At 42.8% G+C, this 72,089-nt stretch overlaps 6 gene segments (V, D, J or C); all 6 read left to right on the forward strand.

The window, feature by feature from the left end:
- Positions 1-2,417: 2,417 nt before the first annotated feature.
- LOC122740997 lies at positions 2,418-3,112 on the forward strand. The segment is given in 2 exon segments: positions 2,418-2,486; positions 2,796-3,112. Coding segments are annotated over 2 exon segments (366 nt in total).
- Positions 3,113-12,481: 9,369 nt separating this feature from the next.
- On the forward strand, positions 12,482-13,343 carry LOC122740534. The segment is given in 2 exon segments: positions 12,482-12,564; positions 12,877-13,343. Coding segments are annotated over 2 exon segments (501 nt in total).
- Positions 13,344-22,717: 9,374 nt separating this feature from the next.
- LOC122739545 lies at positions 22,718-23,447 on the forward strand. The segment is given in 3 exon segments: positions 22,718-22,769; positions 23,010-23,294; positions 23,404-23,447. Coding segments are annotated over 3 exon segments (381 nt in total).
- A 7,822-nt stretch (positions 23,448-31,269) lies between these two features.
- On the forward strand, positions 31,270-33,692 carry LOC122739546. The segment is given in 3 exon segments: positions 31,270-31,356; positions 31,675-32,128; positions 33,689-33,692. Coding segments are annotated over 3 exon segments (507 nt in total).
- Positions 33,693-44,088: 10,396 nt separating this feature from the next.
- Positions 44,089-44,845, forward strand: LOC122739547. The segment is given in 2 exon segments: positions 44,089-44,168; positions 44,487-44,845. Coding segments are annotated over 2 exon segments (408 nt in total).
- Positions 44,846-65,936: 21,091 nt separating this feature from the next.
- Positions 65,937-66,668, forward strand: LOC122739548. The segment is given in 2 exon segments: positions 65,937-66,021; positions 66,340-66,668. Coding segments are annotated over 2 exon segments (378 nt in total).
- Positions 66,669-72,089: the final 5,421 nt, after the last annotated feature.

A 72,089-nucleotide genomic window follows, 5' to 3' on the forward strand; every position in this document is an offset into this window, starting at 1 on the left:
GCATCTTTGTGGTGTGTAGAAGCGGGAAAATTACAATAGTTTCTGATGATCTGGTACTTTACGGTAATAAAGCTTATTTCTGTATTTTATTAGTTCTTATCCACATTGAAATCCTGTTGGCTCAGTCATGCATTAGGGACAGGGTTAGATTAGAAAGCTTCAACAAGTTCTTCCAACTCAGTTTTCATCATTTTTTAACTCAGAGAGGTTTAGTGTCTGATCAAAGTCATACAGCCAATAAGGGGCAGAATTGATACTTAGCCAGGCCAAACTCCAAGACTGACAGTCTTTCCTCAAATATCCTTGGCCGGTTCAGGCCCATCTTCCACAAAACAGGCTCAGGGATCCTCAGCCCTCCCTCTTCTCACTCTGTCCTCATTTCCTATCCCAGTATAGGTAAGTAGGATGGATGATATACATATATGTTATAAATATAGTTGTCAATGATATAAATATTTGTGATTTAGATGAGTCAACATGGAATGGTGGACAGAGAGATGACCTGGGAATCAAGAAACCCAGGACCAAGTCCTGATTCTGTCCTGCTGGCTAAGTTCCTAGGCAACTACTTAACCTCTGAGTGCTGCAGACAACTCCTGCGACTACAAACAGTAGGGAAGATGCCGAGTTGCATGAGGAAATGGTTTTCCTTGAGAACTTATCCCACCAGACCACATCTGGATAGAGCAATACTTCTACTACTTTATCCCAGACAACTGGGTCATATGTTAAACAGAGGCCTGGGTCCTGAGTAAGGAAGACCTGAGTTCACATACTGCCTCATATATGGCTGTGAAATGCTTACCATGTAAATTCACCACTGGTTATCTCAGTTTCCTCATCTGTAAAGTGGGTATAGTAGCCCCTGTCAGTGCTATTAGCTAATAACACCTATATCTTAGTGCAATTAGAAAGGTAAAAATGAGATAAAATTTTAATGTCCTTTGTAAACTTGAAGGCACTCAATATATGCTAGCTATATGTTTATAATAATAGCTTATATTAGTATTGTCATTATGATGTTATTTTTATATCATCCACAGGAACACAAACACCTTTATAGCCTGGACAATTTCTGCTTTTCCATTTTTCTTTCCAGCACTTAGCTTTCTGTTTATTCCATAATTTACTAAGTGAATTTTCAAATGATGATGTCTTTATGCAAATCAATGTCTATTTTTTTCTGCCTTCATTCCTTCATTCATTAGAACTATGTCTTCTCTTGACACTTACTAGCTGTGTGATCCTGGGAAAGTTGCTTAACCCTCATTGCCCCACCAAAAAAAATCAGATCTATGTCTTCTTTTACAACATGACAAAAATGGAAATATGCTTTACCTGATCGTACATGGATAACATATATCAAATTATGTGCCTTTTCAAAGAGGGGGAAGGAGAGAGAAAGAGAAAATTTGTAAGTCAAAATGTAAAAAGAGAAGATTAAAATGTTTTAAAATGTAATTATAAACAATAAAATGTTTTCAAAATGCACGAGTGGATTTTCACATATTCATTCACAGTTGATTGATGAGAGAGAAGAGACTGAAGCAGGTGGATCAAACAGGGGGCTCTTGCAATCCCCCAGTACAGAAGGGATTAGCCAGAAGTGAATGACTCTAGTCTCCTTGTGTCAGTCTTTAAGCCAGTCACTTTCACCTTTGTAGCCTCATATTGGGCACAGATTTGCTGACATCCACATTTCTGGAAACAGTCATAGCCAAGATGTGGGATGGATCGTAGTATGGGTCCTCTCCTTCAGTGCATGTCTGCAATGGGAAAATGGAGTGAAGGGTAGACAAGCTTTTCCTCCACTATGCTCAGAACAACGAGAGTAATCTCATCTAGTGACTGACCAAACTCATTCCCCTTGGAATGAGGCTTTACTAGGTTCTTCCTCAGGTCTCAGGCTAAGATCTGTCCAGTGTCAGCCAGCCCCTCCTCTCTGCTTCCTTGAATTCACAACTTTGCCAGCAGGGGTGGTAGAAGGCCAGGTACATGAGCAGAGGCAAATGCGGCACCTCCAGAGCCTACAAGCTGTGAGCTCCTGCCATCTCTGCCCCCTGCCCAGGGCTGGGAGCTCTCTCCTGGTTATGGGGGATCTAGTCCTGGGGCACAGAGAGAAGCCTCCCCTCATTCATCCACAACCAGCTCCAACCATTCCCACATCAGACACTGGACATGAGCTTGTCTTTGCTCTTGAGGTCACACACTGAGGACAGAGAGGAGGGAGGCCCCTCCCCCAGAGTCAGGCTCAGCCAGGGTGACTCAGGGTGCCTCACAGGGTCCTGAGAGGAGGCTCAGAGCAGACCTGGGGCTCTTTTGCATATGGAGCCCCAGGGGCCTGCAGGGAGCCCTGCTCAGGGTAGAAAAGCTTCCTCCCTCCTTGCTGCCCCCTCAGGGCTCTGAGTGCTCTCTCTGCAGGTGTCTGAAGGCCAGGATGGTCTCCCCATGGCAGCTCCTCTGGCTTCTGGTGCTCTGGGCTCAGGGTAAGACCCAGCAGGGCAGGGAAGGGGTGAGGAGGGCACAGGCTTTCAGGGATTAAATACCCGATGACCCCTGGATCCAGGGGGTGAGGAAGCTTAGGCACAGCACAGGCAGATAGGGCTGAGGAGCATGGCCAGGGATTAGATTATAAACGTTGTGGGGTCTGTGGGAATGATGGTTTATGTCCCATGTTGACAGTGAATACATCCACTTATCAGTCATTTGTGATTTCAGGGTCTCCACACAATTGTCTTGTCCCTACACTTTGCACATTCACACATTTTTGTCTACCTCTAATGTTGTTTTCCTAGATTCCCAAGGAGCCATTGTGCTGACCCAGTCTCCAGCCTCCTTGTCTGGATCTCCAGGAGAGAGAGTCACCATCAGCTGCAAGGCCAGTGAGAGTATATATAGCAGCCTTCATTGGTACCAGCAGAAACCAGGCCAAGCCCCCAGGCTCCTCATCTCCTATGCTAACAGGCTGGCATCTGGAGTGCCTGCCTGCTTCAGTGGCAGTGGGTCTGGGACAGATTTCACTCTCACCATCAGCAGCTTGGAGCCTGAGGATGCTGGAGATTATTACTGTCAGCAGGAACATAACTGGCCTCCCACAGTGCTTCAGGCCTGAACAAGAACCTTCCCAGGCTGCTCAGGGGATTCAGCTCAGAGCAGCAGCTGCTTCCTCTCTGGTCCCCAGGCAGAGCAGCCCCTGCTCTCTGGGCAGGCTCACACCTCCCAGGGCTGCCCCTTTCTGGGCCCACAGCTCCCCTCCTTTCTCACAAAGCTTTGTCAATCCCATACCCTGTCCCCAAGGCAGAGGGGAGGCAGCACAGCCCTCTGGGAAACAAAGGGGAAAATACAAATTGGGGAAATGCTGACATTTCAAGTCCACTTGAAATCCTTGCCTCCACATAAAGTGTTTCTCTTGTTTGGAGTATAAGTTCATTTTTTTTTGCAGGACAATGAGGGTTAAGTGACTTGCCAAGGGTCACACAGCTAGTAAGTGTCAAGTGTGTGAGGTCAAATTTGAACTCAGGTCCTCCTGAATCCAGGGCCAGTGCTTCATCCAATGTGCCACCTAGCTGCCCTGCCCCCTCCCAGCATAAGTTCATTTTGAGGAGGTTTTGCTGCAGTTCTCTGTAGCCAGTGATGTGAAATCATTGGTTGCCATTGTTCAGTTGGGTCTGACTCTTTGTGACCCTCTCTGTTTTTTCTTGGCAAAGATCCTGGAGTGGTTTGCTATTTCCTCAGCCAGCTCATTTTATTACAGTTGAGGAAACTGAGGCAAACAGGGGTAGATTAGTCGCCCAAGATCACATAGTTGGTACATGTGTATGGTCAGATTGGAACTCAAGAAATGAGTCTTTTTTATTCCAGGCCCAGTACTCTATCCACTGTGCAACCTAACTCCCATGATTGAAACTAAATTCATTATTCTGCAGCCCTGGACACACTGGTCTCACCAGGCTGGATTTCTTATGATCTGGGCCTAGCCAAGAGCCAAGGTGAATGCTCCCCTCACCCAACCCTGCCCCAAGCCAGGGACTCATCATTTCCTGCACCTGGGAGGAGCATGTCCTTACTGGCTGGCTGATTCAGGCTAATGTGTCCTCCTGTGTGGGTTGGGGTGTACCTCCCACCACATATAGGGGAAGTTCCTAGGATTTCAGGTGGCAGGGTTACACCCATTCACTGGCCATCTCTGATTCTATTCCCTGCCCTAAGAAATCTTTTGGTGGTATGAAAGCTTAAGGCTCTGTCCAATCCCTTTAGGACCAAGATGACAGAGGGCTCTCTGGTCAGCCTTTGTCACTTTGTCAGCTCCCAGGTTCAGCTCAATGGTGCCTTAGGTCCCTGTTCTCACCATGCTCCCAGTCTCTGTCCTTCACACTCATGCACACAATCCCAAGAGTAGCCTTACATGAAGGACAAACAGTAGATTATGCTGAATTTCTTCGCATTAAAGAAGGTACAGTAAAATCATTATAAAGGTAATTTGAGTTAGTTTGGAAAGTGAGTCAAGGGCATCCAGGGAAATCATATATCCTAGAAGAGGAGGTGCTTGAATTCAGATTTGAGGAATACTGGGGATTCTTAGAATCAGGTATGTGGAGAGGGCATTTCAGGGATGGGGCAAAGCCTGGGAAAAGGCCTGGAGAATGCAGATGAGACATCCTTTGTGATGGAGAACAAGAAAGCTATTTAGCTTGGATTGCTGAATAAATGAAAGCATGTAATGTGTAATTAATCTGGAAAGGGAGGCTGAGCTCTATGGGAAAGGCTTCAAAGGACAGTGGTTTGTGTTTTATCCTAAAGACAAAAAGAAGCCATTTGAGTTTATTTAGTCAGTCTGTCAGTAAGCATTTATTAAATACCTTTCATGTGCAGGACACTGGGCAGGGGAGTTCTATGATCCAGATCTATGCTCCAGTCAAAGGATCAGTAACCCTCAGGGCTTGACTCTATAATTTTAAATATAGATATTTTCTGAGACCAGGGGAGAAGGGGAGAAGAAGATGTCCTGTTATTTATTGGTCTGGAAAAATGAAGGTATTTTCTAAATTAAATTATAAGAAAGGAAGGAATTAGGAAGACGGAAGGAAGAACAAAGAACTAGGACATAGAAATCTTAAGTCTGATGGTACCATCCCAGCAAAAGGCTGAAATGGGGGTGGATGGTGAAGTTCTAGCAGCCAAACTGATTCTCATCAGGTGACCATCCACTCCCTGGTCCCAGCTCCTTCTCATGTAGATCTAGACACCCCAAAAGCTGGTACTACTTTACAGAACAAAGCAGCTTCCTTCCATAAGAATGTGTTTAAGATAGTGTGTGTGTGTGTGTGTGTGTGTGTGTGTGTGTGTGTGTGTGTGTATGAATGGTTCCTATGTCCATGGGGATTGACATCTCATATAGATGCACAACATCCACAATCAGGAAAGCAAATCCTTTCTTGTATTCTCTGTAACCTGTATGTGATTCTCCACGGAAATTAATTTCATTTACCTCCTTGTCATTTTTCCACATTAAAAATCCTGTGCAGGCAATGTGCTGACCCAGTCTCCAGCCTCCTTGTCTATGGAGAGAGGGTCATGAGCAGCTGCAGGGCCAGGGAGAACCTCTGACCCAGGGATGGCCTCAGTGACGCAGCCTGGTACCAGCAACCACCTGGACAGTCTTTCAAGCTCCTGATCTCTTGGGCTTCCGCCTGCACTCTGAGGTCCCTGCCCAGCAGACCTTTGTCCCTCAGCCTTCTTTTTAAGCTAGCTAATTCCCAACACGTGGGGTTCCTAGTTGTATTTGTTCTCCTACAGAGCCTATTAATTAGAAAGCCCTAACAGGGACCCAGAGCCCTGGAGAGGTCTGCCTTGAACAGATGGGGACACACTTCATCAGGATGCTTCAAACCTTTGTATCTGGTGTTTTCTCATTAGAAGGTAAATTATTTTAATCTGCTAGTTATACCTATGATCTTTCAAGTATTTGTCCCTATATCAAAAGAGGCTACACAGCTATTCCCTGACATCCTTGGATGTTCTGCTGCCTCAGACTTGCCTACTGTGTGTGTGTGTGTGTGTGTGTGTGTGTGTGTTGATTGGCAGTGGGTGTGGATTTCTGGCCCTTTATACAGAGGGGTTGCTTTCGTCTATATTGGACATGAGTTCTTGGCTAAAACAAGGAATGATGGGGGGAAGTAGTGTTGCCATGACCAAGGCACTTGTGTCTATCATTCAGTTGGTATTTTCTCCAAAAAGTCATTTTCAGCAGCATTTTGCAGCATGTTTATAGCTGTGATGCATCTTTCTATTGCCTTTGGATCATCTGCAATTTCATTGAACCAAACCTCAACTCTTAGAACCTGCTTGAAATTTTTGTAGCCAATTATCTCTTTTTTTCCATATAAATATTTTATTATTTTCCAGCTACTTTTAGAGATAGTTTTCAACATTTGTTTTTATAAGATTTCTAGTTTCAAACTTTTCTCCCTCCCTCCCCTTTTTTCCCCTTCCCCAAGACAGCAAGTAATCTGATATAGGTTATAAATGTACAATCACATTAAACATATTTCTGCATCAGTCATGTTACGAGAGAAGAATCAGAATGAAAAGGAAAAACCTCAAAAAAGAAAAACAGCAAAGACAATAGAAATATTATGGTTTGATCTGCATCCAGATTCAACAGTTCTTTTTTTCCCCAGGATTTGGAGAGCATTTTCCATCATGAGTCCTTTGGAACTATCTTGGACCATTGTATTGCTGAGAAGAGTCAAGTCTATCACAGTTGATCAATACAATGTTGTTGATAGTGTGTACAATGTTCTCCTGGTTCTGCTCCTCTCAATCAACATCAGTTCATGCAAGTCCTTCCAGGTTTCTCTGAAATCTGCCTGCTCATTGTTTCTTACAACACAATAGTATTCCATTACATTCAAATACCATAACTTGTTCAGCCATTCCCCAATTGATGGGCAACCCCTGTGAGGAAATAATTATTAATAATTGTTTTGGGGGAGATTCAGTGACCTTACTCCCACTCTGGAACTCTGGCTGGTTTCTCAGAGCCAGCCCCAAAGGTGCATTAGAGATCAGACTAACTCAGTAGAGACAATAGAAACCACACCTATTCAAAAGCCTTTGCCTTAAGAGGGTCTGTTACTGCTCATTTCTAATACAGACCACCCTCAGGTTTTGTCAACCAATGGAATTGATTGATGCTAGCCAATTAGCTTTGAACAGTGTGTAAGAGTTTAAAAAGTCCTAGACTGGAAGGATTCTAATGAACAGCCACTTGTGTGGAAAAAAAGAAAGAGTTGCCTCTCATCTGGTCCACAAAAGCCTCCAGCTCTCTTGCTCAGGGGACCCTGAGTGATCCAGGAAGGCATTCGCTTTCCAGCCGCCTTCCTAGGATTCTCTCTCTCTAGGTAATATAAGGCTTCTGAACTTTGCTTAGAGCAATGTGCGCTGCCCCGCCCCTCTCTTGCCCTGCTTGTTCCTGATACTTGCTTACCACTTCTCTTACCCCGGGTCTGGCTCTCCTCAGTCCCCCTCCCCACTTTTCTAGAACTCCATGCTGAGTGTACATGTGGACAAATTAATAAATTATTGCTGCCAAAATTGGTGCAATAGCCTCTAATTTATGAGTAGCAATATATTAGAAACCCCAGCTAAATTCCCCAATAATTTAGAACAGAGACAGGCTTCTTTACAGTATTTCAAATGACACAGTTATTTAATATTGCACTAGAAATATTAGCTTTAGCAATAAGAGAAGAAAAAGGAATTAGAATAGGGAAGGAAAAAATAAAACTATCACTCTTTGCAGATGATATAATGGTTTACTTAGAGAATCCCAGAAAATCAACTAAAGCCTACTTGAAGCAATTAACTTTAGCAAAGTTTCAGGTTATAAAATAAATCTACATAAATAATCAGTATTTCTATACATGACCAACAATGCTCAGCAATAAGAGATAGACAGAAAAATTACATTTAAAGTAACTGTAGACAATATAAAATATTTGGGAGTCTACCTGCCAAGACAAATCCAGGAACTCTATGAACACAATTACAAAACACTTTGTACACAAATAAAATCATATCTAAACAATTGGAAAACTATCAATTGCTCATGGATAGGCTGAGGTAATATAATAAAAATGATAATTCTACCTATTTCTTTTCTTTTTTTTTTTGTAAGGCAATTGGGGTTAAGTGACTTGCCCAGGGTCACACAACTAGTGTCAAGTGTCTGAGGCTGGATTTGAACTTCTTTTAGATTTGATCCCTGTTCATCTGTATCTAAGAGAATTTGCAGAAATATATCCTGCATATTTGATCCATAAGTAAAGAATGAGGTTAATAAAGAGAGAGAACATGTATCTCTGAAAGAGTAGAAAAACCTAGCTAAGATCTATGGGGGAGAAAAAGCCACCTCCATCTAGCAGGTCACACCACCCAGAGCAAGTTCCTAAGTCTCTTTGAGCAGAAGTTCTCTGAGGGACAGGAAGAGGGGCGGTCCCCACACATAGCTCCAAGATAATTGTCTGGTAGCATTCAAATCCATTGATTGACATGACTTAAAGGTGGTCCATGAATTGTGAGGTCACTGCTGGATGCTAATTTGACCTCAGAAAGGTCACCTCATGCTTTCTAGGGCCAGGTGCCCTGGTTCTCACACTGAGGGGATAAAGGGTAGAACTTACCTTGAGCTCATCTGAGCTTCCTTCTGGGCCAGGCTCCCACTACCCAGCTTCCCTTCCCCCTAGCTGCCCAAATGCCTTCAGGCCAGGGTCTACCCAGTCCTGCCCTCCCTCAGCCAGACTCTTCTGGATCTCAATTGCTTGTACCTCCTGCCCCACCCCAGACTTCCACAATACCACTACATAAGAATAGCTAATACCTTCAGGAAAGTGGGGGTGCGAAAGAAACCTGATTCTCCTAAACTATATTAAGGAATAAGAGAATGGCAGGCCTTACATTTTTTCTATTTTCGTTTTATTCCCCCTCAGTTACATGTAAAGATATTTTTTGAGTTCCAATTTTTTTCTCCCACCATTCCTTCCCTCCCTGCTCCCAAGGCCAGCAAGCAATTTGATATAGGTTATGTATTACAATCATGTTAAAAACATTTCCACATTAATCAGAACAAAAGAAAAAATGAAAAAGAAGAATAAACAAGAACAATAACAAAAAAGCAATGAGAAAAGTGAAAATACTATGCTTCAGTCTGCATTCAGACTCCATAGTTCTTTTTCTGAATGTGGTGGGCATTTTCAACTATAAGTCTTTGTACATTGTCTTGGATCATTGTATTGCTGAGAAAATTTAAGTCTATCACAGTTGATCATCACAAAATATTGATACTGTGTACAATGTTCTCTTGGTTCTGCTCATGTTACTCAGTATCAGTCCATGCAAGTCTTTGAAGGTTTTTTTGAAATCTGACTGATCATAATTTCTTATAGCACAATAGTATTCCATTACATTCATACACCACAACTTGTTTAGCCATTCCCCAATTGATGGGCATCTCCTGAATTTCCAATTCTTTGCTACCACAAAAAGAGGAGCTATAAATATATTTGTACACGTGGGTCCTTTTGAAGGCCTTACATTTTAGAAATCTCCATGGTAAGCCCCCAAAAGCTCGTTAATTACTGGGATATCAGATCAAGGCTTGGAGTAAAGTGTAGGATGGTGGTAGATATCAGATCTTTCCTTATTTCAAGTCCTAACTTCCATCCCCTAGGCCATTTTGCACAATGAGAAACCCTGGAAGGGCTGTGTGAGGCTCTGGTGTAAGGAGTAACAACATCAGGGAAATCCCTTGGGTTAAACGGAGAAAGGGGCTTTGTCTCCTTTTCTTCCAGCAGTGAGGGGCCTGGTCCTTCCACAAGAAAGAATGGAAAAGGGCATTTCATGTCCAGAAGGAGATTCAGTAACTCAAGGCCCTGAGGACACAGAGCAGGGCTGGTCCTGTCTAGTGCCCTCAAGGTCAACAAAAACAACCACATATTCCCTGGTGAACGGGGATTGTCTCTTCTCTGGAAGCCCCCCTTTAGCTCAGAATGGGAGTAGCTTACACCTCTTTGTTTCACCTCTGGTAGCTAAGCTGGACCCAATGAGAGCCTGCTATTATAAGCCTCCTCCTAATACATATATATCTCAAGTCCATGAGGTACGTGTTGCAAATTAGATTTATTACATGAGGAATGAACTTGCATGTGGAACTCCAGGTATAGAACAACTATTGACTGACTGACCGACTGATTGACAAACATACACAAAGCCAAAGCCTAGATGTTCCTTGGTCTCCAACTTCTGATCTAGATGAAATCCTGTCCCTTGCTCAAGAAAAGAGTCCAACATTTCTTTCCTTAGAGAAACAGGAATATGGTGATTACCAGGTAGATTACCTCATACCCTTTAATTCTAGTTTGTTCCTTCTGTTGGTTATCCCCAATTTATCCTCATCGACCTTGTTTGTCCATAGTTGTTCTTATTCAGGTTACCCACTAGAGTGGGAGCTTCATGAAAGAAGTGACTGCTTTTTAATTTTCTTTACATTCCCAGCACTTAGCACAGTGTCTGGTGACATGCTTAATGAATGCTTGTTGACTGCCTGAAGCCGACTGAAAAGGAAATGTTCAGAGCTGATTATAGGATCACTTACCTCCAGCATAAATTAGCATGAGCCCTTCATAGCCAGTCTGATGGAACAAAAATTGAGATTTTTAACATTGCTTTTATTTTTGTGGTTTGTCCTTTGTTCCTGCAGAGGAGCATGACATCAGGGTGAGGTCATGACCTGGACCGAATTGGAGTTAAGTGAGGGAGTGTCGTGCAAAGTCACCGACCTCACTATCCCCTCCTGAGCCAGAAGTTACACAAAGACCATACGTAGAGCATATCCAGTATACCCTTTTTATCCAAGCTGATAGTAAACAGAACAGAATGATGATACAGATAAGAATATACCAGACAATAAACAGAGTGAGTAAGCTTTCCTGCTCAGAATAAAATATCTCCATTGGTCTAAGAGAGCATGTGGCAAGCTCTGCCAAGGTGGGAATTTGGGTGATTGGAGCAGGGACGAGGGCAAGGGCTTTCTTCAGATGATCCAGTAGCGCGCGCTCGAGCACACATACACATACACATACACACACACACACACACACACACACACACACACACACACACACACACATGTTTGGCAGCTGTGGGGATAATCAGAAGGACCTGGTAGGGGCACTCAGAAACAATGATTGATAAGGTAGCATAAATTCTAATCCTACTCTTGCCACTTACTAGCCCTTTGCCTGGGTCTCAGATTCCCTTACTTGTCAAATAAATCAAAATTGAATTAAAATTCTTTCCAGATTTAAAAAGAAAAAAAAGAAAAAAATTGAAGGACAATTGTGAGAAAATTCCTTGTATCAACCTTTGGATTCCAGTTTCTGGTCAACATAACAAAGGACTTTGCTTAAGTCTCTAAACAGCACTTAGAGATGATCCAGGTCCCATCCATGCAGGCTCAGCAGCCAATTAAATACTCGTTTGTTGGACCAAGTAGTATGTAAACAGGAGGATATTTCCTCCTACTCTGATATGGGTGGAAGAGGATGGTTACCTGCATTACCTGTACCCAGACACTGACTCACTAAACCTCTACATTGTAAAAATGAAAGTTTTCCAGAAGCAAATGACTCTGTCTAAGCTCCTTGTGTCTGTTTCTGACCCAGTCCCACTCAGCTCCATAGCTCCACACTGGACACAGATTTGCCCAGATAAACATTTCTAGAAACAGTAACAGTCAAGATATGGGATGGATCATAGTATGGGTTGTCACGTTTAGTGCATATGTGGAATGGGAAAATGGGAAGAAGGTTAGATATAACCTTTTCCTCCATGATGCTCAGAACAATACAATATTCTCATAGAGCAACTGACAAAACCCATTCATCCAGGAACAAGTCTCTACTAGGTTTTTCCCAAGGGCCTAATCTAAGACCTGTCCAGTGTCAGGCAGCCCCTCCTCTCTGCATCCTTGAATTCACACCTTCTCCAGCAGGGGGCAGGAGAGGGACAGGTTCATGAGCAGATGCCTTTGAGGTACCTCCAGAGCCTAGTGGCTGTGAGCTCCTGCCACCTCTGCCCCCTCCCCAGGCTGGGAGCTCTCTCCTGGTTATGGGGGAGCTAGTCCTGGGGCACAGAGAGAAGCCTCCCCTCATTCATCCACAACCAGCTCCAACCTTTCCCATACCAGACACTAAACAGGAGCCTGTCTTTGCTCCTGAGGTCACACATTTGAGGACAGAGAGGAGGGAGGCCCCTCCCCCAGAGTCAGGCTCAGCCAGGGAGACTCAGGGTGACTCACAGGGTCCTGAGAGGAGGCTCAGAGCAGACCTGGGGCTCTTTTGCATATGGAGCCCCAGGGGCCTGCAGGGAGCCCTGCTCAGGGTAGAAAAGCTTCCTCCCTCCTTGCTGCCCCTCAGGGCTCTGACTGCTCTCTCTGCAGGTGTCTGAAGGCCAGGATGGTCTCCCCATGGCAGCTCCTGTGGCTGCTGGTGCTCTGGGCTCAGGGTAAGACCCAGCAGGGCAGGGAAGGGGTGAGGAGGGCACAGGTTTTCAGGGACTAAAGACCTGATGACCCCTGGATCCAGGGGGTGAGGGAGCTTAGGGACAACACAGGCAGATGGGGGCTGAGGAGCCTGACCAGGCCCCAGATTACAAACATTGTGGGGTCTGTGGGAAAGGTGGTTTCTCTCCCTTGTTGACAGTAAATACATCTATTTGTTAGTCATTTGAGATTTCATTGGTCTCCACAGAATTTTCTTGTTCTACACATTGCACATTTAAATATTTCTGTCTTACTCTAATTTGTTGTTTTCCTAGATTCCCGAGGAGCCATTGTGCTGACCCAGTCTCCAGCCTCCTTGTCTGGATCTCCAGGAGAGAGAGTCACCCTCAGCTGCAAGGCCAGTGAGAATGTATATAACAACCTTCATTGGTACCAGCAGAAACCAGGCCAAGCCCCCAGGCTCCTCATCTATGGGGCTACCAGCCTGGCATCTGGAGTGCCTGCCCGGTTCAGTGGCAGTGGGTCTGGGACAGATTTCACTCTCACCATCAGCAGCTTGGAGCCTGAGGATGCTGGAGATTATTACTGTCAGCAGAGTATTTACTTGCCTCCCACAGTGCTTCAGGCCTTAACAAAAACCTCCCCAGGCTGCTCAGGGGATTCAGCTCAGAGCAGCAGCTGCCTCCTCTCTGGTCCCCAGGCAGAGCAGCCCCTGCTCTCTGGGCAGGCTCACACCTCCCAGGGCTTCACCTTACTGCTCCCTTAGCACCCCTCCTTTCTCACAAAGCCTTGTCAGTCACAAACCCTGTCCCTGAGGCAGAGGGGAGGCAGCACAGCCCCCTGGGAAAAAAGGGGAAACTCAAAAGGAGAAAATGCAAATGCAAGTCCACTTGAAATCTTTGCCTCCACATAGTTTCTTTTTTTGGAACCATAGGTTCATGTTGAGGGGGCATTTCTCGAGCTCTTTGTAGCAATCATTTGTTTATTTCTGTGTTTATGGTTGTTGTTCAGTCACATCTGAGTCTCCATGACCCCATTTGAGTTTCCTTGGCAAAGATTCTGGAATGGTTTGCCATATCCTTATTCAACTGCTTTTACAGATGAGGAAACTGAGGCAAACAGTGGTAAGGGACTTCCCCAGGTTCCCATAGCTAACAAGTGTCTAAGGTCAGATTTGTACTCAGGAAAATGAGTCTTTTTGATTGCAGGCCCAGGGCTCCATCCACTTTACCACCTGGCTGCCATGTAAAGAATTGTGATTTGAGGTTTCTATGATCTCATCTTTGCCTAAAATTAGAAACCCTGTGTGCCCTGACCCTGTTGTGTGCCTGTGTGCCCTGACCTCACTCTGGCATGCACTCACTCGCCTGCATGGGTTTGGCCAAATTATAATGAGGGCAGCCCTGCCATGACTGGAAGCTGGGTGAGGGCAGTCAGGTGACTTCCAGCATCTGGAAGCTGAAGTGGGGCTGGCAGCTGTAGAGCGACTTCTTAATTCTGTCAGTCAGGACTGCTGGCCAATTAGCTTGGAGCTGTGTGTCTGTCTGCCCTGTCTCTTTGGAACCTGGAGTTGCTGGGACGGAGAAGGGAGGAGATGGGCCATTCTGGCGTGGAGCTGGAAAAAGACAGGACACAGCCTGGTGTTCTGCTGAGCCCTGGGTGGTGGTGAGATTCAGGTTGTACTGTTTCCTTCCCCATTCTTTTTTTTTCCCTTTCCCTTAATTCTACTAATCTTGCTTGTGTTTTAAAGTTGGTTCTTGTTAATAACCCCTGTTCTGTTTTTGAAAGCGGCTGTTAATCTCCTTCCTTGCCCCAATACTGCAACAAGCTACCTAACTAACACTCCCCAATTAAAATTTGGCCCCTACAGCCATGATATAGACTAGGATCCTTTTTCTCCAGCCCTGGACACACTAGTCTCAAAGGGCTGGGTTTCTTGTGACCTGGGTCTGGCCAAGATCCAAAGTGAATGTCCCAACTCACCCAGCCCCCTAACTCTCCCTCCCCTACCACCCAGGTCAGGGCCTCATTATTTCCTCCATCTGGGAGAATCATATTCTTACTGGCTGACAGGCTAATGTGTGCTCCTGTGTGGGATGGTGTATATCCCCCCAGGCCATGGGGGAATTCCCAGAAGAGTAGGTGGCAGGGTCCATCTCTGTCCATCTCTGCTGGATGTCTGACTCTATTTCCTGCCCCAGGGGGTCTCCTGGTGGTTTGAAGGCCCAAAGCCCTGTACATTCCCTTTAGGACCAAGGGCACACAGCTGGTTTCACAACTACTTAAGGGCTCTCTGGTCAGCCTTTGTCTCTAACAAGAAGAGGGAACTTTTGCAACTCCTAGTTTCATCTCCTTTTTCTTTTTTTTTTTAGTGAGGCAATTGGGGTTAAGTGACTTGCCCAGGGTCACACAGGATTTGAACTCAGGTACTCCTGACTCCAGGGCCTGTGCTCTATCCACTGTGTCATCTAGCTTCCCCTCCTAGTTTCATCTCAATGGTGTCTTTGGTTCCTCTTCTCACCATGATCCCAGTCTCTGTACTTCACACTTATGCACCCAGTTGGTTACACTGAATTTCTTTATATGAGTTTTCTTAAATGAAATGAAGGTGATAGAGGAGGCACAATAAAGTCTTTACAAAAGCAATTTCAGTTTATTTGGAAAGTGAGACATAGGCAGCCAGGGAAATCAGATATCCTAGAAGGGGAAGCACTTGAACTAAGCTTTGAAGAATGCTAGGGATTCTCAGAGTCAGGTGTGGGGAGAGGGCATTTCAGGAATGGGGCACAGCCTGGGAAAAAGGCCTGGAGAGTGGAGATGAAACATTGTTTGTGATGAAGAGTAAGACAGCTGTTTAGTTTGGATTGTAGAATAAACAAAGGAGTATCTTGTGTAATTAAGTTGGAAAGGGAGGCTGAGCTAGATGGTAAAGGCTTTAAAGGACAGGGTGGTTGTGTTTTATCCTAAAGATAAAAAGAAGTCATTCAAGGTTATTCAGTCAGTCTGTCAGTAACCATTTATTAAACATCCTACATGTGCTGGGCACTGGGTAGGGGAATTCCGTGGTCAGATCTATGCTCCACTTAAAGGACCAGAGACCTCCAGGGCTTGACTCTATCATTTTAAAGAGATACTTTCTCAGACAGGATGGGGGAGGAGGCTTCCATGTTATTTACTTGTTCAGAAAAGAGAAGGTATATTATAAATTAACAAATAAAGAGGAAGGAATGAGGAAGATGAAAGGAAGAACTAGGAAGCAGGAATCCTGATGCTGATGGTACCATCCCAGCAAGAGGCTGAAATGGGGGTAGAGGCTGAGGCTTGAGCAGCCAAACTGATTCTCATTAGATAACCATCCACTCTATGGTCCCAGCTCCCCCTCATAAAGATCAAGACACCCCAAAGGCTTTACAGAAGAATCTTTCTTCTCTAAAAATGTGTTTGAGAGAGTTTGTGTGTGTGTGTGTGTGTGTGTGTGTGTGTGTGTATGTATGGCGAATGGTTCCTGTATCCATTGGGATTGACATCTCAGAGGCAGGCCCAGCACCAACGTTCAGGGAAGAGGAAATGTATTTTTTTTTTTAGTGAGGCAATTGGGGTTAAGTGACTTGCCCAGGGTCACACAGCTAGTAAGTGTTAAGTGTCTGAGGCCGGATTTGAACTCAGGTACTCCTGACTCCAGGGCCGGTGCTCTATCCACTGCACCACCTAGGTGCCCCGGGAATGTATTCTTGCATTCTCTGTACCCATATGGTTTTTTTGTTTGTTTGTTTGTTTGTTTTTGGTGAGGCAACTGGGGTTAAGTGACTTGCCCAAGGTCACACAGCTAATTAAGTGTCAAGTGTCTGAGGCTGGATTTGAACTCAGGTCCTCCTGACTCCAGGGCTAGTGCTCCGTCCACTGTGCCACCTAGCTGCCCCTTCTGTACCCATATGTGATCCTCCATGGAAATTAATTTCATTTACTTGTTGTTATTTTTCCACATTAAAAACCCTGTGTAAGGAAGGTGGGCTAGCCATACCAATTCTGAAGCTATACTATAAAGCAGCATTCATCAAAACTATTTGCTACTGGCTAAGAAATAGAGTGATGGATCAATGGAATAGTTTAGGAACAGGAAACACAGTAGGAAGTGACTATAGTAATCTACTGTTTGATAAACCCAAAGACTCCAGCTTCTGAGATAGGAACTCAATATTTGACAATAACTGCTGGGAAAACTGGAAGATAGTATGGCAGAAACTAGGCATAGACTAACATCTTACACTTTATACAAAAATAAGATCAAAATGGGTACATAATTTAGAAATAAAGGATGATACCATAGTTAAATTAGGAAAGGAAGGAGTAGTTTACCTCTCATATCTATGGAGAGGAAAACAATTTATGTCCAAACAAGAGATAGAGAATATTATGAAATTCAAAATGGATCATTTTGATTATATTAAATTAAAATGCTTTTTCAAAAACAGAAGCAATGCAGCCAAAATTAGAAGGGAGGCAGAAATCTGGGAAAATTTTTTTACAAACAGTATTTCTGATAAAGGTCTCATTTCTAAAATATATAGGGAACTAAATCAAATTTGTAAGAATGCAAGTCATTTCCCATTTGAGAAATGGTCAAAAGATGTGAACAGCCAGTTTTTAGATGAAGAAATCAAATCTATCTATTGCCATATGAAAAAAATGCTCTAAATCACTATGGATTAGAGAAATGCAAATTAAAACAACTCTGAGGTACCAACTCATCCCTATCAGATTAACTAATATGACAAAAAAGGAAAATTATAAATGTTGGAGAAGCTGTGGAAAAATTGGAACACTAATGCATTGGTGGTGGAGCTGTAAACTAATCCAATCATTCTGGAGAGCAATTTGGAACTATGCCCAAAGGGCTATGAAACTGTATCCAATAATATCACTATTAGGTCTGTATCCCAAAGAGATCATAGAGGAGGGAAAGGGACCCACATGTACAAAAATATTTATAGATGCTCTTTTTGTGGTGGCAAGGAATTGGAAATTGAGGGAATGCCCATCAATTGGGGAATGGCTGAACAAGTTGTGGTATATGAATGTAATTGGATACTATTGTGCTGTAAGAAATGAAGAGTAGGAGGAATTCAGAGAAGCCTGGAAGGACTTACATGAACTGATGCTGAGTGAGATGAGCAGAACCAGGAGAACATTGTACACAGAAACAGCAACAATTTCAAAGAACTAATGATAGAAAAGGTTCTCCACATCCAGAAAAAAAGAACTGTGGATTCAGAATGCAGATTGAACCATACTGTTTCTAATTCTTGGCTGTCTTTTTTCCTCTTTTATCGTGTTTTTCCCTTGTGTTCTGCTTCTTCTTTCACAATATGAATAATGCAGAAATATGTTTAATGTGATTGCACAGATATAATATATATCAGATTGCTTTCCATCTTGGGGGGGGGTGGGAGGTAAGGGAGGCGGGTAGAAAAATCTTTAACCAAAAACCCTATGTAAACAAATGTAGTAAACTATCTTTACATGTAATTGGAAAATAATAAAATTATTTTATGATTAAAAACAAGAAAAAAATGAATCTTGTGCAGGACATGGGTTGGACGGAGGCTCCATCCTCCCTGCCTGTGGCTCTTGGGCAGAGGGTCAGCATCAGCTGCTGGGCCAGTGAGAGCCTCTTACACAGTGATGGCTTCAGTGACCCAGCCACCTGGACAGACTCTCAAACTCCAGGTCTCTTGGACTTCCACCTGCACTCTGGGGTCCCTGCCCACCTTAGTAGCCCCACAGGTGGAGTAGCCAATAGACCCTAGGCAGGACTGGCCCTAATTCAGTCTAGTGACTGGGACCATTTGTCCCAGTATGTCCTGGGGGTAATAAGTAATGGAGAGTGGGAGGAAGAAAGATGAATAAGAACCTTCCCCTGACAACTGCCCAATCTTGGCAGGTTCACAAGCCTCATTCCCCAAGCAGGATCATCAGGAAAGCTAGTTCCCTTCCTGAGCACCTGTTCCCCTCTTCCTCCCAGCCTACCTGGGTGGGGAATGCTCAGATGCAGCTCATCTGGGACCATTTAGGGAAAGGATCTGAAGGAATCTCAGGGAGAGGCTGGCCTGCCCTTGGAATGCTCTTCTTCAGTCCTACACTGAGGGGTTCAGGACAAGAGGCACCATTTCCTCTTTTGCTCCTCATTTGAGAATATTATTTTCTGGAAAATAGAGATCCATGCCCTCCCTTAGGTGTCACTTGTTCATCTCCTTAGAGCTCTAGACTTGTAGCAATGAGTCTGCCCATCCTTCCCTCTATCCAAAAGATCTTATTAACACAGAGTTGGGGAGGAGACAGAAATATAAGAACATCTTTGGTGTTGGGAGGGCAGGATTCTTGAAGCCTCGATGTCTGATGTCTTGCCATTAGAAAATAACCTTGGGTAATCTGCTAATTATTCCTATGTTGTTTCAAGCCCCTCTTTCTCTATCAACACATAGTCTGTGTAGGTATTCACTGACAGCCATGGACCCAAACATGCCCCTCAGTTCTTCTGCCATCCATTCTCCCACTATTCAACCACCAAGCTCTGGGGACATCCTGATTAGCTATCAATGGGAGACTTGTCCTCATTCCTTCCATTTTTAATTATAAATACATCCTGCTGGTTCTCTGAGCCCTTACCAGTGAACACTGAGTATTCTGCCCCGCAATGGAAAAAATGTTATTTGAGCTTTGATGCAGGAAGATAGGAAGCCTGTTCCACTTTTGAGGGCAAATATTTGTCCCTCAGCGTTCTCTTTTTCATGCTCCCTTACCCCTAGTCTTTCACCCAACATAGAGGGGTCCCAGTTGCATTTGGTCTCCCACAGAGCCTATAAATCAGAAAGCCCTTACAGAGACATGGAGCTCTGGAGATTCTGCCTTGAGCAGAACAGAGGGCAACATGTTGTCCTATGGATTCCTAATCACAGGACCTCCTTACAAGGGAAAGTATGTTAGTATGCCAGGCCAGGCTAGGCAAGGCCAAAATTATGAAGTGGAGTCAAATGAGCTGAGGGCACTGGACTGGAAGCAAGGCTATTCCCAGTTTCTTTGGATTCAGAGTCCTCAGCAATGTCCACTGGGGTATGAGGGGCACATGACGGCCAAGGTAATGTTGGTAGTTTGACTTTTCTGGCACAGGCTGCCTCATGTCTCTACTTCAAGGTGCCCTGATGCCTCAGGTAGGTGGACTGGCCTACCCCCTCTCTGAATGTTGCTTGGTGTAATTGGTGTAGATGACTGGCCCCTTCTCCACAGGAGGTGTTTCTACAAGGATGGATGGCCATGAGTTCTTGGCTGAAAAAAGTAATGAGAGGAGGGCAAGGGTGCTGCCACTACCTGGGCCACTGTGCCTGTCCTGCTATTGGTATTCCTTTCCATCCAGTCATTGTTGGCAACATATTGCAGCATGTTTACACTTGTGATGTATTTATCTTTGGGTCACCTACAATTGTATTGGACCAAATCTCAACTCTAATAACCTGGGTGAAATGTATGTAGTGAATGATCTCTTGTTAATTAACAACCTATTCAGCTTCCTTTCCTTGGCTTGATGTTGGATAACCACTTGTAGGTGATGATGAAGAGGGGGTTCTCATCCACTTGTGGATTGGAATCCTTCCACTTTCTGATCCCTTCCAACTCTGAAATTCTGTAAATACCATGGACTTACCTAGTTTGGGGAGTACAGTAACTACACATGAAAATGTGTAAACTGCCCAAATATAGCACTGGCTTGGAAGAAATGTGTTTTGTTTTGTTTTGTTTCTGAATCCCAGGAATGCTTCTTATTCAATGTATTAATTATTGATCTGGAATTTGGGAAGGCATGGACAAATATTGCACACAATCAGCAGGCATGGAAGGGTGGTGTGTCACACATCAGTGACATCACTTTGGTTAAATGAAGGGGGAAATTTTCTCCTCTTTTCTTCAAGCAGTGTCTGGTCTTTACACAGCCTTGAATAGAAAACAGTGTTTGCCATCCAGAAAGGGATTCTGAGCCTCAACAGCCAAACCCTAGAGGACACAGAACAGAGACATCCCAGTATGGTGCCCTCAAGCTCAATTCAAAACAAACAAACACCAAACCAGCATATTCCCCAATGACTCTCTTCTTTGGAACACTCACTTTACCTCAGAATGGGACACCTTATACCTCCCTGACTAATCTCTGGTAGCCAACCTGTACCTAATTACAGTTGGCTCTTTTTTACTTTCCTAACAACATCCTGTCAAGGCACCTCAGAGTCCAGGGTTCTCCATTTCCTTGGTTCCAAAATTATCTTCAGAAATCTCTTCATTTGTAAACTTAATGAGGCCAGAAAAGTGAAGATTTGGCACTTTTACTTATGAAAAATCCCTAAGACCACACTCTTTTTTCCCTCTGAGTAGTTGCCTAGTGATTCACATTGAGGTTTCCATGCCATTAAGCATCCCCTCCCCCATCCACTGTCCTAAGGACTGTCTATCCTGTTTGACTTGGAATCTCCTTGGGAGCCCAGACCCTTCTGGACTTTTCAATCTCACCCTTTACTCTTTTCCAAGTACTTTATGGTCCCAAGAACATGGCCTTGCTCTTCCTCAAACACAACCTTCCACCTCTCACTTCTGGACCTTTTTCCTGGCAGCCCCAATTGGTAGAAAGTTCTCCCTCCCTCACCTCCAGCTCTTTCTTCTCTGGGGAATTTTAAGAGCAAAATCAAAATCTACTTTGTGCAAGAGGATTTTTCTGTTATTCCAGTTCCTCACCACCCACTTCCTGCCTTTCTAATTACCTTTGCATAGACTCTCTCTGCCTTATACTTCCTTATTTATTTACAAGATGTCTTTCTCATTGAAATATCTGCTCCCAGAGAGCAGGGACTATATTTTAGACTTTCTTTGTGTCTCCTGTGCATGGTATCTTGCAAGGCCCAGGATAAGAGCTTAATGAATGGGCACTACTCATCAACTAACCGCATTCCTTTCCCAAACTCCAAACATGTCCTTGTGCAGCTTTTTCTTTCTTTTTTTCCTTTTCAGGTGCAGGAGTAAATGGAAATTCCTAGTAAAACCCATCTCATTAAATTGGGCCTAGTACTCTAGCCTTTGGACTAATTTTTAGATTCCTTACCCATCCTTCTATATGTAAAATAATTCCCCAAACTATTTCTCTCCATACTTCATCTGTAGGTAAAGAATGATTGAAGAGATAAAAGGTACAAATTACCCGGAGCTCCTCAGAGATCCTTTCTGAGGCCAGATTCCCATTACCCAGCTTCCTAGCTGCCCAAATGCCTTCAGGAAAGAGTTCACTCTGTCCTGCCTTTCCTCAGCCAGAATCTTCCTCATCTAAAGTGCTTTTTCTCCTGTCCTAACCAGCCTTCCACAACGCCATTACTTGAGGATAGCTGATTTCTTCAGGAAGTGGAAGTCGGAAAGAAATCTGGTTTCCCTAAACCCTAATAAGGAATAAAACCATGGCAGGGCCCTCCCCCCCCAAAATCATTAATTAGTGAGATAGCAGGCTGTGGGTTGGAGTCAAGTGCAGAATGTCAGTAGCCTTAGATCTTTCCTGATTCCAGGTCCTGACCTTTTGTCACCAGGAAATATTGCCACTCACACAAGCCCTCTGGCCTTTTAAAAGCACTTTTCGTGTTGTTCAGTCATGTCCAGCTCTTCATGACATCTTCATTTGGGATTTTCCTGGCAGGTCCTGGAGTGTTTGTCATTTCCTTCTAATTTTACAGATGAGAAAACTGAGCCAAACAGGGTTAAGTGACTTTCCCTGCCTCACACAGCTAGTATCTGTCCAAGGCAGGATTTGAAGATAGGAAGATGAATCCTCCTAGCTTCGAACTCAGAACTCCACCCATTGTACCTCCTAGCTCTGGCTAAAATTAAAAGAAACTAAGGACAGGTGGGCGTAGCAGGAATACACATCACACAAAGTCCCAGAAGCAGGGACCTTCAAAGGACCAAGGTCTCAAGACCTTCCCCTGAGCTGGAGTCAGTCACTTCTGCCCCTAGAACCCCCCACACTCCCAGCTTCTTTGCATAAAGAGATCCCCAAGGGAGGGCCTGCAGACACAGGGGCATAAACTAGGGCTGGAGGCAGAGCAGCCGCAGGGCAGGAAACACTGCACCATGGAGTCCCTGTCCCAGCTTCTCTGCGGGTTCCTGATACTCTTGGTCACAGGTGAGAGCAGGGGACAACACAACAGGCAGATGAGCCATTTTTTCACAAGTTATGAGAATTCAAAGGGACTTAGAGTCTCTGGGCACATGAGCCAGCACAGTGACAGGGGGAATGTGGATTCCTCGGAGGTCAGTGGGGTTGGCAGGGCCAGGCTGTCTGGGGGCCAAGTATCCAAATGGAAGGAGACTGTTCTGTTTATTCCCTGTTGGTTGATCATTAATTCCTGCTTTTAGGTTCCAGGGGGGGAAATTGTGCTGACTCAGTCTCCAGCCTCAGTGTCTGTGACCCCAGGAGAGAGAGTCACCATCAGCTGCAAGGCCAGTCAGAGTCTCAAACACAGCAGTGGAAACATTCTTCTACACTGGTTCCAACAGAAACCTGGACAGTCTACTCAGAGCCTCATTTACTATGTTTCACACCTGCACTCAGGAGTCCCTGCCAGGTTCAGTGGCAGTGGTGCTGAGAAGGACTTCACCCTCACCATCAGCAGTGTGGAGGCTGAAGATGGGGCCTCTTATTACTGTGGTCAGTCTCTTGCTCCCAAAACAGTGCTACAGCCCCGAACAAAAACCTCCCCAGCCCAGGCTGGCTGCTCAGGGAGGCTCAGCTGCCTCCTCTGCTTCCGCTCCTGCAGCAGCTGCTGGGCTGCCTGCTCAGGTGCAGGGGCTCTGGGGCTGACCCGGGGAAAGGGACTCAGGGCTCAGAGTAAAGGCCATGGACTAAGAGCTCTGTGCCCTGAATCTTCTTTCTCCTCCCCAGCCATGAGCTGCATGTATAGTCAAGGACAGAATCAGCCCCTTTCAGCCTGGGCCACCCTACTCCATGCTGGGTCTGAGGCACCCTCTCATATTTCCTCTGGCTCCTCACTGAGGGATAAACAAAGTAGAAACCAGAAACCAGGAGCCAGAGGTGCATTCTCTCCTTTCTTCCAAGCTGGATATCAGTCAAGCTCACCATCATTAATTGCTAATGAGTTGTTGTTCAGACATTTTTCAGTCATATCTGACATTATAAGCCCATTTAGGCTTTCCTTGCAAAGACACTGAAATGGTTTGGTATTTCTCCAGCTCATTTTACATATGAGGAAACTGAGGCAAAGAGTGCCCAGGGTCCCAAAGCTAGGAAATGTTTGATGCCAGATTTGAATTCAGAAAGATGAGTCTTCCTGCCTCTAGATCCTGCTGGTGCTCTGGGTACTATGCGCCACCTACCTGCCCTGCTTGTCTTTCTATCCTCATGCTTCACATAGTGCCTAGCACACAGTAGGTCCTCTCTGTACAACAACAATCTATCCAGCTTCCTACCAAACATATCTGTCAGTCATTCAGTCATCTCAGCTGCCAGTTCTGTTAGTGCCCAAGGATGGGGTCCATTTGGGCAAGTTGCCTTCTTTTACCATCTCCTCACACAGTGTCAGTGAAGAGAAGGAAAAAAAGGCAAGGGAAGGGAATTCCAGGGGCTCCCTATTGCCTCTAGGATCAGATCCATAGTCCTCTGTTTGCGTTCAGAACCCTTCAAAACTCAGCCCTCTCCTGCCTTGTCAGTCTTCCTTCACCTTATTCTCCTCCATGTACCTTTTTTTTTTTTTTTTTGCGGGGCAATGGGGGTTAAGTGACTTGCCCAGGGTCACACAGCTAGTAAGTGTCAAGTGTCTGAGGCCGGCTTTGAACTCAGGTACTCCTGAATCCAGGGCCAGTGCTTTAACCACTGCGCCATCTAGCTGCCCCTCCTCCATGTACTTTTCAATCACAGCTTCTACAGAAAGCCTTTCCCAGCCCTTAATTCCAGCACTTTCTCTATCTTGTTTCCTATTTATCTGTGCATAGCTTGTGTGTACATTTTTGTTGTTGCCTCTCCCACTTCCCCATTGGATTGTGAGCAACTTTTAGGGAAAGGACTGTCTTTTTACTATTTTTAAAAACCCCTTGTGCTTAATAAAGGTTTATTGACAGACTGACTGACAGATATACACTTAGCCAAAGGTTATTCACCTAGATGTACCTTGGTCTACAACTTCTGATCCAGCTGAAATCTTGTCCCTTGCTCAAGAAAAGAGTACAAACATGTCTTTGTGTAGAGCAACATGAATATGGTAGTTACAAGGCAGATTACTTTATTCCCTTTATTTCTAGTCTTTTCCCTCTGTTGGTTATCTCCAATTTATCCTCATAGACCTTGTTTGTCCATAGTGGTTCTTAGATAGTCCCATATTTTTCTAGCCGCCTCCTCAATGATTCTTTTATATTTAGACATTCATTCTCCATATCTTTTCATCCTTCCTGTGCCTCCTTCTCATATAGAATTCTTGTTAATGGGGTCCTACCTATCCTTTCTCTGAATCAATTGAAAGGTGGACCTCATTGACTAGAATATGGGGCTGTCTAAGAAGACTATTGTTTGTGTCCTGGCTACTCACTGGCATATATAAAAGCAATATTAATGTAAGAAATGTAAATGTAATGAAAAGATGCATTACAGATATAAGTGTGCTGCAATATGTTGCCTCTGATGACTCACTGAGAGAAACACCAATAGGAAAATAGACCCAGGAACCATGAGAGTGGCCAAGCAGCCTTCTTGCCCACTCCCCCCATTATTTCTTTCAGCCCATGACTCATGGCCATCATTGGGAAACAACTCCCTGGCACCAACTGCCAGCCATCCCCACCAACTGCCAGCCAACACTGGGGCACTAGGATGGAGGTAAGGCTCTTCCCAATTTCTTTGGGTTCAGACTCCTCAGTTGCCTCCATTGTGGTTTGATGGGACATGATGATCAAGGTGGTGATAGTGGTTTGACCTGCCCTGCACAGGCTGTCTCCTGTCTCTCCCTCATGGTGCCTGCTGACTCTCCTAGGGGACTGACATGCCCAGTGTATGAGTGCTGGCTGGCAGTTGGTGTTTCTCTCAGTGAGTCATTGGAGGCAACATGTTGCAGCACACTTACATCTGTAATGCATCTTTTCATTACATTTACATTTCTTACATTCTTCAGATTATCCAGGAGGACACACACAGAAGTTTGGCAGCTGGGGGGATAGTCAGAAGGACCTGGTAAGGACTCTCAGATCCAGGTTCCAGCCATTCAGCCTCAGTAGCCAATTAAATGACATTTTGTGGACCAAGTATGTAAACTGGATGACACTTGCTCCTACTCTGATATGTGTAAGAGAGGACAGTCATCTCCATGTACCCAGAAACTGGCTCACCAAGCCTCTGTATGGGTTATTTCCAGGGATTCTAAAAGGTGAGCAAGGGGGACATTGCAGGAGATGGGGATGTGCCCCTGTACATGCCACAGGTGGCATCCTGTGACAGTCCCTAGAAAGTTGCTCCTTCACAACCAGGCAGGCATCAGGAAGAATAATGATATAAATGTTTTAACAGATTTTATGCCTAAAGTTATGAGCCAACTGTGCCCAGATCTGGAAAGTCCATGTCACACTGGGATACTCTCTTCCAGATCAGTTGTAATGTTTATCAGCTAGGGGACTCATAGAGTAATAGGTCCTGAATGATGATGGTCTGGATTAGAATCCTCCTATCCCCTGAATCTTAATAACCACATAGACTTTCTGAGACTCCATTTCCTTTGCCATAGAATGGAGCTAACACCTACCTTTGGAGGGTCATTGTAAGGGTTGAGACCTAATGTAGAGTGGTTTACAAATTATACATTTTTGTACATATGTGAGCTCTTGCTCACTACTTTGCTCAGACTAGTTAACTAATAGATGTCTACCATGACAAGAATTACCTGGACCTTAACCCCCTTCTGGGTGATTTCTCAGTTTCTTAGTCTAGTTCTAACAATCTCTATTAGTGGAACTTGGGAAAAGGATGAGGAACATGAAGAATGCCTCCTGTCACTCCTCCCTGTAACCAACAGAGGGCATTATTGCTCTCCTCATAGTCACACACTAGCCAGCTCCCTGGTCCCATATCTGGAGTCTCCTGCAGTCTTTGCTAGACTGATGGAATCCCTGAGCCCACGGTCAGAGAGTCTCCTTGTGTTATATGACCTAAGACTGAATCCTGTTAACAAAAGCACCATGAACAGCTCATAGATTTTAGTACAATGGAGTTTTGGTGTGCTCAGCAATCCTTGGAATGCAGGTGGCAATGGATGCGAGTTAAACATTGTTTTATTGAGTGAGGACATCTGTTATAAAAGGGATGATTGCAGCAAGATTCCAATGAGTTCAATTCAATCCAAAAGCATTTACTGAACAACTGATGTATACTCAGCACCAGGCTAGGTTTCCTGAGACTCCTATTTTATCAGATCAACCAAACTGGACCATATTTGAGGAATTCTCTCATTCCTTGTTAATGGCCTAGGCATGTTATGGGGGAAACTGTACACAGGGGTACCCTTAAACTCCCAGCATGGGCCCTGAAAGAGCCTCCAAAGTATTACAACCATTAGTGGCCACAGATCTCTGAAGGGGAAGGGTCTCAGAGCTCCTTCTGAATTCCAAATATGTTTATCTCTGGTCATGGATGCTCAATTTCCTGATAACAAGCTCTTGTTCTAGCTGCTAAAGCCAACTTTGTTTTTAAATATGAGGAAGGAGGGTAATTCTAGCTTGAGAGTCTGTGGACTAAAGCTCCTGACCAAGAATGCAGCCAGAGGGCGGGAGAATAGGACTACTTTCTGAGAAGGCAGATTAAAAATAAACAATCAATACCAGCCTCCAGCTTTTTGAATTTGCTGCCACACTCAGTCTTCTTCCACTGGAGGACTTGCAGGTGGGGTCTGGTGTGGCTTTTATCAGATGATATCATTGAAGCTCATTGAACCCTGGGCTTTCCCGGATCACAGTCCTCCTGAACCTCCTCAGCCAGTACTGTCAAGTGTCATCCCTTAGCTCTTAGCTCATGACCCAGGACTCCAGTACTCTGCCTCCAGTCTATTACTCCCTAAAAGACAGGGCCCCCATCCCATCACAAGGTTTAGTCATTTGTCAACTGATATCAAATTACAAAAAAACACTTATCACCTATAATGTACAAAAATCTGGGAATTCAAAAACCAAAGCAGGAAAGTTCCTGCCCTTATGAAATTTAACACTCAATGGGGAGAAGCAACTGATGTCTACAGTGTAATCTCAAGAGGAAAAGAAGACAGATATGGGAGGAGTAGCAGAGGCCTCCCCAATGGGATAACCGCTGAGCTGTGCTTCAAAGGAAGATGGGGATTCTGCCTGGTAGAGTTGGGGGAGCCTACCTGGCCCTATGAGGGAGTCCCCTGTGCAGGGCTTGGCAATACATGAGGGAAGGCCATATGCAGGAAGAGCCAGTAGGCTGGTTTTACTAGAACAGAGAGGACACAGAGCTGGGTGATATGACATGAGCCTGGGAAGGGAAGAGGGAGCCACCCTGTGGAGAATGTGAGATGTGAGATGCCAGGTTGGGGATTTTGTGTTTTATTCTAGAATCAAGAGGAAGGCAGTGGAGATTTTTGAGAGAGTCATGTGATCAGATTGATTTAATGAATATCATTTGGGTACCTTTGTGAGGTATGGAAGAAAGAAAATTACAATAGTTTCTGATGATGTTACTTTAGAGTAATAAAGCTTTTTTGGTACCTTATTTGTTCTGATGCACATTGAAATCCTGTTGGATCAGTCATGCATTAGGGACAGGGTTAGATTTGATACCTTCAACAAGTATTTCCAACTCAGTTTTTATCATTTTGCAAACTCAGAGAGGTTTACTGTCTGGTCAAAGTCACACAGCTAATAAGTGTCAGAAGTGACACTTAGCCAGGTCAGACTCCAAGACTGACAGTCTTTCTCCAAATATCCTTGGCAGGTTCAGGTCCATCTTTCCCAAAATAGGCTAAGGGAGCCTCACCCCTCCCTCTTCTCTCTCTGTCCTCATTTCTTCTAGTCTAGGTATTATAAGGGCCAAATTTAGCATGGGAAGAGTTAAGTGGGCAGCTTACCATAGTATTGGGGTAAGAAAGGAAACAGCTCTTTCAAAAAACAAAACAGGTTTATAAATGGGAACAAGTTCAAAACACAAGTGAGGTTAATAGAGCTAGGAAATCTAAATCTCCAGGGGAAAAAGGCCCCAGGCACCCCAAACCTGCCTCCAGCCCAGCCAGCTCCAAAGAGCTATCTTTGCCTCAAAAACATAAACTCACCACCACCCGAAATCTGTAGCTTTCAGGAGCATTAGCTTTGTAGTCTCTTCTGTTTTAGTCCGAAGATCAAACTTCAGCTCCTCCTCTAACTGTCCCGACCTTCCTTCCCCATTTCTCTCAGAACACTCTCTAACTGCCTCTCTCTCCCACTGGAAGCAGTGATTCTTAGTCATGCTAAGTCTCCAACTGGTTCAGCTGTCCCCATTATAATCTGGCCAGGCCCATGTGAGTATAGGGGAGTCATTAGGGGAGGCTTAGTTACTTAGTTTCAATAAATGTTCTCTGTGGTCAGAGTTCCTCTTGTTTGTTCAATTATCTTCCAAAGTACACACCCATCTTCTCTTAGGCTTTTCAAGCTTACATTTTTTTCAGTCTGACCATAATGAAGCTAAAATAGGGTTATGAAAACCCTAAATCACAATTAATTCCTTATAGTAGGGACATGGATGATATAGATTATATAGATAAATGATAGAAATATAGTTATCAATTATATAAATGTATGTGATTTAAATGAGTCAATATGGAATGATGGAAAAAGAGGTGACCTAAGAGTCAAGAAGCCCAGGACAAAGTCCTAATTATGACCCAGACTGGCTGAGTTCCTGGTCTTAATCTCTGAGTGCTGCAGACAACTCCCCAGGACTATAAATTGTAGAGAAGATGCCAAGTTGCATGGGGAGATGGTTTTCCTTGAGAACGTATCACATCAAATCACATCTGGATAAGTCAATACCTCTACTGAGACATTCTAGACAAACAAGTCATGTGGCAGACAGAGGCTGGGGTCTACAGTAAGGAAGATCTGAGTTCAAATCTTGCCTCAGATATTTCTTAGCTGTGAAACCCTGACCATGTCACTTCATCTCTGAATTTCTCAGTTTCCTCATCTATAAAATGGGAATAGTATACTCTGTCATTGCTATCAGCTAATAGCACCTCTATCATAGTGCAATTAGAAAGGTAAAGTGAAATAAAATTTTAATGTCCTTTGCAAACTTGAAGGCACTCAATATATGCTAGCTATATGTTTATAATAACAGCTTATATTATTAATGTCATTATTATGTTATTTGGCATCATCCTCTAGAATATGACCATCTTTGGAGCCTGGACAATTTCTGCTTTTCCATTTCTCTCCCCAGCACTTAGCTTTCTGTTTTTTCCATAGTTTAATAATTGATTTTTTGAATGATGGGTCTTTATGCAAATCAGTGTCTACTTTTTTATTCTATCTGCCTTCCTTCATTCATTCATTAGATCTATGTCTTCTCTTACAACAAGACTAAAACGGAAATATGTTTTACCTAAAGGCATATGGATGACATATACCAAATTCTGTGCTTTCTCAAAGAGGGGGAAGGAGAGAAGAAGAGAATATTTGGAAATCAAAATTTCAAAAAGAAGGTTAAAATGTTTTTAAATATAATTTTAAAAGAAAATATTTTAAAATGCGTGAGTGTATTTTCACATATTCATTCACAGTTAGTTGATTGATGAGATACAAGAGACTTGAGGCAGGTGGATCAAACAGGGGGATCTTGCAATCCCCCAGGACAGATGGGATTAGCCATAGGTGAATGACATTCTCCCGACTCCTTGTGTCAGCCTCTGAGCCAGTCACCCTCACTTTTATAGCCTCAGATCTACATTTCTGGTAATAGTCACAGCCAGTATTTGGTATGGGTCCTCACCTTTAGTGCACATCTGGAAGGGGAGAATGAAGTGAATACTAAAGAAGGTAGACAACGTTTTCCTCCATGATGCTCAGAACAACTACAGTAATCTCATTTAGTGACTGCGCTAACCCATTTACCCAGTAATAAGGCTGCACTAGGTTTTCCCAGGGACACAGGCTAAGATATGTCCAGTGTCAGCCAGACCCCCCTCACTGCCTCCTTAAATTGACACCTTCTCCAGCAGGGGGAGGGAGAGGGGCAGGTAGGTACACTAACCTAGGCAGGTGAAGCAGCACCAGAGCCCACAAGCTGTGAGCTCCTGCCATCCCTGCCCCCCCCCCCAGGACTGGGAACTCTCTCCTGGTTATGGGTGATCTCATCCTGTGGCACAGAGAGAAGCCTCCCCTCATTTTTCCACAATCAGTTCCAACATTTCCCACATCAGACACTAAACAGGAGCCTGTCTTTGCTCTTGAGGTCTCACATTGAGGACAGAGAGGAGGGACTCCCCCAGAGTCAGGCTCAGCCAGGGTGACTCAGTGTGACTCACAGGGTCCTGAGAGGAGGCTCAGAGCAGACCTGGGGCTCTTTTGCATATGGAGCCCCAGGGGCCTGCAGGGACCCTTGCTCAGGGTACAAAAGCTTCCTCCCTCCTTGCTGCCCCCTCAGGGCTCTGAGTGCTCTCTCTGCAGGTGTCTGAAGGCCAGGATGGTCTCCCCATGGCAGCTCCTCTGGCTGCTGGTGCTCTGGGCTCAGGGTAAGACCCAGCAGGGCAGGGAAGGGGTGAGGAGGTCACAGGTTTTCAGGGATTAAAGACCTGATGACCCCTTGATGTAGTGGGTGAGGAAGCTTAGGGACAACACAGGTAGATGGGGGCTGAGGAGCATGGCCAGGCCCCAGATCACAAACATTGTGAGATCTGTGGGAAAGATGGTTTATGTCCCATGTTGACAGTAAATACAACTTCTTGTCAATCTTCTGTGATTTTAGGATCTCCACAGAATTGTATTGTTCTTACACTTTGACTTAGACAATCAACCATTTCTGTTTTCCCCTAATTTTGTTGCTTTCCTAGATTCCCAAGGAGCCATTGTGCTGACCCAGTCTCCAGCCTCCTTGTCTGGGTCTCCAGGAGAGAGAGTCACCCTCAGCTGCAAGGCCAGTCAGAGTGTAGGTAGCTACCTTCATTGGTACCAGCAGAAACCAGGCCAAGCCCCCAGGCTCCTCATCTATGATGTTAACAGCCTGGCATCTGGAGTGCCTGCCCGCTTCAGTGGCAGTGGGTCTGGGACAGATTTCACTCTCACCATCAGCAGCTTGGAGCCCGAGGATGCTGGAGATTATTACTGTCAGCAGTATGATAGTTACCCTCTCCCACAGTGCTTCAGGCCTGAACAAAAACCTCCCCAGGCTGCTCAGGGGATTCAGCTCAGAGCAGCAGCTGCTTCCTCTCTGGTCCCCAGGCAGAGCAGCCCCTGCCCTCTGGGCAGGCTCACATCTCCCAGGGCTTCCCCTTTCTGGCCCCACAGGTGCCCTCCTTCCTCACAAAGCCTTGTCTGTCACATGCCCTGTCCCCAAGCAGAGGGGAGGCAGCACAGCCCCATGGGAAACAAGGGTGGGGAATCAATAGAGGGGAAATGCTGACATTCCAAGTCCATTTGAAATCTTTGCCTTCTGATAAAGTGTTTCTCTTGTTGGGAGAATCAATTCATGTTCAGGAGGCTTTGCTCTAGTTCTTCGTAGCAATAATTTGTGTTTCCATGTTTGTTCCTGTGGTTCAGTAGCATGGCTTTCATGATATAGACTAGATTCCTTTTTCTCAAGACCTGGACACGCTGGACTCACTGTGATGGGTTTCTTGTGCCCGGGTCCTGGCCAAGAGCCAAGGTGAATGACCACCACTCACCCAGTCACCCCCCAATCAGGGACTTATCTTTTCCTGCATCTGGGAGGATCATGTCCTTATTGGCTGATTCAGGCTAGTGTGTGCCCCTGTGTGAGTTGGAGTGTACCCCCCAGCAGGCATTGGGGGAGTTCTATGACAGTAGGTGGCAGGGTCACACCCATTCACTGGCCATCTCTGCTAGGTGTCTCTGACTTTATTGCCTGCCCAGGGGAATGGGTGGCATGAAGGCCCAAGGCCCTGTCCATTCCCTTTAGGGCCAAGGGCACACAGATGTTCTCACTACTACTTGTGGGCTCTCTGGTCAGCCTTTGTCCCTGAAAAGAAGAAAGGACTGGCTCAGCTCCCAGGTACAGCTCAATGTTGTCTTGGGTCCCTATTCTCACAATGCTCCCGATCTTTGTCTTTCACACTCATGCACTAAGTGGCTTACATTGAATTTCTTCACATGGATTTTCTTACATGAAATGAGGGTCATAGAGTAAGTACAGTAAAGTCTATACAAAAATAATTTCAGTTGAGTTGGAGAGTGAGACATGGGCAGGCAGGAAAACCAGACATCCTAGAAGAGGAAGTTCTTGAACTCAGCTTTGAAGAATGCTGGGGATTCTCAGAGTCAGATGGGGGGAGAGGGCATTTCAGGAATGGGCACAGCCTGGGAAATGACCCAAAGACTGGAGATGAGACATCATTTGTGATGGAGAACAAGACAGCTGTGTAGTTTGGATTATACAATAAATGAAAGTGTGTACTGTGTAAGTAATCTGAAAGTTAGCCTGAGCTAGATGCTAAAAGACAGAGTGGTTTCTGTTTTATCCTAAAGACAAAAGAAGAAATTTTTGTTTAATCAGCCATTAAGTCAGTAAGCATTTATTGAATACCTTCCATGTCCTGAGCACTGGGTAGGGGAATTTTATGGTCAGATCTAAGCTCCAGGCAAAGGACCAAAGACAAGTAATACTTTACTCTATTTATCATTGAAACATCATGTTTTTCTGAGGCCAGGTTGGGTTGACCTGGGTTACACACCTGGTGGGTATCTGGGGTAAGATTTGAACTTAGGTGCTCCCAACTTCAGGGCCAGTTCTCCATCAACTGTGGCACCTAGCTTCCTGGCAAACTGGTTTCTTTTCCCCCTCAGTAACTCGAAGTGGAATTACCCCCCTTCTATTGTTTTCTCTTGAAGCTGAAGGCCAAGAGCATCCAAAGCAATTTGACCCTTGAAGAAGCAGTAAATGAATAATTCTGGTTAAGGATGGGTTATGGGGGGGTTGGCACTAAATAGGGCTGTACACCAGATTTATTTACAACTGAATTATATTAAGAATTAAAAGAGAAACTAATGCCTATGTTACAGAAATTGTAAAAAAAAATGAAGACATTTTACTAAACTTCTCATACTAGAAAACAGTATATTCTCTTAATATCAAAACCATGTAGAGACAAAAAAATTATAAACATATTTCATTTAATAATACCAAAGCAAAAACATTAAATAAAATCATCACAAGGTATATGAATCAATAAATATATAGAACATAAATCATTATGACCTAGAAGATTTCATAATCAAGTTAGCTAATTTAACAACAAAAATAACAGAAAGAATAGGATTATTTTTCTAGATATGGGTAAAAATTCTGATAAAATGTAGTCCTAAATTTATATTGATAGGTCTAAAAAGCCCAGAAACCCTTAAAAATATGAACTAAAGTACATATTTAAAACCAAGAGTAAGTACTGTTCATAAATGAGAAACACTAGTTTTCCTTTAAAAAGTATGCTAGCACAATATGGTCTACTGAGAATTATTCATGATATACTCTGTGGCCCACAGCAACCCTTCTGTAGAACATAAACCCTAAGATAGTCAAAGACATAAACACAAGTCTAATATAAAGTAAAATATTCATGATGATGCTTTTTGTGACTATGAAGAACTGGAAACAAAAAGGACATCTTTTAACAAGTAAAAGGTTGAACAAACTAAGTATGAATGTATTAGAATACTATTATATGATAAGAAATGGTGACTATGAGGAATACAGATAACCAGGGAAAGGTCTGTGTGAATGGAATTTGAGTGATGTAAATAGAATCTAAAAAATAATATTAATACAACAACATAAATGAAAAAGATGCCTAAAAGGAAATCAAATGAAGAGTAGGTGAAATAACCAAAGAAGGTCCTAAAGAACATATAACGAATCATACCTTTCTCAAGGCCAATAAAAAAGGTGGAGGGCTGTTGAATGAGAATACTTAAGCCTTATCTGATATATCCAATGTATGAAATGTTGTTGCTTAATTATTTTTTGTAATGAAGTAAGCAATTAATGTATTAGTTGGGGGTTCCTGAAGTGTTAAAGGAAAATGCATTTAATAAAACATTATTTATAGCTAAAAAATAAGGATGCGTCTGAATTTGCCCTTGGATTATCAAGAGTTAGTGCATTTAACCAGCCAAGAAGCCTTTATCTTTAATCCAAACATTATCAGGCTATTTGATTGTAATGAAGACCAGGCCTTCATTTTCATATGTTAATTGGAGCAAACATTTCATTTTTGTTAAATTCTATTTCTGAGACTAAAAGGACTTCAGAGATGAATTAAATGATCAGTTCAATGCTGAAAACAAAAAGAAAAACAAAAGAAGCTTCCTTCCCTAGGAATGTGGTTGAGAGGTTGTATGTGTATGAGTGCCCCCTATATCCACTGGAATCGACATCTTAGGCATCTTCTGTTGTGTGATTCTTCATGAAAACTCTTTTTCTTTCTTTCTTTCTTTCTTTCTTTCTTTCTTTCTTTCTTTCTTTCTTTCTTTCTTTCTTTCTTTCTTTCTTCCTTTCTTTCTTTCTTTCTTTCTTTCTTCCTTTCTTTCTTTCTTTCTTTCTTTCTCTCTTTCTTTCTTTTGGTGAGGCAATTGGGGTTAAGTGACTTGCCCAGGGTCACACAGCTAGTAAGTGTTAAATGTCTGAGGCCGGATTTGAACTCAGGTCCTCCTGACTCCAGGGCCAGTGCTCTAACCACTGTAACCCCTAGCTGCCCCTATGAAAATTCATTTCTGCTCTTAAACTAGCCCTGTGTTCTTGGGAAGCCACGATAAGCTCCTTGATTTTCAGTTGTCACTTATGTAAAAATAGGATGACATGATACTGTGATACTTTTTAAATCCCAAAAGTATTTTATTATTTTCTAGTTACATGTAGAAATAGTTTTCAACATTTGTTTTTATAAGATTTCTAGTTACAAATTTTTCTCCCTCCCTCCCCTTATCTCTCCCTCCTCAAAAGAGAAAGAAATCAAATACAGGTGATATATGAACAATCATATTAAACATATTTCTGCATTAGTCATGCTGTGAACAAAGAATCAAAACGAAAAGGAAAAACCTCAAAAAAGAAAAACAAAAAAGTAGAAATCTGTATCTAGATTCCATAGTTCTTTTCTCTGCATTTGGAGAGCATTTTTCATCATGAGTCTTTCAGGATTATATTGGATCATTGTATTGCTGAGAAGAGTCAAGTCTATCACAGCTGTTCATCACACAATGTTGTTAATACTATGTACAATGTTTCCTGGTTCTGCTCATCTCACAAAGCATCAGTTCACCTAAGTCCTTCCAGGTTTCTTCGAAATTCACCTGCTCATCCTTTTTTACAACACAGTAGTATGCCATTTCATTCATATGCCACAATTTGTTCATCCATTCCCCAATTGATGGGCATCCCTTCAATTTCCAATTCCTTGCCACCACAAAAAGAGCAGTTATAAATATTTTTGTACATGTGGGTCCTTTTCCCTTTTTATGATCTCTTTAGGATAAAGACCTAATAGTGGTATTGCTGGGTCAAAGCATATGTACAGTTTTATAGCCCTTTGGGCATAGTTCCAAATTGCTCTCCAGAATGGTTGAATCAGTTCACAGCTCCACCAACAATGCATTAGTGTTCCAATTTTTCCACAGCTTCTCCAACATCTATTATTTTCCTTTTTTGTCATATTAGCCAATCTGATAGGTGTCAGGTGGTACCTCAGAGTTGTTTTAATTTGCATTTCTCTAATCAATAGTGATTTAGAGCATTTTTTCATATGATAATAGATAGCTTTGATTTCTTCATCTGAGAACTGCCTGTTCATATCTTTTGAACATTTCTCAATTGATGAATGAATTACATTCTTATAAATTTGATTTAGTTCCCTATATATTTTAGAAATGAGGCCTTTATCAGAAATGCTGGCTGTAAAAATTGTTTCACAGCTTTCTGCCTCCCTTCTAATTTTGGATGCATTGCTTCTGTTTATACAAAGACTTTTTAATTTAATATAGTCAAAAACATCCATTTTGCATCTTATAATATTCTTTCTCTCTTGTTTGGTCATAAACTGTTCTCCTTTCTATGAATCTGAGAGATAACCTATTCCTTCCTCTCCTAATTTACTTATGGTATCATAAGTCTGTCTAAATCATGTATCCATTTTGACCTTATTTTAGTATAAGGTATAAGATGTTGGTCTATGCCTAGTTTCTGCTATAATGTCTTCCAGTTTTCCCCAAAGTTTTTGTCAAATACTGAGTTTCTATCCCAGAAGCTGCAGTCTTTAGGTTTATCAAACAGTAGATGAGTATAGTCATTTACTACTGTGTCTCCTGTGCCTAATCTATTCCATTGATCCACCACTCTATTTCTTAGCCAGTACCAAATTGTTTTGATGACTGCTGCTTTATAGTAAAGCTTCAGATTTGGTATAGCTAGCCCACCTTCCTGTGCATTTTTTATTAATTCCCTTTATATTCTTGATCTTCTGTTCTTTCAGATGAATTTTGTTATTATTTTTCTACCTCTACAAAATAATTTTTAGGTAGCCTGATTGGTATGGCACTGAATAAGTAAGCCAATTTAGGTAGAGTTGTCATTTTTATTATATTAGCTTTGCCTATCCATGAGCAATTGATACTTTTCCAATTATTTAGATATGATTTTATTTGTGTGAAAAGTGTTTTGTAATTGTGTTCATAAAGTTCCTGGGTTTATCTTGGCAAGTAGACTCCCAAGTATTTTATATTGTCTACTGTTGCTTTAAATGGAATTTCTCTTTCTATCTCTTGCTGCTGAGCTTTGTTGGTCATGTATAGAAATGCTGATGATTTATGTGGATTTATTTTCTATCCTGCAACTTTGCTAAAGTTGATAATTGTTTCAAGTAATTTTTGTGTTGATTCTCTAGGATTCTCTAAGTATACCATCTTATCATCTGCAAAGAGTGATGGTTTTGTTTCCTCCTTGCCTATTCTAACTCCTTTAATTCTTTTTTCTTCTCTTATTGCTAAAGCTAATTTTTCTAGTACAATATTACATAATAGAGGTGATAATGGACATACCTGTTTCACCCCTGATCTTACTGGGAATGCCTCTAACTTATCCCCATTACATATAATGCCTGCTGATGGATTTAGGAAGATAATGCTTATTATTTTTTTGCAGGGCAATGAGGGTTAAGTGACTTGCCAGAGTCACACACCTAATAAGTGTCAAGTGTCTAAAGCCAGATTTGAACTCAGGTCCTCCTGAATGCAGAGCTGGTACTCTATCCACTTGACATCTAGCTTCCCCCAATACTGCTTATTATTTTAAGGAAAGCACCACCTATTCTTATGCTCTTTAATGTTTTTATTAGGAATGAGTGCTGTATTTTGTCAAAAGCTTTCTCTGCATGTATTGATATAATCATATGATTTTCATTAGTTTTATTATTTATGTAGTTGATTATGTTGATAGTTTTCCTAATGTTGAAGCAGCCCTGCACTCCCGGTATGAGAAAATAATGGGTTTTGGGGGGCCTAATTGCCTGACTTCTTTTAAGGCCAAGCCAGAGTCAGTAAATTTGGACTTCAGACTCTGAATAGAGACAATAGAGATTAAAACAACACCTACCTGAAAGTCTTTCCCCTGAGAGGTTCTGTTCTCCAGACTCTGACCTCAGCACATACTGCTCATTTTAATATAAACCACCCTTAAGTTCAGTAAACCAAAAGATTTGAATGATGCTAGCAAATTAACTTTGAGCAGTGTGTAAGGGCTGCCTCTCCTCTGGACTTAGGGAGCTTACTGCTCTCTCACTCAATCTCTTGCACTGGGACACTGGAGGAGGCATCCACATCGCCCCATCACTCTCTCTCTATCCTGGGTAATGTAGGGCTTCTGAAATTTCAGAGCCATTCTCTCTCTCATTACTAATATTTAATATGATTTCATAAATGCCTAATGCCAAAAACTGGTGCAGTAGGCTCTAATTTATAAATAACAATATATTAGAAACTCCAGCTAAGTTCCCAAAAACTTATGACAGGGATAGGAACCCCCATATGTTTTCAAATAATACACTGGTATAAATCCCACCTGGTCATAGTATATTATCCTAGTGATGAATTGCTGTAATCACCTTGCTAATATTTTATGTAAAATTTTTGCATCAATATTCATTAGGGAAATTGGTCTATAATTTTCTTTCCCTGTTTTGGCTCTGCCTGGTTTTGGAATCAACACCATATTTGTGTCATAAAAGGAATTTGGAAGAACTCCTTCTTCACCTATTTTTCTAAGTAATTTGTATAACATTGGAATTAATTGTTCTTTCAATGTTTGGTAGAATTCACTTGTTTTGAATAGAATTTTATTTTTCAAAATATATGTAAAAACAATTTTTTTTTTTGCAGGGCAATGAGGGTTAAGTGACTTGCCCAGGGTCACACAGCTAGTAAGTGTCAAGTGTCTGAGGCTGGATTTGAACTCAGGTACTCCTGAATCCAGGGCTGGTGCTTTACCACTGCGCCATCTAGCTGCCCCAAAACAAATTTTAACATCAATTTTTTAAAACGTTGTGTTCCAACTTCTCTTCCTCCCTCTATTCCCACCCCCCACCCACAAGAACTCAAGCAATTCAAAATAAGTTATACATGAGCAGTCATGGAAAAATTCCCATATTAGCTAGTTGTGAGAGAAAACAGTCAATAAAACCCAAAACTTCAGATTAAGGAATTGTCAAAAAGGAAAAGAAAAAAATTAAAAATGTTTTTCCATCTGTTTTCAGATATTTTCAGTTTTTTCTCTGCAGATGGGCTGCAATCTTCATAAGGCCTTCAGGGTTATATTGGATCATTGTCTTGCTGAAAATAACCACCTGCTTCCCAGAAGATCACCCCCCACTATTGCTGTTATTTTGTATACAGTACATTTCATTCTGCTTCAGTTCATGTAGTTCTTTCCAGGTTTTTCTGATAGTATCCTGTTCATCATAACCTGTATATAGTACCTTAAGCTTGACAGAGAGTTTTCTTCATAATAGCCCAGCAAAGTAGGTACCATACATTTTGCCATTATAATCAATCATCATAACTATTTTCCTCCATCCTGCTCCCTTCCCATGACATTTACTCTATCTTCTTTTTATCTATTCCTCCTCAAAAGTGTTTTACTTCTGACTATCCTCTCCCCTGCTCTACACTCCCTTTTTTCACCCTTCCTTCCTTATCCTTCTCCCCTCCTACTTTCCTGTAGGGTTAAATAGATTACTCCTCCCAATTGGGTATGGATGCTATTCCCTCCATGAGCCCACTCTGATGAGATCAAGGTCCCTGAGCTAATTCTGTGTTCTAAATTTTTCTTCCTCCCTCCCTCCTCAACCCTCCCTATGAGATCAAGTAATTCAATACATCATACTTGTGCAGTAATGCAGAACATCTTCATCTTCCTTGAAAGTGTTTTGTTTTTTACTGCTCTTTCCCCAATCTGTCCTTCCCTCCTTCCCTCCCCCCCTCCAAATTCTCACAACCACTGGTGGCCACTGATTTCTGGTGGGGAAGAGCCTCAAAGCCCCTTCTGAATTAGAATCACTTTTACCTTTGCTCATGGACACTCAATTTCCTGATAACAAGCTGTAGCCACAGCTTGAGCTGCTAAAGCCAAGTTTAGTTGTGTTTCAAATATGAGAAACGAGGGTAAATCTAGCTTGAAAATCTGTGAACAAAACCTTTAGGCAAAGAATGTAGCCAGAGGGAGGAAGAATAGAACTAACCTCAGAGAAGGCAGATTAAAAACAAACAAACATTCATGCCCAGACTCTAGATTCCTGAATCTGCTGGCCACATTCTGTACTCCTCCACTGGAGGACTTGGAGTTGGGTCCTGGTCTAGTTCTAGTCACATATCACTGAAGCTCCTTGAACCCTGGGCCATCCTGGATCATGGTGCTCCTCACCCTCCTCAGCCAGAATTGTCAACTGTGATCCTTCAGCTCTTAGCTCATAACCCAGGACTCACGTACTCTGCCTCCTACTCTACCACTCCCCACAAGCAGGGTCCTCATCCCATCAGGAGGTATAGTCCTTAGTTAACAAATAGAAAATTAAAGAACCATTTTTACTACCTATTATGGTCAAAAATCTGGGAATTCAAAGATCATGCCAGAAAAGTTGTGCAACTTATGAAATTTAACATTCAATTGGGAGAAGGCAACTGATGTCTACAGTGTAATTTCAAGAGGGAAAGAAGGCAGGTATGGGAGGAGAAACAGAGGCATCTCCAATGGGAAGGAACCTGAGTTGTGCTTCAAAGAAGGTGAGGATCCTGCCTGATGGAGGTGGGGGGGCCTGACTGGCCCTCTGAGGGAGTTCCTTGTGCAGGGCCTGGCAATACATGAGGGAAGGCTGTGTGCAGGAAGAGCCATCATGCTGGTTATATTAGAACAGAAGGGATACAGAGCTGGGTGATATGCCATGAGCCTGGGAAGATAGGAAGGAGCCATATTGTGGAGGGTGGTAGATGCCACATTGGGGACTTTGTGTTTTATTCTGGAGTCAACAGGAAGGCAGTGGAGATTTTTGAGGAGAGTCATGTGATCAGATTGATTTAATAAATATCATCTTGACACCTGTATGGTGTTTGGAAGAGGGAAAACTACAATATTTTCTAGTGATCCAGTACTTTAGGGTAATGAAGCTTTTTTCTGTACTCGATTAGTTCTGATCCACATTTAAGTTCTGTATGTTCAGTCATGCATTAGTCACAGGGTTAGAGAGAAACCTTCAACAAGTCCTTCCAACTCAGTTTTCATCATTTTACCAACTCAGAGAGGTTTAGTGTCTGATCAAAGTCACGTGGCTAATAAGTGGCAGAAGTGACACTTATCGAGGCCAAACTCCAAGCCTGACAGTCTTTCCCCAAATATCCTTGGTAAGTTCAAGCCCATCTTTCTCAAAATAGGCTGAGACCCTCAGCCCTCCCTCTTCTCTCTCTGTCCATATTTCTTCTCCTAGTATAAGTAGGTAAGGGCATAAATGATATAGGTAGATGATATAAATATAGTTAAGAATTAATATAAATGTATATGATTCTACAAGTCAATATGGAATGATGGACAGAGAGGTGATCTGAGAGTCAAGAAGACCAGGACCTGATTCTGACCTAGACTGGCTGAGTTTCTGGGAAACTGCTTAACCTCTAAGTGCTGTAGACAACTCCTTGGGACTGTGAACTGTACAGAAGATGCCAAGTTGCATGGGAAAATGGTTTTCATTAAGAACTTATCACCCCCAGAACTGAGAGGACATTGTGTGTAGTGACAGCAGTATTGGTCAAGGAGTAATTGTGAATGAGTTAACTACTCTCAGCAGTGCAATGATCCAAGACAATCCCAAGGAACTAATGAGGAAGCTTACTATGCACCCCTATAGAAAGAACTCATAAAAAGAACACTTGTGGATTGTACATATATAACCTGATTCCGATCTTGTGGAGGGGGGAGGAAAGGGAGGGAGGGAGGGAGAAAAATTTAGAACTCTAAATCTTATGAAAATGAATGTTGAAAACTACCCTTACATGTAAATGGAAAATAAAATAAATGTTTGTTGAAAGAAAAAAAAAGAACTTTTCACCCCAAATCACATCTGGATAAGTCAGCACCTCTACTGATACATCTCAGACACCTGGATCATGTGACAGAGGACAGGGTCTAGAAAAAGGAAAACCTGAGTTCAAATCCTGCCTCAGATGTTTCCTAGTTGAGAAAACCTGACCATGTCACTTCACTTCTGACTGTCTCAGTTTCCTCATCTGTAAAATGGGTATAGTACCACCTGTCAACCTGTCAATGCTATTAGCTAATAGCCTCTATATTTTAGTGCAAATATAAAGGAAAAAAGAGATAAAATTTTAATGTCCTTTGTAAACTTAATGACACTCAAATGCTAGCTATACAATAATAACAATAGCTTACATTATTGTTATTGTGTCATTTTGCATCATCCAGTAGAATCTGAACACCTTTGGAGCCTGGACAATTTCTGCTTTCCCTTGTCTCTGCAGCACTTGGCACTGTGTTTTTTCCATAGCTTAATAAGTGCCTTTTCAACTGATGGTGTCTGTACACAAATCAGTGCCTACTTTTTATTTTTTCTTCATTCATTCACTCGTTGTTTCAGGTCTATGCCTTCTTTCACAACTCGACTAACCTGGAAATATGTTTCACCTGACTGCACATGGATAAGATATATCAAATGTATTCCTTCTCAGTGATGGGAGAGGAGAAAGAAATAGAATATCAGGAAGTCAAAATTTTAAAAAGGTTAAAACAGTTTTAAAATTTAATGACCAAAAATAAAATATTTTCAAAATGTATGAGTTGTTTTTCATGTATTCCTTCAGTTTTGATTTATGAGAAAGAAGAGACTGGAGGCAGATGGATCAAACAGGGGCTCTTGCCATCCCCCAGGACAGAACTGATTAGCCAGAACTGAATGACTCAGTCTCCTTCTGTCAGCATCTGAACCAGTCACCATCATCTTCACAGCCTCACATTGGGCATATATTTGCTGAGATCTACACTTCTAGAAACAGCCACAGCCAGAAGATGGGAAGGTTCATAGTATGGGTCTGCACCTTTAGTGCATGCCTGGAATGGGAAAATGGGATGAAGGGCAGACAAAAACCTTTTCCTCCACAAAACTCAGAATAACTACACTAATCTCATCTAGTAACTGACCTAACCCATTCACCCAGGAATAAGGCTCTACTAGGTTCTTCCCAGGGGCCCAGGCTTAGATCTTTCCATTTTCAACCAGACTCTCCTCTCTGCCTCCTTGAATTCACACCTTCTCTAGCAAGGTGGGGGGGGGGGTAGAAGAAGACCAGGTGTATGAGCAGAGGCAGGTGAGGCACATCCAAAGCCTACAGGCTGTGAGCTCCTGCCACCTCTTCCCCCTCCTCAGGCCTTGGGTTTCTCTCTGAGTTATGGGGGATCTAGTCCTGGGGCACAGAGAGAAGCCTCCCCTCATACACAACCAGCTGCAACCATTCCCATATCAGACACTATTTTGCACTTGAAGTCACACATTGAGGACGGAAAGGAGAGAGACCCCTCCCCAAAAGTCAGACTCAGCCAGGGTGACTCAGTGTTGCTCACAGGGTCCTGAGAGGAGGCTCAGAGCAGACCTGGGGCTCTTTTGCATATGGAGCCCCAGGGGCCTGCAGGGAGCCCTGCTCAGGGTAGAAAAGCTTCCTCCCTCCTTGCTGCCCCCTCAGGGCTCTGAGTGCTCTCTCAGCAGGTGTCTGAAGGCCAGGATGGTCTCCCCATGGCAGCTCCTCTGGCTGCTGGTGCTCTGGGCTCAGGGTAAGACTCAACAGGGTAGGGAAGGGGTGAAGAGGTCACAGTTTTTCATGGATTACAAACCTGATGACCCCTAGATCCTGGGGGTGAGGAAGCTTAGGGACAACACAGGCAGATGGAGCTGAGGAGCATGGCCAGGCCTGAGACTATAAACATTGTGAGGTCTGTGGGAAAGATGGCTTATGTACGCTGTTGACGGAAAATACGCTTACTTGTCAGTCATTTGGAATTTCTATGATCTCCACACAATTTTCTTGTCCATATGCTTTGGCTTGCACATTCCCACATTTCTGTCTTCCCCTAATGTTGTTGTTTTCCTAGATTCCCAAGGAGACATTGTGCTGACCCAGTCTCCAGCCTCCTTGTCTGGATCTCCAGGAGACAAAGTCAGTCTCAGCTGCAAGGCCAGTCAGAGTGTAACAGATACTATTGGTATTAGCTACCTTCATTGGTACCAGCAGAAACCTGGTCAAGCTCCCAGACTCCTCATCTCCTATGCCTCCAGCCTGGCACCTGGAGTGCCTGCCCGGTTCAGCGGCAATGGTTCTAAGACAGATTTCACCCTCACCATCAGCAGCTTGGAGCCTGAGGATGCTGGAGATTATTACTGTCAGAAGTATGATAACTACCCTTTCCCACAGTGCCTCAGCCCAGAACAAAAACCTACCCAGGCTATTTAGTGTATTCAGCTCAGAGCAGCAGCTGCTTCCTCTCTGGTCCCCAGAGCAGAGCAGCCCTTGCTCTCTGGGCAGGTTCATGTCTCCCAAGGCTTCTGCTTTCTGGTCACATAGCTCCCCACCTTTCTCAGAAATCCTTGTCAATCACATGCCCTGTCCCCAAGGCCAAGGGGAGGCAGCACAGCCCACTGGGAAACAAAGCAGAAAATACAAATGGGGGAAATGCTGCCAATTTAAGTCCACTTGAAATTTTTTCCTCAACATAAAATGTTTCTCTCATTGGAAGCATGACTAGATTCCTTTTTCTTTTGCCCTGGCCACAGGGCTGGGTTTCTTCTGACCTTGGCCAGCCCAAGAGCCAAGATGAATGCCCCCACTTACCCAGGCACCCCCCCCATCAGGGACTCATCACTTCTTGCATCTGGGGGGACAATATCCTTATTGGCTGACTCAGGCTAATGTGCCCCATTGTGTGGGTTGGAGTATACCTCCCACCAGACCTTGGGGGTGTTTCTAGGAGAATAGATGGAAGGGTCACACCCGTCCACTGGCCATCTCTGTTGGGTGTCTCTCACTCTATTCCCTTCACCAGCATATGTCCTAGTGGTATGAAGGCCCTAGACCATGTCCATTCTCTTTAGGACCAATGGCACACAGATATTTTCATTACTACTCAAGGGCTAATATTCTAGTCAGCCTTTGTCGCTGAAAAGAAGAGAGCACTGGCTCAGGTCCTATGTTCAGCTCAGTGATGTCTTGGGTTCTTGTTCTCATCATATTCCCAGTCTCTGTCCTCCCCTCATGGACCCAATTGCTTATGTTGAATTTCTTTACATGGATTTTCTTACATGAAATGAAGGTCATAGAGCAGGTACAGTAATGTAAATGCAAAGGTAATTTCAGTTCACATGAAAAGTGAGATATGAGCAGCCAGGGATATCTGATATCCTAGAAGAGGAGGTACTTGAACTGATCATTGAAGAATGCTGAGGATTCTCAGAGTCAGATGTGGGGAGAGGGCATTTCAGGAATGGGGCCCAGACTGGGAAAAGGTCTGGAGACTGGAGATGAGACATCATTTGTGAGAGAGATCAAGACTGCTGTTTAGTTTTGATTGTAGAATAAATGGAGGTATGTACAGTGTGATTAATCTGAAAGGGAGGCTGAGCTAGATGGTAAAGACTTTAAAGGACAGAGTGGTTTGTGTTTTATCCTAAAGATAAAAAGAAGCATTTGAGTTTATTCCTTCATTCTGTCAGTAAACATTTATTAAACTCCTTCCATGTGTAAGGTCACATCTATGCTCCAGTCAAAGGACCAGAGACACTCAGGCCTTGATTCTATCATTTTCTCAGTTGGTGTGGGGGGAATAGGAGCCTGCCATGTTAATTATTAGTTCAGAAAAATGAAAGTATTTCCTAAATTAACTTATAAGGAGGAAGGAATGAAGAAGAGGGAAGGAAGAAAAAAGAACTAGGAAGTAGGAAAATTAACGCTAATGGTACTATCCTAGCAGGTGGCCGAAATGGGGGCAGAGGCTGAGGCTCCAGAAGCCAAGCTGATAAACATCAGCTGGCCCCAACTCCCTTTCATCTAGATAGCAATACCCCAAAGGCTGGTACTACTTTGTATAATAAAGAAGCTTCCTTCCTTAAGAATATGTTGTAGAGAATATGTATATGTGAATGTGTGTGTGTATGAATGATCCTTATATCCATTGCGAGTAACATTTTCAACATAGGCACAACACCCACAATTGCAGGTGTAAGGAATTAATTATTATTTGGGGGTTTTATGACCTCATCTTTGGCTAAAATTAGAAACCCCGGCACACGCCTGTGCACGCTGACCTCATGCCAGACACCCAGATGCCTCCATGGGCCTGGCCAAATTATAATGGGGGCAGCCAGGTGACTTTGGCGTCCAGAAGCTGAGAGAGGGAGAGGGACACTGCACAACTGGTTCTCTCCCTCTTTCACACATGTGCCCAAGTGAAACTCTCCTCCCTTCTCTCTCCCAGAAGCCCCCTCTCCCATAGGAAACAGGGCCAACTACATACACAGCCCCAAGCAAATTGGCTGGCAGCCCAGATTGACAGAACTAACAAGTGGCTCTACACATACAAGTGGGCCAGATTCTGGGTGCTAAAGTCACCTGGCTGCCCCCATTATAATTTGGCCAGGCCCATGTAGGCGTGCAGGTGTCCAGCATGAGGTCAACACACACGGGTGCTCGCTGGGGTTTCTAATTTTAGCCAAAGATCGGGTCATAGAAACCCCAAGTCATAGTTACTTCCTTACATATCCTTGTTCTTCTGTATGTAAGATAATTTCCAGAATTATTTCTCTGCATATTTCATTCCTAAGTAAAGAATGTGTGGCAAAAAATGGAAGTTTTAAGTGAAATTTAAGAGTTGAATGCATACTACTGAAATGGTTTTTTGAAGGACCGCCCTTTTGGGGAGGAGACCATGATGAACAGCCGTGTGCCTGCTGCTGCCTGGGAGAGCGTGGCCAAGCATGCCATACTTCCGGGACGCCAACTTAAAAACTGAGTAGTAGAACAGAAATGCTGGTTCGGCTCACACACTCTGGCTTCTGTGTTTAGCGGTGATGGCGCGTTTTGGTGATCGGCTCTAGTTCTCGGTGGCGGTACACGTTTGACTCTGGTGCTCAGCCTGAGAGGCAGTTTTGGGATTTGGTGAGTTTTATAAAAGAATATAGACTAAGCTTAGATGTAAGACTATTCATTTGTATTTCTACTTTCCTATTTCCCTATTTGGTATCACCTGTTTGTTGTCTAAACAATAAAGGCTAATCCCTCTCTAATTAAAGCTCAGAGGCTTCTTTTCTTACTGGTCTGGGAGATATATAAGGGAAAAGTTAAAGGGGGAGTTTAATGCTCTTATAGTAAATTTTAAATCTCACAAATGACTGAGGGGATAAAGGGTAGAAATTCCTTTGAATTCCTTTATGTGGCCAAACTCTCACTATCCAGTTCCCCTTCCCCTTGGCTGCCCAAATGGCTTCAGGATGGGGTCCACTCAGTCCTGTCTTTCTTCTCTCAGACTTTTCTGGATATCAATCACTTTTGCCTCCTGGCCCCACCCCAGACTTCCGCAATGCCATTACTTAAGGAAAGCTGATTCTTTCTGGAAAGTGGGGGTGGGAAAGAAATCTGGTTCCCATGAACTACACCAAGGAATAAAAGAACACCAGGGCTTACATCTTAAAAGGCTCTCTGCTAAGCCTCTAAAAGGATCATTTTATAGTTGTATGTCAGGGGATGCATTTCTGTATAGCACAGTATCTCAGTGGATTCACATCTTTCCTGATTTCTTTACACTAGGCAGTATTACCTCAAACAAGCCTTCTGGCTTTTTCAAACCATTTTTGTTGTTGTTTAATCATGTCCAATTCTTCCTGATGTCATTTGGGGTTTCCTGGCAGATACTAAAGTGGTTCACCATTTCCTACTCCAGCTCATTTTACAGATGAGGAAACTGAGTCAAACAGGGTTAAAGAAACTATCCTTCTTCACACAGCTAGTATCTGTCCAAGGCAGAAGTTGATCTCAGCAAGATGAGTCTTCCTAGCCCCAGACTCAGCATTCTATCCACTACACCTGCTACCTTTCCATGAAATCATAAAACTGACTATAACTAAAATAAACTAAGGACAGGTGCATGTAACAGGAACACACATCATACAAGGGTCCCAGCAGCAAGGTCATATTCAGGGTACCAAGGTCTCAGGGTGTTCCCTACAGCTGGAGTCAGTCACTTCTGCTCCAATAACCCCCCACAATGCCAGTTGCTTTGCATAAAGAGATCGCCAAAGGGAGCGCCTGCAGACACAGGGGCATAAACTAGCACTGGGGGCAGAACATCCACAGGGCTGGTGACACTGCACAATGGAGTCACTGTCCCAGCTTCCTTGTGTTCCCATGATGCTCTTGGTCCCAATGAGAAGATGGAACAACACAGCATGTAGATGTGCAATTTTTCTTTTTTTTTCCTCTTTTCTTTGATGTAATTTATCTTTAAAGAGAATTTGATACAGATTAAAACCTAATGATGTAAATTATTTCCTTGCTCCTATTTTTCTTCAGCACATGCATATTCTGGTCTATAAACCATATTAAAGTATAACCATAATTAATTGGAATGCTTAGGGTATGGGTCTGTGTAACTATTTGCTAATATTTTATTCTTCTAGGTAAATAGCTTTCAAAAATATTAGTTCACAAGGGGAGGAGCCAAGATGGCGGAGAGGAAGCTGTAAGCTGCCTGAGCTCTCCTTCTGTTCCCTCAAAAAAAACATTAAATCAAGACTACGGACGGATTCTGAAACTACAGAACCTGCAAAGAGACAGAGATACACAGTCTTCCAACCAGAGATAATTTAGAAGACTTCAGGAAAAGGTCCGTTTGACTCCGGCAAAAGGGAGGCCCAGCACAGGGCAGCAGCTCAGAGCCAAGGGAGTCAGGGAAAGTCAGCAGGAGCTGTGGGCCACAGCCGAACAACTGAGGCCCCTGGAACCTGGCTCAAAAATGTGGTAGCCAAGAAGGACAGTGGAAAAACCTACTTGCGCCAGGTAAGAAGGCAAGTTGCCAGCTGTAAGACCAAGAACAGGACAGGCGAGATCAGGTGCCTGACTGAGCACACTCAGACAGAAAGTGCAGGGGTGCAAACTGCACACACTATAAAGGCCTCAGAGTAAAAATCTGGTCACACAGCACCTATACCCCTGCACAAGAAGCCCAAAACAGGGACCCTGGTGCCCCCAGAGCAGACCTCAACTTAAAAAATAAATAAATAACCTGCAATAATGAGTAAGAAGCAAAAAAGAGCCCTCTCCATTGAGAGCTTCTGTATCAGTAGGGAAGAAGCCAACACAAACTCAGATGAGGACAATACCCTCAAATTGCCTACATCTGAAGCCTCATGAGGGAAGGTGAATTGGTCTCAAGAACAAAAAGTCCTCCTAGAAGAGCTCAAAAAGGATATCAAAAATCAATTGAGAGAGGTAGAAGAAAAAATGGGGAGAGAAATGAAAGCAAAACAAGAAAACTGAAAAAAATTAGCAGCTTAGAAATGGAAGCACAAAGATTGACTGCAGAAAACAATTCCTTAAAAAATTCATCTGGCCAAATGGAAAAAAAGGTGCATAATCTCATTGAAGAAAACAATGCCTTAAAAATTAAAATTGGACAGTTGGAAGGTAAGGAATCCATGAGACACCCGGAATCAGTCAAACAGAATCAAAAGAATGAAAAAATAGAAGAAAATGCGAAATATCTCATTGGAAAGACAAGTGATCTAGAAAACAGAACCAGGATCTGTTTTGAGAATCACTGGACTGCCTGAAAGCCATGACCAGAAAAAGAATCTAGTCACCATGTTCCAGGAAATTATTAAGGAGAACTGCCCTGATATCATAGAATCAGAGGATAAAATCATCATTGAAAGAATCCACTGATCACCTCCTGAAAGAGACCCCAAAAGGAAAACTCCAAGGAATACTGTAGCCAAATTCCAGAATTATCAGGTGAAAGAGAAAATACTCCAAGCAGCCAGAAAGAAGCAATTTAAATATCATGGAGCCACAGTCAGGATTGCTCAGGACCTGGCAGCTTCAACATTAAAGGACCGCAAGGCTTGGAATATGATATTCTGGAAGGCAAAGGAGCTTGGATTGCAGCCAAGAATCTATTACCCAGCAAAACTGATTATTCTCTTTCAGGGGAAAAGATGGACATTTAATGACCTTGGGGACTTTCAATCTTTCCCGATGAAAAGACCAGAACTGAATAGAAAATTTGATCTTAACATACAAGACTCAAGAGAAGTTTAAAAAGATAAACAGAGGGGAAAAAAAGGTTACTCAATTAGGTTAAACTGTTTATATCCCTACATGGGAAGATAATACTCATAACTTTTAAGAACTGTAAATGTATTTGGGCAGAGAGAAGGACTTTACACAGAGGGTATAAATATAAATTGTCTTTGATGTGATGATACAAAAAAAATTTAAGGGGTTAAAGAGGGAGTCTATGGGGAGGAGAGAAAAGGGGAGGTGGAATGGGATAAATTATATCATATGAAGAAGTGAAAAAAACACCTACTACAATAGAGGGAAAGAAAGGAGGGGTGAACATTGCTTCAACCCTACTCTCATTAGATTTGATTCAAAGTGGGAATAACATATACATTCATTGAGATAAACTTAGCTCATTCTTTAGGGAAGCAAAAGGGGAAGGGAAAGGGGGGACTGATAGAAGGGAGGACAAAAGCAAGGGAGAAAAGGGTAAAGAAAAGAGAGGGGGGTGATAAAAAGGGAGGGCAGATCGGGGGAGGCAGAGCTAAGAAGTAAAACGTTGGTGAGGAGGAATAGGGTGAAAGAAGGGGGGAAAAGTACAAAGGGGGTAAATAGAATGGAGGGGAATAGATAGTGAGTAATAATAATTGTGAATGTGAATGGGATGAACTTGGCTATAAAACAGAAGGGAATTGCAGGGTGGATTAAAAACCAGAATCCTACAATATGCTGCTCACAAAAAAACACATTTGAAGCAGAGAGATACACACAGAGTAATGGTAAAAGGCTGAACCAGAATATATTATGCTTCAGCTAAAGTAAAAAAAGCAGAGGTAGCAATCCTTATCTCAGACAAACTGCAGGCAAAAAGAGATCTCATTAAAAGAGATAAGGAAGGAAATTACATCTTGCTTAAAGGTACTATAGATAATGAAGTAATATCAATATTAAATATGTATGCGCCAAGTGGTATAGCATCCAAGTTCTTAGAGGAGAAGTTAAATGAGTTACAAGAGGAATTAGACAGTAATACTATACTAGTGGGGGATCTGAATCTCCCCCTCTCAGAATTAGATAAATCTAGCCAAAAAATAAATAAGAAAGAAGTGAAAGAGGTGAATAGATTACTAGAAAAGTTAGACATGATAGATGTCTGGAGAAAATTGAATGGGGATAGAAAGGAATATACCTTTTTCTCAGCAGTACATGGCACATTTTCAAAAATTGACCATGTATTAGGGCACAAAAACATCATAGTCAAATGTAGAAAGGCAGAAATAGTAAATGCATCCTTCTCAGATCATGATGCAATAAAAATTGCATGAATGAATGAAAATCAATTGGAAACTAAATAATTTCATTCTAAAGAATGAATGGGCCAAACAAGAAATCAGAGAAACAATCAATAACTATATCCAAGAGAATGAAAATAATGAGACAACATACCAAAATCTATGGGATGCAGCCAAAGCAGTGCTTAGGGGAAAATTTATAGCTCTAAATGCTTACATGAATAAAAAAGAAAAAGAGGAGATTAATGACTTGGGCATGCAATTTAAAAAGCTAGAAAAAGAACAAATTAGAAATCCCCAATTGGATACTAAACTAGAGATACTGAAAATGAAAGGGGAAAAGAATAAGATTGAAAGCAAAAAACTACAGAATTAATCAATAAAACTAAGAGCTGGTTTTATGAAAAAACAATAAAATAGATAAAATATTGGTTAATTTGATTAAAAAAAGAAGAAGAAAACCAAATTACCAGTATCAAAAATGAAAAAGGTGATGTTACCACCAATGAAGTGGAAATTAAATCAATAATTAGGAATTATTTTGCCCAACTGTATGCTAATAAATTTGACAATCTAAATAAAATGGATGAATATTTACAAAAATACAAACTGCCCAGGTTAACTGAAGAGGAAATAAAATCCTTAAATAAGCCCATATTAGAAAATGAAATTGAACAAGTCCTTAATGACCTCCTTAAGAAAAAATCCCCAGGGCCAGATGGGTTTACAGGTGAATTTTACCAAACATTTAAAGAACAATTAATTCCAATATTATACAAATTATTTGGAAAAATAGGTGAAGAAGGAGTTCTACCAAATTTGTTTTATGACACAAATATGGTGGTGATACCCAAACCAGGCAAAGCAAAAACAGAGAAAGAAAATTATAGACCAATTTCCCTAATGAATATTGATGCTAAAATCTTAACTAAGATATTAGCAAGGAGATTACAGCAAGTGGTCACCAGGATAATACTCTATGACCAGGTGGGATTTATACCAGGAATGCAGGGCTGGTTCAACATTAGCAAAAGTATCAACATAATCAACCACATCAATAAGAAAACCAACCAAAATCATATGATTATCTCAATAGATGCAGAGAAAGCTTTTGACAAAATACAGCACCCATTACTACTAAAAACACTAGAGAGTTTAGGAATAGGTGGAGCTTTTCCTTTGAATAATAAACAGTATCTACCTAAAACCATCAGCAAGTATTATATGCAATGGAGATAAATTAAAGACCTTCCCAATAAGATCAGGGGTGAAACAGGGATGTCCATTATCACCCCTATTACTTAATATTGTCCTAGAAATGTTAGCTTTAGCAATCAGAGAAGAGAAAGGAATTAAAGGAATTAGAATAGGCAAGGAGGAAACAAAACTATCACTCTTTGCAGATGATATGATGGTATACTTAAAGAATCCTAGAGAATCAACTCAAAAATTACTTGAAACAATTTACACCTTTAGCAAAGTAGCAGGATATAAAATAAATCCACATAAATCATCAGCGTTTCTATACATGACCAACAAAGTCCAGCAGCAAGAGATCGAAAGAGAAATTCCATTTAAAGTAACGTTAGATAATATAAAATACTTGGGAGTCTATTTGCCAAGACAAACCCAGGAACTCTATGAACACAACTACCAAACACTCTTCACACAAATCAAATCAGATCTAAATAATTGGAAAGCTATCAATTGCTCGTGGATAGGCAGAGCTAATATAGTAAAAATGACAATTCTACCTAAATTAATTTACATATTTAGTGCCATACCAATCAGACCACCTAAAATTATTTTATAGAGCTAGAAAAAATAATAACAAAATTCATCTGGAAAAACAAAAAATCAAGAATATCAAGAGAAATAATGAAAAAAATGCACAGGAAGGTGGGTTAGTGGTACCAAACCTGGAGCTTTACTCTAAAGTGGAAGTCATCAAAACTATCTGGTACTGGCTAAAAAGTAGAGTGGTAGATCAATGGAATAGGCTAGGCACAGGAAATGCAGTAGTAAATGACACTAGTAATATAGTGTTTGATAAACCCAAAGACTCCAGCTTCTGGGATAGTAACTCAGTATTTGACAAAAACTGCAGGGAAAACTGGAAGATAATATGGCAGAAATTAGGCATAGAACAACATCTTACACCTTATACTAAAATAAGGTCAAAATGGATACATGATTTAGACATAAGAGGTGATACCATAGGTAAATTAGGAGAGAAAGGAATAGTCTACCTATCAGATCTTTGGAAAGGAAAACAGTTTATGAACAAACAAGAGATAGAGAATATCATAAAATGCAAAATGGATGATTTTGATTGCATTAAATTAAAAAGCTTTTGTACATACAGAAGCCATGCATCCAAAATTAGAAGGGAGGCAGAAAGCTGGGAAACAATTTTTATGGCTAGTACTTCTGATAAAGGCCTCATTTCTTTTTTTTTTTTATGAGATATTTTATTTTTTCCGTTACATGTAAAGATAGTTCTCAACTTTTGTTTATACATGCTTTACAATTTCAGATTTTTCTCCCTCCCTCCCCTTCCCTCCCTCCCCCCTCCCCTAGACAGCAGGTAATCTGATATAGGATATATCTCTATACATATACATATAGATATATAGATATATATATACACACACATATATATACACATAATAACATTAATCCTATTTCTGCATTAATCCTGTTACAAGAGAAAGAATCAGAGCAGTGATGCAAAACCTCAAAATAGAAAAAAAAACACAACAGCACCCAAAACAAAAGAAATAATATGGTTCAATCAGAATCTATACTCCACAGTTCTTTCTTTCTTTTTTTTTTTCTTGGATTTGGAGATCCTCTTCTATCATGAGTTCCCTGGAACTCTTCTGTACCATTGCATTGGTGAGAAGAATATAGTCCATCACAGTAGGTTAACACTCAATATTGATGATACTGTGTACAATGTTCTTCTGGTTCTGCTCATCTCACTCATCATCAGCTCACGTAAGACCCTCCAGGTTTCTCTGAACTCTTCCTGCTCATCATTTCTTACAGCACAATAGTATTCCATTGTATTCATATACCACAACTTGTCCAGCCATTCCCCAATTGATGGGCACCCCCTCAACTTCCAATTCCTTGCTACCACGTAAAGAGCAGCTATAAATATTTTTGTACATGTGGGTCCCTTTCCCCCTTCCATGATTTCTTTGGGCAAAAGACCTAAAAGTGGGATTTCTGGGTCAAAGGGTATGCACAGCTTTATCACCCTTTGGGCATAATTCCAAATTGCTCTCCAGAATGGTTGGATCAGCTCACAGCTCCACCAACAATGCATTAGTGTTCCAATTTTCCCACAGCCTCTCCAACATTTATTATCTTCCTTTTTTGTCATTTTAGCCAATCTGATAGGTGTCAGGTGGTACCTCAGAGTTGTTTTAATTTGCATCTCTCTAATCATTAGAGATTTATAAATTTGATTTAGTTCCCTATATATTTAATATATAGGGAACTAAATCAAATTTATAAGAATCCAAGTCATTCCCCAATTAAGAAATGGTCAAAGGATATGAACAGGCAGTTTTCTGATGAAGAAACCAAAGCTATCTATTCCCATGTGAAAAAATGCTCTGTCACTAATGATTAGAGAGATACAAATTAAAACAACTCTGAGGTACCACCTGACACCTATCAGATTGGCTAAAATGACAAGAAAGGAAAATAATAAATGTTGGAAAAGCTGTAGAAAAATTGGAACACTAATGCATTGTTGGTGGAGCTGTGAACTGATCCAACCATTTTGGAGAGCAATTTGGAATTATACCCAAAAGGCTATAAAGCTGTGCATACCCTTTGACGCAGCAATACCACTTTTGGGTCTTTTTCCCAAAGAGATCATGGAAAAGGGAAAAGGACCCATGTGTACAAAAATATTTATAGCTGCTCTTTATGTGGTGGCAAGGAATTGGAAGTTGAGGGGATGCCCATCAATTGGGGAATGGCTGGACAAGTTGTGGTATATGAATGTAATGGAATACTATTGTGCTGTAAGAAATGATGAGCAGGAGGAGTTCAGAGAACCCTGGAGGGTCTTGCATGGGCTGATGATGAGTGAAATGAGCAGAACCAGAAGAACATTGTATACAGTACCATCAACATTGTGTATTGATCTACTGTGATTGACTATATTCTTCTAACCAATGCAATGGTACAGAAGAGTTCCAGGGGACTCATGATGGAAGAGGATCTCCAAATCCAAGAAAAAAAAGAACTGTGGAGTATAGATGCTGAATGAACCATACTATTTCTTTTGTTTTTGGTGCTGTTGTTTTTCTATTTTGAGGTTTTTCCTCATTGCCCTGATTTTTCTCTTATAACGTTACTAATGCAAAAATATGTTTAATGTTGTTTATATATATATATATATAACCTATATCAGATTACGTGCTGTCTATGGGTGGGGACAGGGAGGGGAGGGAGAGAGAAAAATCTGAAATTGGAAAGCTGGTATAAACAAAAGTTGAGAACTATCTTTACATGTAACGGGAAAAAAATAAAAAATACTTTATGAAAATAAAAAACAACAATCTATTTAACTTCCTTTTGTAAGCCTGGGATTTGGATGAACCCTTGTGAAGGATGTTGAGAGGGGAATCTCATCCTCTTGTGGATTGGAATCCTTTCCTATTCTGATTCCAACACTTATGAAAGTCTATAAATAGCATGGATATACCTGGTTCTTGAAATAAAATAAGCATACATGATCAGAAAGACATGGACAGACCTGTATGAGCTGATGCAAAGTGAAATGTACTGAATAAATACAAAATAATAACAATATTGTGAGATGATCTGCTATGAATGACTTGGTTACTTTCAGCAATGCAATGATCCAAGACAACTCTGATGGTCTTGTGAAAAATTCAATCCATTTACAAAGAGAGAACTGATGCTATCTGAATACAGATTGAAGCATAGTTTTTTGTTAGTTTCTTTATCCGAAGTTTTGTTTTTGTCTTTTTTCTTTCACAACCTGGGTAATGTGGAAATGTTTTGTTTGACTGCTCATGTATAGTTTATATTGAATTGAGTTCTTGGCGGGGGAGGGGGGAGGGAAAACATTTTTAAAAGGATTTTTAAAAAGCATACATGAAAACCTATAAACTGCCCGAATAAAGCACTGGCCTATAAGAAATCCTGGTTAGTATTTTTTTTTTTTTGGTGAGGCAATTGGCGTTAAGTGACTTGCCCACAGTCACACAGCTAGTAAGTGTTAAGTGTCCTGAATCCAGGGCCGGTGCTCTATCCATTGTGCCACTCAGCTGCCCCCCCTGGTTAGTATTTTTTTTAATCTCCCAGGAACGTTTCCTATTTAATGGCTAAGTACTCAATTGGAATTGTGGAAAAGTAGCGAGAAATAACACCTACAATAAGAAGGCATTTAAGGGCTGTGTGAGGCACTGGTGTAAGTAGTAACAACATCAGTGAAATCACTTGGGTTAAATGGAGAAGGGGGAACTTTGGCTCCTTTTCTTCCAGCAGTGAGGGGCCTGGTCTTTCCACCAGGAGAGAATAGAAAAAGGCTTTTCAAGTCCAGAAAGAGTTTCGGTGACTCAGAAGCCCAGGCCCTAAGAATACAGAACAGGGCTGCTTTTGTCTAGTGCCCTTAAAGTCAATGAAAACAACCACTTAGGGAGTAAGGCTTGTCTCTTCTCTGGAAGCATCACTTTAGCTCAGAATGGGAATAGCTTGGACCTATCTGTTTCACCTGTGATAATTAAGCTACATCCAATCATAGTCAGCTATTATAGGCCTCCTAACTATATAGACATCTATGTGTCTAGAGGTATATGTACATACATACACAGATACACATACATACTATACATATCTCAAAAGTCTATGATACATTTGTTGCAACTAGATTTATTACATGAAGAATGAAAATTCATGTGGAACTCCAGGCAGAAGAGTTCTCAACCCAAACAGAAGCTTTCATATTAATGAAATTGCAACAAAGGGCAGAGGAGCAGCAATCTCCTCCTAAGGAGAAGGGCATGGCAGGAAGGAAAGGGCAGCAGGGGTGGGGAAAGACTGATTCCTTCCCAAAGGGAAGAGAAATCATGAACAAGTAGGGTGGCAAAAGCAGCCTTCATTTCCCTGGGGAACAGCTGAGCCATGAAGATAGAAGGGTCTGCTTCTCTACAGGGCTCCCAGCTGCACAAGCAGTTTTCACTCTGGTACAGATCAACTGATCCCTGTCTTGACTCCCTAGGACAAAGAGGGAGTCCAGGTTGGGGAGCAAATAAAAAATCATACCAAGTTTTTGTTGTTCATATCGTTGGGGTTTATTTTTGGTTTTGTGGGAGCATCATCCTTGACATGTTCAGGGCATCCTGCATATACCAGCTCTAACTACTAATGGCGACTTTAGTTGTATTTCAGATCTGAGGAAGAAGGGTAAATCTAGCTGGAGAATCTGTGGACAAAACCTTCAGGCCAAGACTCCAGCCAGAGTGAGAGATAATAGAACCAACTTGAGAGAAGGCAGATTAAAAATAAGCAATCAACCCCAGCCTCCAGCTTCCTGAATCTGCTGGCTAAATTCAATCCTTCTCCACTGGAGGATCTAGAGGTGGACCCTGATCTGGCTCTCATTCCATGATATCACTGAAGCTCCTTGAACCCTGGACTTTCCTGGATCACAGTCCTGCTAACCCTCCTCAGGCAGAACTGTCTCCCCTGACTTCTGGGCTCTTTGCTCACAACTTAGCTCTTCAGATGTCTGATTCTTAGTCTACTGCTCCCCAAAAGTCAGGGTCCCCAGCCCATCAGGAGGTTTATTCATAAGTTAATGAACAAATCAAGTTAAAAAACAACATTAAGAAACTATTATGTGGGAGAAGCTGAGGATTCAAAAATCATAGCAGAACAGTTTCTGCCCTTGTGGAATTTAACATTCAGTTGATATGACAACTGGTGTCTATAGAGTAATTTCACATGAAAAAGGAGGTATATATGGGAAGAGATGCAAAGGCTTCCCCAGTGGAATAGAACCTGAACTGTTTCAAAGGAAGCTGGGGGTCCTGCCCGGTAGAGCTGGAGAGCCCTCCATGGCCCTCTGAGGGAGCTCCTTGTAGAGGGCCTGGCAATACATGATGGAAAGCGAAAAGAGCCAGAATGCTAGTCTTGCTGGAACAGAGCTGGTTGATGTGACATGAGCCTGGGAAGGTTGGAGGGAGCCATATTGTGGAGAATGTGAGATGCCAGGTTGGGGACTTTGTGCTTTATTCTTGAGTCAACAGGAAAGCAGTGCAAATTTTCGGGTGAGAGAGTGACAAGTACAGATTTAACAAATATCAATTTGGCACCCATGTGGAAGAGGGAAAATTACAACAGCTTCTGTTGATCTGATGCTTTAGGATAATGAAGCTTTTTCTGTACTTCGGTTCTTCAGATCCACATTGAATTCCTGTTGGCTCAGTCATGCATTAGGGACAGGGTTAGATTAGAAACCTTCAACAAGTCTTTCCAACTTAATTTTCATCATTTTGCCAACTTGGAGAAGTTTAGTGTCTGATCAAAGTCATACCGCTAATAAGTAGAAGGGCTGACACTCAGCCAGGTCAAAGTCCAAGGCTGACAGACTTTCCCAAATATCCCCAACAAGTTCAGGGATCCCCAGCCCTCTCTATTCTCTCTCTGGCCCCATTTCCTCTTCCACTATAGGTAGGTAGGTACATGGATGATATAGGTATAGTCATGATAGGAATACATTGTCAATGGTTATAAATATGTGTGATTAGATGAGTCAGCATAGAATAATGAACAGAGAGGGGTCCTGGCTGTCAAGCAGCCCAGGCCCAAGTCTTGATTCTGACCCAGGCTGTCTGAGTTCCTGGGCAAGTATTTAACCTCTGAGTGCTATGGACATCTCCATAGGACTACATATTGTAGAGAAGATGCCAAGTTGCACACAGAGATCCTTTTTATTGAGAACTTATCCCACCAGATCACATCTGGATAAATAGATAGCTCTATCAATACATCCAAGAAAACTGACTGGTGTGATAGACAGGGGCTGGGGTCTGGATTTAGGAAGACCGAAGTTCAAATCCTGCCTCAGACATTTACTAGCTGCAAAAACCTGACCATGTCTATTCATCCCTCACTGTCTCCATTTCCTCATATGTAAATATGAGGTAATAATATTCCTATCAGTGTTATCAGCTAATAGCACCTTCCTATCAGTGCAATTATCAAGGTAAAATGACAGCAAGGGGACAGGTCTTTGGGTCCCTCTTTATTTACATGATGTCTTTCCCATGAGAACATCAGCCCCTTGAGGGTAGAGCCTGTGTTTTAGCCTTTCTCTGTATCCCCTGTGATTGTATCATGGCTTCTGCAGGACTAACTAACTGCCTGGCCACATGCTGTTCCTGCATCCCCAAACCTGCATTTGCATGTCTTGTTTTCCTCCTATTCGGATGGAGGACTTTGGGGAGCTGCATTCTGGGCCAGCCTCCCACTGCCCAACTCCTCTTCCCCCTGGTGTCAATGTAGGATACACCCACTCCTGCCTTCCCTCAGCCAGACTGTCCTGGATCTCAATTACTTTTCCCTCCTGCTCCCACCCTAGGCTTCCACAATGCCCTTACATAAGGATAGCTGTTTCCTTCAGGGCAGTGGGGGTAGGAAAGTAAGCTGCTTCCCCTCAACCTTACCTTGGAATAAAAGAATGGCAGACCTTACATAAGGCTCCATTCTAAGCCCTCCAAAGGATCATTAATTAGTGGGATATCAGGTCATGGGCTGGAGTAAAGTGAAGCATCTCAGTAGCTGTCGTGTTTTTGTTGCCTAAAGGCCTTAACATCTTTCCCCTAGGTGATATTGCCTCTCATGCAGGCCCACCGTTTGGAAACATAAAACTGACTGAAGTTTAAAAAACACACAAACTTAAGGACAGGTGAGTATAGCAGGAGACACATCACACAAGGGTCCCTGAAGGAGGGATATCTTCAGGGCACCAACGTCTCAGGTCCTTCCCCTGGAGTCAGTCACTTTTGCTCCTAGAACACCTACACCCCCATTTGCTTTGCATAAAGAGATCCCCAAGGGGCGGGCCTCTAGACACAGGGACATAAAACTAGGCCTGGGGCAGAGCAGCCACAGGGCAGGAGACACTGCACCATGGAGTCCCTGTCCCAGTTTCTCTGTGGGCTCCTGATGCTCTTGGTCCCAGGTGAGAACAGGGAAGAACACAACAGGCAGACGGGCAACTTTTCATACATGAGAGAATTCAAAGGAGCTTAGAGTCTCTGGGGCCATGAGCCAATACAGGGCCAGGGGGAATGTGGATTCCTAGGAGGTCAGTGGGTTGGCAGAGCCAGGCTGTCTGGGGGCCAAGTGTCCCAATGGAAGGAGAATGTTCTGTTTATTTCCTGTTGGTTGATCATTAACTCCTGCTTTTAGGTTCCAGGGGGGGAAATTGTGCTGACTCAGTCTCCAGCCTCAGTGTCTGTGACCCCAGGAGAGAGAGTCACCATCAGCTGCAGGGCCAGCCAGAGTCTCAAACACAGTGATGGAAACACTTATCTACACTGGTTCCAACAGAAACCTGGACAGTCTCCTCGGGGCTTCATTTACCATGTTTCCAAACTGTCCTCAGGAGTCCCTGCCAGGTTCAGTGGCAGTGGGGCTGGGAAGGATTTCACCCTCACCATCACCAGCCCAGGCTGGCTGCTCAAGGAGGCTCAGCTGCCTCCTCTGCTTCCTCTCCTGCAGCAGCTGCTGGACTGCTTGCTCAGGTTCAGGGGCTCTGGGCCTCACCAAGGGAAGGGGATTCAGGGCACAGGGGAGAGGCCATGGACTGACAGCTCTGTGACTGAGGTGCTCTTGTTCCTTCCCAGCCATGAGCTGTGTGTATAGTCAAGGCCCCTCCCAGACTGAGCCATTCTACTCTAACTCCCATTCATATTTCCTCTGAGTACCCTCTGAGGGAGAATCTAAGAACAAACCAGAAACCCCTGGCCAGAGGTGCATTCTCTCCTTTCTTCCTAGCTGGATATTCCATGAAAAAGTACTAACTAGCTCATGTACCCAAGAGCCCAAGAAGACCAAGCAGCATCCTAAGGAAATCATTCAATAGGCCAAGGTTAAATTTCACATCCTGTGCCTATTTTCTCTGAACTGTTTTTTTTTAAGTTAGGCAATTGGGGTTAAGTGACTTGCCCAGGGTCACACAGCTAGTAAGTGTTAAGTGTCTGAGGCCAGATGTGAACTCAGGTACTCCTGACTCCCGGCCGGTGCTTTATCCACTGCGCTGCCTAGCTGCCCCCTGAACTGGTTTTTCAATCAGATTTTAATCTATTTTTTAACTATTCATTTCAGGGGCCATGCAGAAATCTCTCTTGAGTCTCCTCTGCTCCCTCTTTCCAAAGGGATACTTTGAATCCTAGAAAGGAGGGGAACAAGGGAATGGGGCCAGGGGGCTGGCCACTCTGTTCTCATAGAGAGACGGTGCCTGATTAGAATTAAAGCTAAGCTCCTCATCTTAATAATGTTAATCTAAGAGCACTAGTTTTTTAAAAGTCCAAGCTAAGCTCCAGATTGTGGTTCCTTACTCAGAAAAGAGGAACACTAATGCATTATTGATGGAGTTGTGAACTGATCCAACCATTCTGCAGAGTAACGTGGAACTATGCCTAAAGGACTATAAAACTGTGCATACTCTTTGAATTAGAAATAGCACTACTAGGTCTATATCCCATAGAGGACATAACAAATGGGAAAAGATGCACATTTACAAAAATATTTAGAGCAGCTCTTTTTGTGGTGGCAAAGAATTGGAAATTGAGGGGATGCCCATTTAGAGGGGAATGACTGAACAAAATGTAGTGTAAGAATCTAATGTCATACTATTGTGCTCTAAGAAATGGTGATGATCAGGCAGATTTCAGAAAAACCTGGAAAGACTTGTATGAACCCATGTTGAGGGATGTGAGCAGAACCAGACCATTTCACAGAATAACAGCAACATTGTGCAATGATCAACTGATAAACTTAGCTCTTCCCAGCGATACAATGATCCAGGACAATTCCAAAATACTCATTATGAAAAATGCTCTCTACATCCAGAAAAAGAAGTATGGAGTCTTAATGCAGATCAAAACATACAATTTTCACTTTATTTGGGGGGATTCTTTTCTTTTTTATGGTTTTTCCCCTTTGGTCTGATTCTTCTTTCACAACATGATTTATGTGGATTCTAAGAGATTCTAAGATGTCCCCTGTACATGCCACAGATAGCATCTTGTGAGAGTCCTTAGAAAGTTGCTGTTCACAACCAGGCAAGCATCAGGAAGAATAGTCATGTAGATGTTTTAACAGATTTTACTGCTACAGTTACTTTTCCCAAATCTGGAGCATTCAGGTTGCACAGGGATATTCTTTTCCAGAATCAGTTCTAATATTTAACAGCTAAGGAACTAATAGAGTAATGTGTCTGAACCATAAAGACCTTGATTTGAATCCTCCTTTCCCCTGAAACTTAATGACCACAATACCTTTTTGAGATTTCATTTTTTTCCACCAACCAATGGGGATAATACAAGTACCCATCTTTCCAGGGTCATTGTAAGGGTTAAGACCTAATGTCAAATTCTTTGCAAATTGTACATTTCTGTACATATGTGAAGTCTTGATCTACTACTTTGCTCACCATAGCTGGCTAAGTTATGTTGACCATGAAAATAAATGCCTTCCTTGCACACTTGACACTTACTAGCTGTGTGATCCTGGGCAAGTCAATTAACCCCTCCCTATTGCCCTGCAAAAACAAAAACAACAAAAGAAAAGAAATGCCTGGATCTTAACACCTTTCTGGGTGATTTTTCATGTTTTCCTTCTAGCTCTAACCATCCCTGTTTCTGGAACTTAGAGAACATGGGGAACATGCATCTTGTTGAGGGGTGGAGGCAAGATGGCAGAGGAAAAACATTAAACACACAGATCTCCTAATACAATTACCCCCAAAACAGTAATAAAAGAACCATGGAGCAGAAAAACCCACAAAAATATGGGCTGAGATTATTATCCATCCATAGACTGATTAAAGGGACTATGCTGAGCTACCAGTCAAGTCCAACCCTGTGATTGCACTGATAGAGACCCCAGGCATGCCGCACCAGAGGAACTTAACCCCTAAGCCTCCAAATCAGCTGCAGCATGAGCGTCTTCTAGAACTGAGCTTGCAGTCGGGTGAGAGGGCTGTCTGGGAGGGGGGGAGTGCAGGGGTGTCAGCAGGACCTAGGGAGGAATTCAACTCTCCCTCCCCAGCAGGGAACCAGGAAGAAATCCTGAGTGGTGGGAGGCCCAGGTCGGGGAGGGTCTCAGGCTTCCAGAAGCTAAGAACCACACCACAGAAAACTTTGCTGGTTGGTTGTTTAGTAAGTAGGCTTGAGGTTATCTTCAGACCAGAGAACAGGCCTGGTGAGAGGAAAAACCTGCCCTCCCTCAAACGAAAACACCTGGGACCCTCTGAATCTGGGGAAAGTAGTGTAGCCCAGAAGTAGGGCCTCCCAGTGGGGAGTTAAAAGTCAAGTAAAAGATGGCAAGATGAGCAAACGTAGAAAGTTTCTTCAGCAACAAGGAATATCAAGGTGCACCCTCAGAAGAGGAAAACAACCTACATCCAAAGCTTCCAAGAAAAATATGAACTGGTTTCAGGCCATGGAAGCTCTCAAAAGGGACTTTGAAGAGAAAGTAGGAGAGATAGAAGGAAGATTTAGAGAGAGGGAGGAAAGAATGGAAAGAAAAATGTTTTGCATCATCAATTAGAATATGAATACCTTTGGAGCCTGGGCTATTTCTGTTTTTCTATTTCTCTCCATAGCACTTAGCATTCTGCTTTCTCCACATATTAATAAAAGAATATTAAACTGATGGTGTCTGAATATAGATCAAAAGATATGTTTGAATTAGTTATTTCTCTTTTTTGTCTATATTTTCTTTCACACCATGACTAACCTGGAAATCTGTTGCCTAATGCATGTATTAAACTGCATTCTCAGTGAGAGGGAAGAAGAAAATTTGGTAATCAAAATTACAAATAAATGAAGGTAAAAATAGTTTTGTAAATGTAATTTTAAGAAATAAAATATTTTCAAAAAGCATAAGAACTTTTTCATGTATTCATTCCTTGTTGATTGAATAGAGAGAGAATAGATTAGGGGCAGAAGGGTCAAATAGGGGGCTCTTGAAATCCCACAGGACAGAGGGATTAGCCAGAAGTGAATGACTCTCTCCTGTATCTTTTTGTCTGTCCCTGAGCCAGTTACCTCACACTGGGCACAGACTTACTGACATCCACATTTTTAGAAAGTCACAGCCAGGATATGGGATGGATCATAGTTGGGGTGCTCACCTTAAGTGCATGTCCGGAAGAGAAAAATGGGGACAAGGGTAGAGATAAAATTTTCCTCCATGATGCTCAGAACAACTGAAGTAATCTTATTTGGTGACTGACAAAACCCATTCACTCAGAAATGAGGCTGTATTCGGTTCTTCCCAAGGGCCAGGCTAAGATCTATCCAGTGTCAGCCAGCCCCTCCTCTCTGCCTCCTTGAATTCACAACTTCTCCACGAGGGGGTGGTAGAGGAACAGGTGTATGAGCAGAGGGGGATCTAATCCTGGGGCACAGTGAGAAGCCTCCCCCCATTCATCCACAACCAGCTCCAACCACTCCCATATCAGACACTAAACAGGAGCTTGTCTTTGCTCCTGAGGTCACACACTGAGGACAGAGAGGAGGGAGGCCCCTCCCCCAGAGTCAGGCTCAGCCAGGGTGACTCAGTGTGGCTCACAGGGTCCTGAGAGGAGGCTCAGAGCAGACCTGGGGCTCTTTTGCATATGGAGCCCCAGGGGCCTGCAGGGAGCCCTGCTCAGGGTACAAAAGCTTCCTCCCTCCTTGCTGCCCCCTCAGGGCTCTGAGTGCTCTCTCTGCAGGTGTCTGAAGGCCAGGATGGTCTCCCCATGGCAGCTCCTCTGGCTGCTGGTGCTCTGGGCTCAGGGTAAGACCCAGCAGGGCAGGGAAGGGGTGAGGAGGTCACAGGCTTTCAGGGATTAAAGACCTGATGACCCCTTGATGTAGTGAGTGAGGAAGCTTAGACACAACACAGGCAGATGGGGGCTGAGGAGCATGGCCAAGCCTGAGATTACAAATATTATGAGGTCTGTGGGAAAGATGAGTTATGTCTCATGTTGACAGTAAATACAAGTACTTGTCAGTAATCTGGGATTTCAGGATCTCCACACAATTGTCTCATTCACATTCTTTAAATTGGATGTTCACACATTTCTGATTTCCTCTCATTTTGTTGGTTTCCTAGATTCCCGAGGAGCCATTGTGCTGACCCAGTCTCCAGCCTCCTTGTCTGGGTCTCCAGGAGAGAGGGTCACCATCAGCTGCAAGTTCAGTCAGAGTGTAACAAATTATGGTTATGACTGGTTAAATTGGTACCAGCAGAAACCTGGCCAAGCCCCCAGGCTCCTCATCTACAGGGCTAACAGGCTAGAATCTGGAGTCCCTGCCCGGTTCAGTGGCAGTGGGTCTGGGACAGATTTCACTCTCACCATCAGCAGCTTGGAGCCTGAGGATGCTGGAGATTATTACTGTCAGCAGCATAATTATTTGCCTACCACAGTGCTTCAGCCCTGAACAAAAACCTGCCCACACTGTTCAAGGGATTCACCTCAGAGCAGCAGCTGCTTCCTCTCTGTCCCCAGGGCAGAGCAGCCCTTGATCACTGGTGTAATGATTGGAATGACACCACCTGCTGGAGACTTACTGTAGAAAAGCTCCCCATGAAGTGAAGGTCTTTGAGGGCAAGACCAGGAGTCTTTTCTTTGGCGTCAGGAAGTGACGAGGGCTAGTGGGAGGAGGAAGGAAGAGACTGGCGCTTGGTCTCGCGCTCTTTCCTGAGGACGCTGGTGGAGAGGGGAGCTAGAAATGTGCTCTCCCTTTAATAGATAGGAATCTAGGCCTTTTCTTCTCTCTTTACCAAACTCTTATTCTCCTTAATAAATGTTTAAAAGTCTAACTCTTGCTAAAGCTTATAATTTATTGGCGACCACTCATTAGATATTTTAGACGGTTTAGCTAGAATTTTATCCCTTAACACTGGGCAGGCTCACATCTCCCAGGGCTTCCCCTTTCCAGCCCCACAGGTCCCCTCCTTTCTCCAAAAAAACCCAAAAAACCAAAAAAAACAACAACTTGTCCATCAAAATGCTGATATTTCAAATCTACTTGAGATTTTTGCCTCCATATAAAGTGTTTCTCTTGGTGGGAGCATAAGTTCATGTTGAGTGGGTTTTGCTGTTGTTCTTAGTAGCAATATTTTGCTTGTTTGTTTCCATGTCTGTTGTGTTTCAGTCACACCTGACTCTTTGGGACCACATTTGGGTTTCCTTGGCAAAGATCCTAGAGAGGTTTGTCATTTTCTTATCCAGACCACTTTATAGATGAGGAAACTGAGGTCAAAAGAGTTAAGTGATTTCCCCAGGCTCATGTAACTATTGTAAAAGTTTAGATTTGAACTCAGGAATATGAATCTTTTTGATTCTGTGCCCAGCACTCCATCCACTGTGCCCCCTGGCTACCATGATAGAGTAGATTCCCTTTTTTCCAGCCCTGAACACACTGGTCTCAAGTGCTTGCATTTCTTATAACATTGGCCTATTCAGGGGCAATCTCTATTAGGTATCTCTGACTCTATTCTTTGCCCCAAGGGATCTCTTGGGGATATGAAGTTTCAAGGCCCTGACCATTCCCTTTAAAACCAAAACCATACTTATGTATTTGCCAGTACTCCAGGGCTCCTAGATTCAACTCAATGGTATCTTGGGTCCCTGTCCTGACAGTGTTGGTAACAATAAAAGGTTATGTATACCTATTTTATATCCTTATATATCTGAGGTCACATAAAAATTTCTCAGGTGAAAAGGAGTCATGAGTGGGAAAAGTTTAAGAATCCCTATTCTAAATGACCTAATAACAAGGAAGGAATGAGGAAGAGGGAAAGAAGAATGAAGAATGAGAAGTAGGAATCCTGACTAGGATGGTACCATGCCAGCAAGAGACTGAAATGGAGGTAGAGGCTGAGGCTTTAGCAGACACATTGATTCTCATCAGGGGACCAACCACTCCCTGGTAACAGCAGCCCCTCATCTGGATCTAGACACACCAAAGGTTGATAGTGCTTTACAGAACAAAGAAGCTTCCTTTCCTAGGAATGTTCCTGTGAGAGTCTCTCTCTCTCTCTCTCTCTCTCTCTCTCTCTCTCTCTCTCTCTCTCTCTCTCTCTCTCTCTCTCTCTCTCTCTCTTCTCTCTGAATGGTTCTTATATCCATTGGGATTGACATCTCAGACACAGGCACAACACATATGGTGGAGGAAAGGAAATCCTTTCTTGCATTCTCTGTACCCCCACCCCAAAACAAAACAAAACAAAACAAAACAAAGAATTAGCTGAGCTGGAAGCAAATTTGGGGATTGTGTCAGTCTTTGCTAAAGCCAGGGAGCTTATCCATTTTTCTCTTGTCCTTGACTTTATTAATTTCACCTTTGTTATGTATTTTATTCCCATTAATAAAACCTTATTTGTTTGTGGAAAAGAGGCTGTTAATACCCTTTCTTATTAGCCTGGGAGAAATAACTAAAAAAGGCAGTTTGGAAGGGAGGAGACTTTGAACCTAGAGGTCCCTCATTATTTTCTGAACCCCAGTATTACAGCGAGCCACCCAATTAACTCCCCATGCTGACCCAGTCTCCAGCCTTCCTGTCTGTGGATCCTGAGCAGAGGGTCACCATCAACTGTAGGGCCTGTGAGAACCTCTTACCCAGTGATGGCCTCAGGGACCCAGCCTGGTACTATCACCCACCTGGACAGTCTCTCAAACTCCTGATCTCTTGGGCTTCCACCTGCACTCTGGGACCCCAGTGCACATGAGTGGCAATGTGTCTGTGGCAGATTATACTCTAACAACCAGCAGTGTAGAACCTGAAGACATTGCACATGCCTATTGTCAAGATTGTTATGATGACCTTCACACAGAACTCGAGCCCCTTAAAAAAAAAACCTGCCCACGCTGTTGAGCCTCAGAACCTAAGGCAGCTGCTGCTTCCTCTAAAGTCCCAGAGGCGAAGCAGCCAATAGACCCAAGGGAGGACCGGCCCTCATTCAGCCTAGTGATGGGAAACATTTCATCCAGTATAAGTGATAGAAAGTGGGAGGAAGGAAGAGGGAAGACAAACTTCCCCCCAAACCACCCCTTTTTGCAGGTTCACAAGCCTCTTTCCCTTAGCAGGATCTTCAGAAAAGCTGGTCCCCTCCTGCACACCTGCTCCCCTCTCCCTCACAGCCCACCTGGCTGGGGATGCTCAGGTGCAGCTCATCTGGGCCCATTTAGGGGAAGGATCTGAAGGAATCCCAGGGAGGGACTTGGAATGCTCTTCTTCAGTCCTACACTGAGGGGGGCAGGACAAGACCTATGCTCTGCAGGCCCCTTTGCCTCTTTCCCTCCTCATTGTGAGAATAGAGTTTGATGTGTTTACCTGTGGCTAGTGATTGGGCATCTTCTATCTTAGGCCTCAGACCTGTGAGCTATAGGTTGTAAAGTAACTTGCTTCATAGCTACAGAGAGACCATCCATCCTTGTTTTTCGCTGTCATGGTGGCCAAGCACAGCATGGGGTGGGGGTGGGAGGGAGAAGCAATTCCATATAAAGTTCTCCAACTTATTTTTCTGCTTCCAGAACTCTACCTTTTGTCCACCTTGAATGGATGACTATTTTATGACCATCTCTTGACCATTTCATCAGTGGAGATGCCCCCTGCTCCTCCCAACCTGAGACACCCTGCTGACACAACATTTCTAGCATTTTTGGCTCTCAAAGCAAGGTCTAACAACCAATGGGATTCTGTCTTTTGTGAAGCCCTCTAGAGTGTTCTAGTATCAAGTCTGGTATTAAGCCTTATGAAAATGAGGCCCTTCTTATATCTTATCTTATCTTCATTATATTATAGTTGTGGTAAAAAGTTTTAACAGTCGGTTAGATAATGGAGAGACACCAGTTTTTTTTAGGACCACCCTTTTGGGGAGGAGACCAACAGCATGAGTTACCCACACCAGTCCACCTGAGACGCAGGCCAGATTGCCTGCTGAGCACTCGACTTCCGGGGTGCGAGCTTAAAAGGCAAGGAGAGAACGGAAGTGGGGCCTTTTTTTCCTGCTCTGCTGGTCTCCTGGCTGCGCTGCACAGACAGATGCTGACTGGAGTTTGACTCGGCCCGGCTCTCGGTTAACAGCACACACTTGACTTGGTCTCTCCCCCCAAAGGTGGCCTTCCGCTTTTGGTGAGTTTTATACAGAAAATAGACTAAGCCTAGACTTAAGATGATTTGTATTGTATTTCTACTTTCCTATCCTTCTAATCAACATCACCTTGTGACTACCATACAATAAAAGCTCTATCTAGAAAACCAGAAGCTTCTTCCATTTACTAGTCTGGGAGATAAATTAAGGGAAAGGTTAAGTAGGGTAGATTTATGATCTACTATCCAATTTTAATCTCACAGTTTGGTGACCCCTGAAGGGATCTTAAGGACCCTCCCATCCTCCCTAGTTTGGCCATGAGCCACCTAATTTAGTGGACTTTCTCTTAAATACCCCCACTGACTTTGCCTCATTTGCCTAATCTCCCTTGCTTTAAGCCTCTAAAAGCCTTGCTTTAAACAGAAAAGCCAGCCCAGTTTAAAGGGCAAGATGCTCAAATATTCTACTATCCCTTTGATTTTTCTCATCGGAATGTATTGGGACAGCATAACGTCCCAACTTAGAGGAATAGTTTACTCAATGGTCCTTCATAACATTATTGGTTTTTTCCTCATTCAGGCAGCAAAAAAGTTTTTTGTATAATAGTCTAAGTGTGAATCTTTGGGAAAATACATTTAATATAAGTAGAAATTTTATGCCTGCAATTGAAATACCTTTTAATACCACATCCATAGTTCATACGACTAAGGATTTTATTTTTGCTATTATCATTGTTATAATATGGGGGAAATTGTCACATATGGAGAGAGTCCTCAAGATGGCTCTTTCTACTAGAGATGATCCAAGTTTAGAATCAGATCAGCAGAAACTGCTCCCCCTGCAGGAAACTATAGAACATACCAAAAAAGGAGCACCAATTCAAGACAGAAAATATAACCCCTTTAAACCAAGTGACTTGAGCGCATGGAAATCAATCATCCCTAGTTTTGAGAAAAATCCAAACACTGTAATTTCACAGTTAAGGACTATATTTAATATATATCAACCCACTTGGGCTGATGTTACTTGCCTTATGGATTACAGATATTATCTCAGCAGGAAATGCCCTTGTTGCGAAGGGTAAGGCCGATGTGGAATGGCCTCTAAAGGATCCAGAGTGGAATTATAATAATGATAGGGATTTCCAAAGATTAAAAGATGCTAGAGAAACACTTCTGAAGGGAATGGAATCTTGCTCTAGAAAACCAGAAAACTGGCAGAAATTTTTAAGCCTACCTCAGGAAGCTAATGAAAGACCAAACAGATTTTATGATAGACTTTGTGAGGCCGCTAGACAGTACACCAGATTGGATCCAGTAGATTTAAGAGATTCCTATATCGTTCTCAACACATTTGTTTATAATTCACTGCCAGAAATACGCAGATACTTTCTGAAACAATGTCCAGACTGGAGAACTCTCACAGTAGATAGGATTAAGGAACTTGCAAATTATGTCTTTGACTCACATGAGAAAGGTCCAGATCACCCTAAACAGAGCATTCTGGCACCAGCGATTCCTAGTCAGCCATGTGAACACCGGAACAAGGACACTAAGGTGTGTTGTTACTGTTGTAAGGAGGGGCATGAATTGAGAGAATGCAGGACTTGGAGAAGAAATTCTAATTCTAATTACAGGCGAAATCAAAATAGAAATAGATCTTTTCGGAGGAATACAGAAAGGCAGTACCAGAATAATGGTAACCAAGGTCCCCCTCAGAGGAGGACACAGGAATGCTGGTGTCTTGGGGAGGAATGGAACATA

The sequence above is a fragment of the Dromiciops gliroides genome, chromosome 2, assembly GCF_019393635.1.
Source record: "Dromiciops gliroides isolate mDroGli1 chromosome 2, mDroGli1.pri, whole genome shotgun sequence".
Classification (NCBI taxonomy): domain Eukaryota; kingdom Metazoa; phylum Chordata; class Mammalia; order Microbiotheria; family Microbiotheriidae; genus Dromiciops; species Dromiciops gliroides.